Raw genomic sequence first — 72,089 nt, forward strand, 5'->3', positions numbered from 1 at the left:
GATTCAGTTGTTGATAGTTATAAGTTTGTGGTCATTTTAATGTTCATAGTTTTGATCTTTTTTTTCTTAAATAAGTCCCTTTAACGTTTCATGTAACAATGGCTTGGTGATGATGAATTCCTTCAGCTTTACCTTGCTTGGAAAGCACTTTATCTGCCCTTCCATTCCAAATGATAGCTTTGCTGGATAGAGTAATATTGATTGTAGGTCCTTCCTTTTCATCACTTTGAATACTTCTTGCCAGTTCCTTCTTGCCTGCAAAGTTTCTTATGAGAAATCAGCTGATAGTCTTGTAGGCACTCCTTTGTAGGAAAGTCTCTGCTTTTCTCTTGCTGCAGTTAAGATCCTCTTTTTATCTTTAACATTTGGCATTTTAATTATGATGTGTCTTGGTGTGATCCTCTTTGATTCCAACTTGTTTGGGACTCTCTGTGCTTCCTGGACTTGTACACCTATTTCCTTCGCCAAATTGGGGAAGTTTTCTTTCATTAGTTTTTCAAAGAAGTTTTCAATTTCTTGCTCTTCCTCTTCTCCTTTTGGCGTATCTATGATTTGGATGTTGGCACTTTTGAAGCTGTCCCAGAGACTTCTTATTCTCACCTTGTTTTTATTAAATTCTTGTTTCTTCATTCTATTCTTGTTGTATCTTTATTTCTTCCTTATGTTCCAAATCATTGATCTGAACCCTGGCTTCCTTCCCTTCACTGTTGGTTCCCTTTGGATTTTTCTTTATTTCACTTAGCATAGTCTTCACCTCTTCCCTTATATCTTTGCCATGATTAATAGGTCCTCTGAGCATCCTTATCACCAATGTTTTAAACTCTGCATCTGATAGGTTGGCTATCTCCATTTCATTTATTTATTTATTTATTTATTTATTTTTACTGGAGTTTTGTTCTGTTCTTTCATTTGAACTATGTTTCTTTGTCTCTTCAATTTGGCAGCCTCCCTGCGTTGTTTTCTGTGTATTAGGTAGAGATGCTTTGACTCCCTGTCTTAAAGCACCTGTAAGTTGTATGGGGCAGAGCCTTAGGTATTTGCCAGAGCAGTGCTTTGTGGCTTTGTACATGGGGGAGGGTTCAAAGAGGAGACAATGTCACTGCCTGGTTGCTGGAGGACTGTTAGGCACTTGCCCTGTTTCTAGTCACTTCACCACTTTCCTGTATGCAACTGCCATCCCTCTAGCTGCTGCCCTGGTGGTGGTTTCCAGAATGGATGGCTTTGTGTACATTCTAGGACTGTGAGGACCCTTTAAACAGACTCTCATAAGAGATGGGCAGTTTCTTCCACCACCCCAGCCCCAACTGATTTTTACAAGCAGAAGTTGTGAGGTTTTATTTTCCTGATGCTGGAACCCTGGGCTGTGCAGTCTGGCCTGAGGCTCATATCACTTGTTCCCCAGGTGTCCCTCCTTATTTTTATCCACCAACCATTCCACTGGCCACCGCCACCGCCACTGCCACCTCGCTGCAGCCACCTCGCCTCCATCTCACCTCATCCTCTCCACTTCAGCTCCATGGTTCTGCTCCTTCTACCATAGGATGAATATGTCTTCTTTAAATCCTTGGTTGTTAGACTTCCATAGTTTGATTCTCTGGCAGTTCTGGGTGTTTTTTGTTTTGAGGGTAGTTGCGATTTTTTTTATGGTCGTACAAGGAGGTTGTGCAAACATGTCTACCTATACCTCCATCTAGACCAGAAGTCCGGATTTAATTTTTTATAATGAGATATTTCACTTCTCAGCCCAGCAGGAAATGACAGGCCCTAAGCAAACCCCAGAGGCCTGGCAGAGCCATGGGTGGGCCCATACCTGGAAGGGCGGGGAACCACTGCTGTGCCGGGCACCTCCCACCTTCCCCTGCCTTCGGTGCCCCTGTCCTTTCAAGAAATGGAGGAGGCAGAGAAGCCTGCCAAGGAGGCTGAGCAAACCCCCACCCCAGCCCGGTGACTGGGGTACCTGGCACATGAGATGGATGACCTCCAAGAGCATTTGGGTGCTGAGCCAAGTGCGAAAGTTTTGAGTCAGAGCACTAGTCTTGGGGACCACTATCATGGAGACTGAAAGTGAGCAGAACTCCAGCTCCACCAAGAGGAATTCCAACTCTGGGGGCAGCTGTAAGCCCCAGATAGCTCAAATGTCACTGTACAAAAGGCAAGCTGTCGCAGGCTCTGCAGGCGCTGCAGTGTCAGCCCAATGCAGCTCAATATTTCCACTAGTTCATGCTCCAGCAGTAAGCAGCTCAGCAATGCCCAGAAGCATAGCCTGGCTGCTGTCCAGCAGGCCACCATTGCTGCTAGTTGGCAGGCCAGCTCCCCAAACACCAGCACTGCACAGCAGCAGACTGCCACCACCCAGGCCTCAATCATTCTGGCCACCATGTCAGCCACCCAGCTCATCAGCCGATCCCAGAGTATGAGCTTTCCCAGTGCTACCACTTTGACCCAATCTGCACTACTGGGGAACACCACCTCCCCACCCCTCAACCAGTCCCAAGCTCAGATGTATCTACAGCCACAGCTGGGAAACTTATTGAAAGAAACCAGATCTTGGGCCAGAATGTGCCTCTAGCCTCCCAACTCATCCTGATGCCTAATGGGGCAATGGCTACAGTCCAGCAGAAGGTGCCATCTGGCCAATCTCTGGGAGTTCATACAGATGCAGACCAGGTGCAAAACTTGGCAGTGAAGAACCAATAAGCCTCAGCCAAAGGACTTCAAATACAACGCTCTATTCAGAAGGCCATTCCTCCTGGAGCATCCCTTGTCTTTAGCTTCTCCCAAGCCACTAGCCAGGCCCTAGCTCAGGCTTACTCTGGAGCCTCAGGCCAGTCCCTCAATGTTAGTCATGCCAGTGGAGGCAGTAAGAATAGCATCCCAGGGGCCATGGGTTCAGATGGAAGTGGCCAGATACCTGGGGGCTTGGGTCCATTGCCCTCCTCATGAATAGGTGGTGTTGAGAGCTGTCTCAGGAAGGTTACATGAGTAATACAGTCCCTCCCTGCAGCCTGAACAGTGACTGGGAGTCAGGGCAGCCAGATCAAGGCAGAAAGTACTGCAGCCAAGAAGGCAGAAGTAGAGAGCACTGGTCAGCAGAGCATAGATGTGAACCTGACCCGGACAGCCACACCGCTCTCAGCCAGACACTTATTAGCTCAGTCACCTACACACAGGTCCAGCCCCAATCCCTGACTCAGCAACAGCAACAGACCCACCTCCAGCAGAAACACGTGGTAATCTGGCAGCATATTGCCATCTGCCACCAGCAGCAGTTCAAGCACCGTCAGTCTCAGCTGCTCCATATAGCCACACACCTCCAGCTGGCCAAGCAGTAGCAGTAGCAGCAGCAGCTCTCTTTGCCCCTCAGCCACCACGAGTCCCACCAACTCAGCAGGTCCCACCTCCCCAGTTCCAGCAGCAAGCCCAAACCCAGATTGTTCAACCCATGTTTCAGTCTTCACCTTTGTCCCTCCCACCCAACCCAACTCCCAAGCCACCCATCTCTCTCCTATCCAAACCACCAGTAGCACCAATCAAGCCTCCTCAGTTAGGGACTGCTTAGAGGTCAGCTACTCAGCAATCACCGCCCCACATCCCTGTGCAAGTTGTGTGCACCTGACAGACAGGTTCAGCCCAGGCACAGACTTTGGGGTTGGCACAGCTGGCAGCTTCTGTGCCTACTACCCGGGGGATACCAGGTACAAAGCAGCCTGGTCAGTCCCAATTGACCTCTTCGCTATCTTCATCCCAAGCTCCTGGTGCACTGCAGGAGCGCCTTCCCACTTTTGCCTCTGGGATGACCCTTGCTCCTTTTCAGTGGACAGCACATATGGTAAAGGGTGGGGCTACCACCTCCTCCTTTGTTGTAGCCTGGCTCCCTTCTGCCTTCTACATGCAGTCTGTGCCCCTGCCGGCAAACCCCAGACATTGGGTGTCAAACTCAAGGCTGACTCTGAGGAGGAAAAAGATGGTGTCTCCACATTGGGTTCAATGTTTTCTGCAAAGGCATCTCCAGTAGCAGAGAGCCCAAAGGCCATGGAGAAGAAGAGCAATCTTGGAGACAAAGTTGAATCAGTTACCAATGTGAATAATAACACCCTAAGCAGTGAACTAGTATCCTTGGCTCATGCCCCATCAGTACCACCTCCTAAACTAGTCATGCTGTCCAGACAGATGGGTGACTCAAAACTCCCACGAGCCATTGTGAAGCCCCAGATCCTCACTTACATCACTGAAGGCTTTGTTATCGAGGAAGGAGCAGAACCTTTTCCCATGGGTTGTTCTCTGTTACTGAAAGAGTCCGAGAAGTCACTACAGACTGGCCTCCTGACAGGACTGAATAAGAATCAATCAGGTGGTCCCTTGGGAAAGGACAGCCCATCTGCTGAGCTAGATGAGGTGAATATCCTGAAGTGTGAGCACTGTGGAAAGGATGACCCTGCAGAGCAGTTTTGTGGCTCCAAGAGATTCTTCTCCATGACTTGTGCTAAGAGGCATAACGTGAGCTGTAGCCACCAGTTCCAGTTGAAGAGGGAAAAAAATGAAAATAATTTCAAGAAGCCCCCTGTGCTCATGTTCAATGGCATGGACCTCACTACAACTCCTCTGATATCCCTGGGCCAAGATCCAGGGCAAGCACAACTGGGGTCAAAAGGACTCTATCCGGGGTTCAGATAATTCCAGTTATGATGAAGCACTCTCTCCAACATCTCCTGGACTTTATCAGTGAGAGCTGGGCATTGGGAGCAAGATCTGGGGAACCCCAGTACAGTTCCTCCTGTACCACAATTACATGGCATTAATCTTGTGTTCCTATCCAGTAATCCTAGCCATTGGAGTGTAGAGGAACTTTATGAGATTATCAAGCTCCTCTGCAAAGCTATCAAGACACTGTAGAGTCATTTTGTTCCTAGGAGATTGATGGACAAGCCCTTTTATTACTTAAAAAGGAACATCTTATGAGTGCCATGAACATCAAGCTGGGCTTAGCCCTCAAGATCTGAGGCAAGATTAATGTCCTCAAGGAGACCTAAAGTGGCCCTTTTGCATAAAGCAGCCTAAAGCAGACACTCCCCACTGTCTAGGTTATAACCTGGTACCAGCAGAGACTTCAAAGGGAATAAAGAACTGTTTCAAGTATGCAAATCTGTGGAGAGGATTACTAAAACAGGGAAGGAAAGCGTGAGAATTGGTTGCTGGTGCTACACTGTGGAGCTTTGATATTTTCTCTGAGTTCTACTTAATTTAAAAAAAAAACCTTTACAATTTTCACCTACCCTAATCCAATCTTTATAAAAGAGGAAGTCTAAAGGACTAATACTGCTCAGCCTTACTTATCCAGGAGTGGAGTGCCTGTTACAGTAGAATGAGTAGCAGAGGGGAAATAAAGGCAGGATCCGCACCACTGCAATCTAACAAAGAACTTAACAGAGGAGACTAGAAGCACAGGGAGACGTGTCTCACCCACTAACCCAGCAGTTCTGGGCCTGGTCTGATAATATTTTCAGGTGTTCCAACATCACAAGAAAACACCATGCTAACATGGGAGGAGGGCAGTCCTTTAAATTCTATGTATCGTTTCCAGTATTGGTAAGGGAAAGCCTTTGAAACTGTGCTTTCATTCCAAGGCCAGAAAAGCATGAGAGGGTCCATAATGCGCAAAGAAAAAAGCCCATAAAACAACTTTGGTTAATTGCCTACCTGTGGTCACTATCTGTTTTACAGATAGTCCCTAATGTTTATAGAAAGAGCCCATAAGTAACTTTGGGTAACTGCCCCAACTTTAATTAACTGCCTTCCTTCACCTATGTGTTTTACAATAAGAACAAATAGAGTCTGGAGCAAGATAAGGATTCGGGCTAACAGACCTTCACACATAAAGTTTGGGTAGTCACTCCACCTCCCAAAAAGCTGGTTCCACCTTTATCCGTCAATCAGTATATAACGTCTTCGTCCCCATCCTGCCAACTATATATGTCCTCAGAACAAAGGACTCACTCTCTTAGCACTTTTGGCCCTCTTGGCCTTCTGGCCACCCTAGGGCGAGCTTGGCACCCTGGCTTTTTGCCAGTCTTGGTTTTGCTCCCCCATTCACTAATAAGCTTTGCGTGCATGCTAATAGGTTCATTGACCTATAATTCTTTATAGTGTTGACAGGAAGGTCCAGGGTTTTTCTGATAACATACCCAGGGTCTCGGTTCTCCAAGAAGAGGGATATACAGTATGGTAAAGCATGCAATGGGTGGATTGTAAATGTACCTCCACAATGGGAAAGGTAGGTTTCTTCTAGGTTGTGTAACAAGAGGAGCAAAATCTAGTGCACCCTCTGGACTGCCTGACTGTAGCTGTGGCCCAGGTTTCGTTGTTGTCACTCACTCCCTTCCTACTGAACATTTTCTCCTGCATCCATGGCAGGCTCACTAGCTGGTGTAGAGACATGGTTGGCATCATTCTGTTGGCTACAGGGACTAAAAGTGTTTGGCACATAAAAAGAAAGAAATATTTCCACTCTAGAATTGAATAAGATTAAACAGAGGTAGTGATAGAGACAGATAGATAGATGCATGAAAGAAAGAAAGAAAGAAAGAAAGAAAGAAAGAAAGAAAGAAAAGGAGAAAGGAAGGAAGGAAGGAAGGAAGGAAGGAAGGAAGGAAGGAAGGAAGGAAGGAAGGAAAGAAGGAAGAAAGAAAGAACAAAAGAAAGAACGAAAGAAAGAAAGAAAGGAAATTATATTGATTATCTATCCATCTTTTGCTAGAGGTATTACTATCTATTTATAATTGAGAGATAGCATGTCTAGAGACTAAGAGGGCAAGGCATCAGTGACCTTGAAGAAGTTACTTATTTTTGCTGTACCCTGGGTTCTCTAGTAATAAAGTGAAATAAATAGATCTCTGCCTTACGAGGATTAAGTAAGAGCAGCTATGGAGTATTTTGAATGGTGTCCTCCACACAGCAAACACTGGCAATTGTTAAGAGTTGATTAATGAATGAATCTTCATACTGTGTGTCTGCAGTATACTGGGCTCTTCTAGATCCTGAAAATATAGCAGTGAACATAACAAACATTCTTGCCCTCATTTTAGAATAATATATTATTGTTAATGTTGTGAGTGATTCTTGTTTTGAGAGTGTGCTTGACTATTTTAAGATGAAAAAAGCTTGAGTACATTTAATTGAAGAGGGAAAAGAAAGTATTCCTAAACAGAATTTAAAGAATGAAGTCACAGAAAGAATAATTTAGGCCATAAGAGGTTTCAGGAAGCCAGAAAGAGCATGATATGCAGAGTACAGGTTAAGAGGTGATTCTTGAACAAGAGAAGGCTCCCTCCCTTTTCTTTTTAATTTTATTTTTTTAATTAAAATTTTTTCAATTATAGTTTATATTCAATATTGCTTTGTATTAGTTTCAGGTGTGTAGCATAGTGGTTAGACAGTCATATACTTTACAAAGTCTTCCCTCCAATATTTCCAGTGCGCACCTGACACCTTACATAGTTATTTACTCCTTTTATGGGATGAAAGGGGGACAGGGAGAACTCGCTGAACATGTTGATAAATTGTTTGAAAATGAAAGGTGAGCCTTGAATTAGTGTCTATTTTCTTGGTGAAGTGTTAGGTGAGATCTTTTGTTGAAATATAATTGGAGAGGAATCAAAGAGTTCAGGATAAAATGTCTGTAGTTAGACTATCAAATGTAGATAAGAGGGAGATTGGACCGTGAACTTGTAGTGGGGCCAAAACACAAACCTGCTGACAGGTCATGACATCTCAATAAAGATGCATTTAGTGAAATGTTTTCTTACAAATGTTATCCATGTTTCTGTGTCCTGTAGAAAGAATGTGTCCATTCATCAAATATTCACTGGATGCCTATCATCTTCTAGGTGATGAAATACAGGAGAGAGTGAGGCTGACTGGGGCCTATCTTGCCTTTGGTGGGATAGAGGAGTAAAGCTCGAGTAGAATAAGACAAGAAGAGAGGTTAACAGGATGCTAAAGTGCCTGGACTTTTACAGAGAAAAGTGTGAAAACACTGGGTGCTGCAGGTAAGAATCTGGGTGCAAAGAAAGGAAGGGGATTGCTAAAACAATAAATTCACTTTTGAATTATTTCCTGGAGAAAATTCTGATCATAAATTTCACCTACTGTTTTACAATAAATGCTCAGAAACCCTGGTTAATAGAAATCCTGGGTGATGAAAGTTCAAATAAGCTGGCTTTACAACATCAGACATGAAAAGAGGACTACAGAATGTGTCTTTTTAACACTACTTCACGCATTTTTAAGCACTTAGGTGATGATGAAAACTGAAAGTGACTATGAATAGTCATTCTCAACCAGGGATGATTTTGGCCCCCAGGGGGAACATGGGCACTGTCTAAAGACATTTTTGGTTGCTAAATGGGGGGATAGGGTGCTGATGGCCTCTAGTGGGTAGACAATAACTACCGTACTCTATCTAATCTATGAGCTCATCAAACAATAAAATTCCCATTACAGGGTCACATTTTATGGGAAATACAACACCGAAGAGCCATCTGAGACATAGAGAAACAATATAGTCATTGTATTTAAGAAGTTATGAAATACACAGATTACCAAGCCCCTTTTATCTTTGTTTTACATGATATTGTAAATATACGTGACCTATATATCTGATAAGTAAAATTTTCTAATTTTAGAGGTTTTAAAAATATATTCTTTTAAGTAACTGTAAACAAAAACATGATATTTTTCTGAATGTCCAACACTATGCCAGCTCTCCTGACTAAGTAAGTGAGAGCAGATCACCTAGCAGTAACAAAACATAAAAGGTTATTTTTCAGGAGAAATGAACCAGACCTTCACACCTCAAGTAGTAACAGATCCAAAACCAATAATAGCCAAGGTGCCTGATTTTCCCTTTACTTATCATGAAAACACGTTTTTTCTGTTTCTGACTTAATCCAATTATCTCAACGAAAATCAAACATATTCACAGTACTCCTTTAAATGTTAACGAAATTAAGGCAAAAATGTTAAGATGAAATCAATTGCTGCCTAAAAAATGAAAACTTAGATTTTATGATCTAAACATATCTAGTGCTATACTGAAGAAACAAAGATGATTACCACCTCTAAGTAAAAACTGAGGGTTTTTTAATTCCAAATTATGCTCATTGTTAATTGTTTATATGACGTCATTGTAGGGTAATCAGTAAGTAGTCAGCTAATGTTATTCCTGGAGATTTAGGTAGAAACAGGAAATAATATAGTCTGTCAAGATAGAGAAGGAGATCTATGAATTCAAGAATTGAAAACAAAACTACAAGAGTCTAGAAGCAGCTATTTGAACAGAAGAAAAAGAAGAGAGCATGGCACTGAAAGTCTAAAATTAACATGAGGTCAAGAGAGCATTTACCCCTTTTTATTTCTTCCTTTAAATCCATGCAGTGTAAGCAAAAGATTTTGGAGCTTCCAAAGGAGCCAAGCACTCAATGGAGAATGTGCTAATGCTAACCGAAACTGCTTATGGGTGCAAGAAAATAGATAAAGTGATTCTTATCTCTGAATACTGGGAAGATAACAGCCAGCACTGATGCAATGCACACAGAACAGGATGGGGTTTTCAAATGATGATAAGAACAGGTTTTAAATATCCACACATTTTAACATTCTATGTATAGGGTGACCATATAAATGTCCCTCTTTGCCTATTGAAGCTCTGAGTTATACCCGTTTTATCCAAGCTTGTGGAATATTGCCTTAATATCCCCAATTCTTCATCTTTCTTTCTACCCACGCTTTACTATGTAATGTTTTATGAACCCCCCCACTCTAAGTGGGACATACTTTCCCATCCCTTGACTGTAGGTTTGGTCATGAATTTGCTTTGGACAAGACATGACACAAACAGAAGCTTGAAATGGACTGGATATTTTAATATTGGCCATGGCTTCTATCTGAGATTTAACCCAGAGCTGCAGAAGGGATGTTTGACAGAACATGGAGAAAAACATCCAGCTTATTCAATAATCTAGTTTTTCATGCAATTAAAAGACTAAAGCAGTCCTGGCTGGTGTGGCTCAGTGAATTGTGTGCCAGCCTGTGAACTGAAAGGTCACCGGTTCAATTCCCAGTCAGGGCACATGCCTGGATTGCAGGCCAGGTCCCCAGTTGGGGACGTGCGAGAGGCAACGATTGATGTATCTCTCCCACATTGATGTTTCTCTTGCTCTCTTTATCCCTCCTTTCCCCTCTCTCTAAAAAATAAATAAATAAAATTTAAAAATAAATAAATAAAAAAAGACTAAAATAGGAGAATATTGCTTCATTGGTCACCATGAATAAGAAGAAACTAGCCAAAAGAGTGGGTTTGGGGAGGCAGAGGAAATGTCAGATGTACATTGTAAATTAGAAATATCCCCTGTTAAAGCTATCTATCTCTTCCAGAAGAGGACTGGGAATAAATTTAAAATTGAATAGTTTATCCTCAGTGCTTAGTATAGGGCCTGTTCATAGGGGTTACTCAATAACTATGAGAGGAATAAATAGATTATTGGAAGTTATTCTACAAAGTATATTCATTTATATACTTATTCCAAAAACAATGGTTGTTGAAAAATTACTAAGTTTCATGTCTTATGACAACTTCTAGGCATAGCTCAGTGAGAAAAATGAACAGGCAAATCACAGCCCTCATACAGCTTATAGTCTCGTTGCAGAAAACTGAATAAATGAAATACAAAATAGTCAAATGATGCGAAGTGTTATGGAGAAAAGATACATCAAAGAAAACAGATTGGAATAGAGGGTCTCTGCAATTTCAAAGAGGTGGTTAAGAGAGGTCTCACTTGAACAAAAGGGGGCATTTGGATTACTTTGAATGAGGTGAGGGTGTGAGCCATGTAAACACTGAGAAGTAGTATTCCAGGTAGAAGAAAGAGAAGATGCAAAGGCCCTGAGGCAGAGAGTGGCTGATGAGTTTCAGACAAAGGAAGGTGGACAGTGTGGCTGGAGCAAAATAAGGGAGAGAGAGAGAGACTTTTAAGTGAAGTGCTCAGATAGGTCAGGGGCGGTCAGGTTTTGTTGGGCCTTCTGAACCATAGTTAAACTTTGGCTTTTATGACATGTTTTAAATGAATCCTCTCTGCCTATTATGTTGCGAATACACTAATGGGTGCAAAAGGAAGAAGCCAGGAGAGAAGACTATTACAGATTTCCAAATCAGAGATGATGATGGCCAAAGAAGGCAACATTCCACAAAATAAGTTACATGGAGAACTTGGAGAGAACATGCATGTGTGTTTTTCACTAATGATTTTGAAGTTGAAAATTTTAGAGCAGATATATTTGAATAATTCTATTTTCTTACTATTTCATAAAATTAAAAGTCACCTTGCTCTTCCCACTATGTAACATTCTGTCTTCTTATAGACAGAATTAAATATTTAGATATCTAAAAGTGCTACACATATACATGTGGTTTGAGTTACCTATACCTAAAGTTAAAGAATGTATGAATCATTATTTTTTTCTTCTAAAATAACCTGAGAAATAAAATTTTTTAAATTTTTAAATTTTTAAGTATATTTTATTGATTATATTGTTACAAGAGTTTCAATTTTTCCCCTTTGCTCCCCTCTGCCCAGCATCATCCATCCCCCAGCAACCCCCCCCCCGCAGTCCATGCCCATGGGTCGTACATACAAGTTCTCTGGCTTCACCTTTTTTTGTATTATTCTATTTTTTAAATAAATAAATAATTAATTTTTTAACAATGAAAAAATAACAATCCCCCCTCAAGACTTAAAACCCTTTATAGTCTTATAAAGGACAATGAGCGAAGGTCTTGAGCTCCTCTAGCTGCTTGAGAAATATAAATTTTAAGCCCTTAGTAGTCATCAAGCATGGAAGAATTAAAATCTTATCTAAAATTATTTGCAAGGTCGAGTCATCAAGAATGACTTCTGACTACCTTCAGGTCATAAGAAGGAAGCATGAAAGAGACAGGCATCCAAAACAGAAGAGAGATCCAGAGTCTTAAGAGTAAATCCACCCATTTTGATTTTGAACTTGTCCCAATGAGTTTCCTTCAAATAGCAATGATAGTTGGGATGAAAAATCATATTGCTTTAAACATCTGCCATAACAACGTATGCATAGTCTAAGAGAAAGCATGGTACACTGGGAACAGCAAGTTGGACCTCTACAGGCCTACTTTGAAATCCTAGCATCATCACTTTCTGCAGAGGTTTGAAACAAATGCTCAACTCAGTTTTGAAGTTTCAAGTTTTCCCTCTCTGATATAGTAGTAATAATATCTTCCTCGGGGCATTATTATATGAGGATTGCATAAAAAATAAATAATGCTTACAGAAGGGATTACAAGTCCCCTGTAATACAGCATTTTAAAATGCCTATTACCTTGTTCTCTGTACAATAACAACAAAACCAACAAAAAGTAACAATCTTAGGTAGGTAGAACTACTGAAGCAAAAAAGGGTATTGTTCTACTTCCCAAACCAAACAAGACAGGAATTGAAAGACTCTACTGCAGAAACAACAATAAGAAATGCAGACTTAAGGCTCTTTTAGATTGTAAAGAGATCCTAGTTAACCTAGTTAAGATAATGGGACCTTAATGGGCCTAAGGGAAACTCCATGTGATAAAATTGTGAGAACACAGAGACTTGTGCTGATTGTCTCTCAGAGGATGAAACCTGACAGCAGATTCAGACAATTGACAAGTATTACAATTGCTTCTGATAGAAACGTTAATATAACCACAGCAGAGGAAAAATATTGGGCCTTAGCATGCGTGCCATTATTGTTATTACATATTTACGTATTCCCTTTTGTTGAGACAGTAGTTTTAAACTAGTATGTATATCAATTTTTGTATTAGTCATTTGTTAATACTTATGCCTAAGTATTACTTATAATTTGCAAATGTTTCTAAACCAGAAGATCTTGGTATTGATTTGGATTTTCTCATGAAATGACTGTCATTTGCATTCAATTCCCAAGTGCCCCACCTATCCTGTCCCGGGAAATATTCCTGCGCTATAATCTCCTGGAGGCGACACTGCAAGACAGGTGTGTGAAAGAGTTTTTCTGTGTCTACCAAAGAATTGTCACACACCTCCAATGCTATGTAAAATGAAGTGACTGTTACAAATAGGACTCTCTTCAAGTCCAAATGTGCTTGATGTGACCCAATTCTCAATTTTTCCCTTGCAATAGCAGGGTTAATGTTTTGGGGAAAAATTTTTTAAAGAAAACTGCAGAACTTGCTGCTACATCAAAAATCAACTTAGTTACTATTAAAATTATATTTAATAGAGTTGCCATATACAAGCTTCTATTTTTCAGTTGGCTACACACAGATGTGGATCTAAAGGAGGAAGTGTGTGACTTTCATCTTCTTTTGATAATTTTATGTTGATTACAAATTATATAGATGGAAGGAATGTGAAATAAAGTGTAATGAAGGCCAAGAAAAGAAGGGGATAGCATAGTTCAGGGGCTGAGAAAACCAATTCTGGACTCAGAAAGATGTGTTCAAATCAGAGTTTTTCAACTTATTAGCAGTGTGACCTTTGGTGATTTATTTTAACTTCTCTAAATGTGTTTCCTGATATTAAGAGAATGATTAATACCCTTATATCACTAAATTATTATGAAAATTAAGGATATAAAACTTCTTGTCACAGTGTCTTGAACATATAAGCACTCAAGTATATTTGATCATTTATAATATTACTTTTATTTATAATAATAATGAGCACTCAAGTATTACTGACTAGTTATTGTGGTTGTTATTATTACCATATTTATTAAGAAATAAAACAACTGACCTGTGATATTCAGCAGTCATTCTTAGCTAATTTCAACTGTTTCCTTCTGGTCCACTCCTTTCTTAAGAATGAGGAATGTGGAAATAGACTACAAGAGTTGAGAAAAAAATGTCCCCGCTTTCTCTAAAAGAGAGCGCTTCAGAGTGAGCTGAACAGAGTGAAGGGGTTTCCAAGTCCCTCCCTCCCCAGAGGACAGATAAGTGAGTGATACAGGTTTAGGTCAGCCTTATGAACAAGACGCAAGTACGGATCTCTGACTATTGCTAATGGTTCACAGCTCACTAGTTACTGCTTCTTTTGGGGTGGGAGAAGGGAGTATTTTAAACCTAGGATGTCAGGTGTGGACTCGATAAGGACAGACATAAGTGATTACGCTTTCCTTTGTCTAAGGTCCTAAGTGTCCACCCCCAGACACCTGATGAATGAAAATGTTTCTCGGGGGTAAAACATATCACAGGAAGAAGTTTACTTTGCTCTAACTCCTAAACTTCCATTTGTAAGCTGGGTGGCAACTCGCATTATTACGTATACATCATTCGTTTTGAGTCGAACCCTGGGAGAATCATCAGGATCTTGCCATCACCGAAGCTTTGTTAGACAGAGGTGAGCAGGCTGAGAGTATCTCTGTATCGAAGCACATATTAAGAAAGAGTATGGGAGAGCAAAATGGAAGGAGGGGAGCTAGAGAAAGAAGTTAGATGTAGTGGGGCTTTGGGGAACCCTACTGACCTCAGGAGCCGCCAGCAATCCCTGTGATCCTGCCCACGAGCCACCATCTTCTGAGATTCCTCCAAAGAGCCCTGAGCCGCCATTTTCTGTGACACCCCACCCACCCATCAGCCACCTCGGCCACCGTAGCAAGTATAAAGGCGGAAGTTACCATAGATACTGCGGATTCCTCCGTTGAGACCCGGTGTCAATAGCCGTACTGAAGTGAACTGTCCTAGATGGCCATGGCAGACACAGAGAGTCACCTAGTAAAACTTTATGCACTTAATGAGTATGATCAATGGGATAAAGTAGGCCAAGGGTTTCTCATTTTGGTTGACTCAGAATCGCAGGGCGTGTCTCTATTAGTTACCTCAGAGTCTAGCGGCTCGCTGCTCCTTAAGTCTAACATACAACCAGACAAGCTCTACCAGAGACCAAAGGACACTATAATTGCTTGGTTTGAAACAGAGAACCGTGGAATGGCGTTGAGTTTCCAAAACGCAGCAAGTTGCAGTACGATCTGGGAAGACATTTGCCGCATTCAAGGTAAAGACCCTTCGGTTATTGTTACACAAGACCTCTTAGATGATACAACAGTAGAAACTTATAATATGTATGAATTACCTGACTGTGAACTCAGTCAACTTGAACAAATTGCTAGTACAGTTTCCATGGCTTACACTTCACTTGCCCTTAAGGAAAAGCTGGCCTTGCTCTTGCAAAATGAAAACTATATTAAAAAACTACTGGGGCTGTTACCCACTTGTGAGAACCTGGGGTACACAGAAGGCTTATACTACTTGCATAAGATTATTAAAGAAATCTTATTCCTCGACAAAATACCTCTGTTTGAGATCATGTTTTCGGATGAATGTATCATGAATGTGGTGGGATGTCTTGAATATAACCCTGCTTTGCCTCAGCCAACAAGGCATCGGGAATTCTTGACCCAAAATGCAAAGTTCAAGGAAGTTGTACCAATGGCAGCCTGTACACTTACACAACAAATACACCAAACCTACAGGGTACAGTATATTCAAGACATTCTTTTGCCTATACCATTTGTGTTTGGACAGAATTGCCTTTCTGCTCTTAAACAGTTTATTTACCTCAAGAAGATGGAGATAGTCTACATGCTGCAGACAGATAATACCTTTTTGCCTCAAGTTTTCTCACAGTTAACGGCACATTCTACTAATACTGATAAACGACGTGAACTGATATTGTTTCTCAAAGAGTTCTGTACGTTCACTCAGACTTCAAAGCATGGAAACCACTATGCACTATTCAATTCATTAACACACATGGGAATTCTTCCTGCTCTTAAAGCTGTAATGATCCTGAATGATTTGCAAATAAGGTCAGCTTTTATGGACATATTTGCTCTCTTAGCGAAGCATAGTCCATCCATGATCTGCAAATTCATAGTAGAAGAAGCCCAGCAGAATGAAGATGACAACTTTCTCAATTTAGTAATTGAACAAATAATCTCTGATCCTGATCCTGAGCTAGCAGATGCTTCTCGTTTAATGGAAATTCTTTGTAGTCTACTTGATCCAGACATGTTAATAACATCTAACTATGAGAGAATTAAATTTCTAAAGTTCTTCTATAAACAATGTATGCATAACTTCATAGCACCACTTGTGGCTGCTACCTCAGAAGGTACATTTGAAGAAGATAATACATTCAGACCTGACGAAAATTTCTTCAATAATTACCAAACAGCACAACTGCTTAGCTTAATTTTGGAGATGCTCACATTTTGTGTGCAACATCACACACATTACATAAAAAGCTATATTGTGAGGAAAGACTTACTAAGAAATATCTTGATCCTGATGAGATCGAAGCATACGTTCCTGGTCTTATGTGCCCTTCGTTTTATGAGAAAGATGATTAGCCTTAAAAGTCATGCTTATAATGATTACATCATCAAGGGAAATCTTTTTGAGCCAGTTGTAAATGTTCTTCTGGATAATGGAACTCGGTACAACATGTTGAATTCAGCTATTCTTGCACTGTTTGAATACATAAGAGCAGAAAATATATATTCTCTCACTGCATATATAGTTAAAAATTTTTATCAAAAACTTGCATGGATTGAGTATGTTCAGACATTCAAAGGTTTGAAGTTTAAATATAAACAAGAGAAAAGGCGAAGAAGACAAGAACGGAAGGAATTATATCTGAACCTAAAGAGTGAAATATTTTTCAGAAGTGCCAATGTCTTGGAGGAGAAAGATGTCTGTTTTACAGAAAATATAGAGGAAGGAGAAGCAGGAATGCCAGCACTGGAAGGTGATTTTCAAGATGATGATAAATTTATGGACACTGAAAAAACAAAAGAAAATGAAGACAAGACAAATGTGCCTGAAAGAACATCATCTGGTGAGTACAAGTATACCTTTTCCTATTATTCTGATTCTGCTCCTGAAATAGATACCACAACTAGTAGTACCATAATGAGATTAGTGAATTTTCCAGGTGATGATGAAGAAGAGGAGGACGAGGAGGACAATAAGGACGAGAAGGAGGACGAGGAGGACGAGGAGGATGAGGAGGACGAGGAGGACGAGGAGGAGGGGGAGGACAAGGACAAAGAGGAGGACGAGGATGAGGACAAGGAGGAAGAGGAGGAGAACAAGGAGGAAGATGAGGAGGAGGAAAAGGAGGAGGAGGAAGAGGAGGAAGAAGGAGAAGAGGAAGAAAGAGTTGGAGGAGAAGGGGAAAAAGAAGAAAGAGAAGAAGAGCATACAGTGCTGAGGAAAAGACCACGTCTTAACCTGTAAAATCTGTATGAGAGACCCTTAACATCATTAAAGTCTATTAAAATAAGATGCTAAATGTTATTATTTAGAAGGGTTTAATTCTGTAACCAAGCTTATGAGAATATTTTTAAGAAGAAAGACTAACCAGAACCTGAATGATAACTTCTAGACAAGAAAAGTTTGTTTAGAAGGGATGGGGGAACAGGTTGATAATATAGTATCAATGTAGTTTTGTTCCAGCAGTGTAATTATAAACAACTGTTAGCAGTATAATTCCATAACCTGTAACATTACTTGCCCCAAACCACTGGTTATGTTTTTTTTTCCTTCAGTTGTTTTCTTTGAAACAAAAATTTATGTTTATGCTTATATGGAAACAAAGTCAATGGGAACAAAGAATAAGTTTTTGTGTGAAAATTTAACAAAAAATTCAGCTTTAAGAGTACTTGTGTGGAAGTAATTTTCAGTATGCATTTCCATGAATAAAAAAAGGAAGCTGGATTCAAAATGTGCAGTTGTGAATGTATCTTTTTCCAGAGATAAGAGATGCCAAAAACCAGTTCAATACTATTCTAAAAGGGTGTTCTCTAGGACCTTGGGAGTAGGTAGAACAGAATGCTTTCAACTTGGAAGTCATTTCCTGATTCATTAATAAAGCCCTGTGTCTGACTTCAGAGAGGCAGGTAAACTTTACAGTGCAGATTACCAAAAAATAGTGCTAAATGAAGTAGCACTGAATATCTAGATACCATTTTGGATAAGTAAAAGGTTATTTAGGTGTCAAATTCCACATACAGTACATGAAATTTTTTTTCTTTTCTATAAACAAACACCTTGTAATATGAAAGGTTCCTTGTTAAAGAGTGAAAGCAAAAGAATGTCTAAAAATAAATTCTAACGAAGACTTAAAAGGTTTTATTTTTATAGGAGCAAGTTAACTGGGTCCATTTATCCTGGATTAGTTTAAATTGAAGCAGTCTCTCATGTTTTGAAGACTTTAGGATTAATTTCAATTTTATCCATTATTTTATCAAGATGAGCTGTCTGTGTATATATAGTTTTCCACAAGACAGATATTTAAGTTTGTATTCAAAATACCACCGTAATTCCTTTGTACCGTTTGGTGATGCTATTCACACTGAACTATAAAATTCAGGAATTAAAAGTGACCCTCTAATTCTCAAAATAAGATCAGTTAAAATGTACTATTGTGCCAATAGGAGACACATCTTGTGCAAAATTAAGAGACTGTTGTGTAAGAGCTATAAAAAGAGTGTATTCCTAAAACAAATAATTATTTCATCAGTGTAGACATGACTTCAAGAGATGCCATCAGGCATTACTGAGGACATGATGCAGCAAGGCAACTGCACTGTAATGGAATCGTTCAAAGTCAAGTATGTAAGTCTGTAAAAAAAAGGCAGTTTGAAAACTATGCTGTTTTCCTTCTGACTAGACTTTCATAGAGGATGTTATCCATACCTAGTACACACATTTGCATGCATACACAGAGTTTTGCTTCGAGGAAAATATACTTCACTATTCGTTTTGGTGGGCATAGCCCTACTTCTTAACAGAGCAGTTATTTACATCTAGACGGAAGAGAACAATTTTTTGACACTCTTTCTGCTCATTTTCTTTCCTTCAGCTAGTTTTAATTGGCTATAAAAATGAACATTATAGGATTAAAAATGAATATTTGCATTATTGTTGTATTGTCCCCAGTGAGATTGTAAGGCAAGATGAGGGAGGGCATAAGTGCAATGGAAAGTGAAAAAAATTAAAAGGACAGGCATTCTATTGAGCTGCGCAACCTCTATGAGCCCTTTTCTAGTCTCAGCTACTTAATGTTAGGGAAACAACGTGACAAGCAGAACGGTGCAAAGCCAAATTGCCCATCAGATGGCACGACCTACTATTAAGGGAACGTTTAAGAGGGCAACAAAACACAGAAGAGCCATCCTTCTTGCCTGCACACTGAGTGCAAAATTGACCAAAATGTTCAGTCTCTCTAGATGTTGTATGGGAGAAAATACCATGTTAAAAATGTTCATTTTCCCCTAAGTTTTTTAGAAGTAATTTTAAAAAGACAAACCTTAAATGATTTATTTATGAAAAGAAGAAACAGTTTGGAATGGCCCTGTATTTACAGTAACATTCAGATAAGCATTTTTTTAGAGGTGCCTTGAATTCGACAAGTTTTTGTTTTATTACATGACTTTCAGTAATTTTTATGACTTAGTGACTTTCTAAACACATCAACAAGGGAGGGTGATGTAATAGATAAAGCAAAAGGTTCATATTCAGATATCCGTTGATAACAATGCAGACTCTGGCACCAGTTTCATGACCTTAGACAATTTATTGATTTTCTCCTCTAGCCACAATTTTGCCATCTTGCCTTAAAAATTAGAAACTATATGTAAATTACCAAGAACACAGTACTTAATAAATTGCTTTTAAAACTTACTATCATCAGCCATAACAGCATAATCATTTCCAAGAAATGGGGGAAACAACAAGGTATATGCATTTATATTATACCATGCTCATAAAACCATAGTTTTATATTCTGGATTAAATTGATAGCAACATGATAAATAAAAATTTAATGAGTTCAGGTCTGGTTGGCGGACAAGTTTACATGTATGCCCTAAGTTTTCAAAAGAAGTCTATACAATTTTCTATTCCTTTAGTCCTTGTTTAATGACCAAAATGTAGGGCTTCTTAATCTCATCACTATTTACATTTGGGGCCAGACAATTCATTGTTGCAGAAGGCTTTCCTGTGCATTTTAGGATATTTAGCAGCATTCCTGACATATACCTACTAGAAGCCAGCAGCACACCTGCAACTGTGACAACTAAAATGTATCCAGAAGAAGTTAAATATCCCTCAAGAGGACAAAGTGACCCTTATTGTGAATCCAGTTTAAAGATGTGTGGAGCTTGATTCGAGGGCTTCTCTTACATCCACTTAGCCAAGTCACTTTCTCTTTTCATTCCTACCTAAAAGACAAAGTATATATAAGGGTCGGGTGTATAACGCACTTTCATAAAAACAGAATAGACTTTGCTTGGAATTACAGAGATCCTGGTTCTGCATTTCATTTTAAGTACTACTGTTACCAAGCTAAAAGGCACTCATTCATGTGGCACCTTAGGTGCATTATCCAAAAATTAGTGTTGAGAGAAACAGGTCTTTATTTTACAATATTCCAACCTTGAGGGTCCTGGGAGTGCCTCAGCTTGGAGCCCTGTTCTGCAACATGGCACATGTTTTCATGGACTGTTTTATGGAGGCTGATGACATTGTACCCCAGATCCTGAGGGAGACAGCTGAAATATAAGGGATGGGGAACTTCTGGGCATATTTTTGGCTTCTAATCTTTTGGGGAGCAAGGGAAGTGCTGGGTCCCTTGAGAGAATAGAGCTCTGAGCTGAAGTGCTCACAGCCCTCCCCAGGTTGGAGTATTGTAAATAAAGACCTGTTTTCCTCAACACTAGTTGTTGGATTTTACACCAAGGTGCCACATGAAAGAACCCCCTTACTGTTTCGCTCAGTAACACCACGACACACTTAACATCATGATCCTTTTCCCAAGACTGCCCACCCTTCTTTTAAATCCTGACCCAGAACTTCCTATGTGACCTCATCTCTGATTCCTCCCACTATGAGCTACATTTGCCAGTTTTCCATATTGTTTACATTCTTTCGGCTGCCATTTTTAGTTAGGGAAAGAGTTTCCATCACAAGGGGCTTCCAGGGAAGGCCTTCACCTCCTCTGGCTACATGCTGAGTCAGGCTATATCCTGAAAGTAATGTATACCATTTTCCCCAGGGCAGTAGCACAAGCCATTATCTAACTAGCCATATCTAGTTTGCCATAGATATACAAAGTACCTTAAGTGCTGTATTATCTCCTTCCTCCATCCCCCAACCATGGGTTGTGGTGACTTTAGGGATCCCTCCCTCTCTCTGTAACCCATTTCACTACCATGGAATCTTATTTGGCACCTTTAATTCTCAGTTTTCTTATCTGTAATGTATGGCTAACAATATTGTTACGCCTGAATTGTGTCTCCCAAAATTTACATGATGAAGTCTTAACTTCTAGTGCCTCAGATGAGACTGTATTTGAAGACAAGGTCTTAGAAAATTAAGTTAAAATGAGGTCATTAGAGTAAATCCAACTCCAAGATGGTTGGTATGTTTAGAAGAAGAAGAAATTTGAACACAGACATACACACAGGGAAGACAATGTGAAGACAGAGACAATATGACCTTCTATATGCCAAGGAGAAAGGCCTCAAAAGAAGCGAACTCTGCCAACCCCTTGATTTGTTAAAAAAAAAAAAAAAAAAATTTCTGTTGTTTAAGTAACCAAACTTGTGGCACTTTGTAATGGATGCCTTAGCAAACTAATATAAACACTTTACAGGAAGTTTTGTGAGGATTAGATAATATATATCTTATGAATATCACAGAATTATGATAAAAAGCTCACAATTGAGATATGGCCATGGTTATTCTTAATTGAGGGTGTATTATGTGTCAAGCACACTTTCCTAGGCAATTCAGCTATATTGTTTCTAATTTCACAATAAATCTACAATGTAGATATGGTGGTCATGAGAATACACTTTATTAAAAGCGAGTATATTGAAATCAAGCCACTGTGCTCTTCAATCATTGTCTCACTTTCTCCCAGGTCATGCTTCCTAAGGGGCTGCTTCCAACCAGTGGTTTGCATGGCAGGGGTACAAACATAGGCTCATTCCTGTAGCAGAGAATGATTTGAGGATTTTCTGAAGGTCTTCCTGAACATTCTTTATGCTGCATGGTGATCTGGGACACTTTTAGCATTTATTTTATTCTTCACTGGAGGTCAAAGTGTGTCATGATCTGATAACTTTTCCGACATCCTCCAGCTTGCTCACCATTGCTTCTCACTGGCACTTTCTCTAATAAAATTATTGCATGCTAAATCCTCTGAGGATAATTGCTTCTTGGAGAACCTGAACTAACAAAGTATTACTTTGACTGTATTTTACAGAAGAAACACACTTGTGTGTGCCCAGAATTACTAATACTAGTGAGACTCTATTTAGATATGTTTGTCTGACTCCATAGACTGAGTTCTTTCTCTTAAATGTAGTGTGTCTTGAAATGTATAAAGTACTTCAAATATTAAAATTGATATATACATCCATCATACATATTTATTAATAATAAAGTAAAAATCTGAAATCAATATATCAGGCCTATGAATAATCAATGCACATAAATAGTAACAAGGTCCCTCATTCTGCTTTACCCACACTTCCAAAGGATATGCCAAGATAACACCACTTGAATTCTTCACAAAAACACAGGACAGCATTCTGCAAACCACTGTCATCGCCCTCAACACAGGAGTTACTGATATTTTAACTCTTGCCTCAGAAGTCAAGAGAGAGAGAATAGTTAACTTTTACTTGGTGCCAGGCATCATGCTAAGTACTTTATATGTGTGGTGAGATACTTTGACGTTGACAATGGAGGTATATCTCCACTTCTCCTCATGCATTCCCCCATGCTAGAATTTAGCTGTTAACCTGATAAAAATATTGGGAGCAGAGGCCTATTTAATTTACAGAGATTAAGTTTCAGCCCCATTGAAGAATGGGGGCTTGAAGTAGAAATTAAGCCCAATTATATACAACTTGAAATTAAATATATTGCATATCTTGAATGTGTGGGTCATTTCTGAGACACTAGACTTGTGTCAACTTGTGTTCCTTTCTACCTTTCTCTTGGATTGTTTGGGTGTATGTTTCAATTTGCCTTTTATTGCTTTAGAAGGTCTTATTTTGGCTCTAATCTGATAGTTAGTTACCTTTAAATTATAACATGCACACTTTATTTTATAAAGACTAAATTTAATAAGTGTATCCTTCCCTGGAATAATAAAATAAGTCAATTTATACCCATCACCCCTCTACAGTATTGCGTGTGATGGCTGCTTTAATATATCTGACGATTTTGGCTGTTTTCACTAGAAGGCCTTTGGTATCCAAATTGTTGGAACCAGAAGCAAACAAAGTTGGAGTTAGATTATTTCCTGCCCCCACTGTGATAACTAAATTGAGCAATTATGTAGGTAGTATTTGGAGAAAACTACAGAAAATTACTTTTGTTGGAGAGTTACTACGACAACCCTATAGAAAAGAAGGACATGTGAAAATGTGCTGAGGAGCTGGATAAACCACTCAATAATATTGGCATGTTTCTGCTGCACACATTTTCAAAGATACCCTACAAAATCGGAAGAGTGCTTTAGTCTATCACATTTGTCAGTGGAGAACATACAGTATTTTTAGTGTCTTTCCAAAGATTGTAAAATATCAGAGAACTGTAGATTTATTTCATGCCAAAAATAAAATATTCTGTAAGAATTATTCATAACTTTATCAGATTTCAGTATTATTCTTTAAACATAATTAAATGTTGTATGATTTCTCCCGATCCTAAATATGAGGATCCTTTTCAATGTTTAATAGCTTATATATTATGGGAGAGAAAATCTCATAAGCAGACAAAAGAACCTTCCAAACACTTCAAATATTGTACTGGAATTTTACTAGGAAAAAATAACAGACAAGGAGAGAGAGCTCCCAAAGAAAAATTTAATTCCTAGTGAAGCAAATCATTAATAGAATATCACCAATTATAGTCTATCAGTGAATCATGAACATTTTCCCACAAAGACAGGTTTTAATATTTATATAATGAATAAGGAAAATTATTCATCACTCAGGAAGTTAAAAATAATACAATTTAACACCTATGTCTGGTATAAAGTTAATACTTTCTTAACTGTAAGCAGTATGTATCCATAGAACTGATGTGTAGCCAGTACATACCAGGACTGCATAGACGGTGGAGTGCAATTTGACTGGTTGCTCATTGATAGTGGTCAGAGTCTATTGGGTAGTATGTTTTGAATATCATTTCATTTTATGTACTGGTGGGAATATGTGTGTGTGTTTAATGTAAAACATGTTCTATATGTATATATGAAAATCAAGCATGGTGAATCTCTAAAAGAATATCTATTATAGTCAAGAACAAATTAAAGATGTCAATTAGCAATTATTATTTTCCATTAAACTGTTGCTCTTAGCCTAGGGAGTTAGATCAGAAAGAATAAGAAATGAAAGCTATATTTTCATTGTATATTGTGAAGATCCAAATAATCTGAAAAACCAAAATAGAATTCAGTAAGGGTGTTGGCTACACAGTTAGGAAATGACAACACGTAACTTTCCTTTATCTAATATAGGCACAGTAGCTACTTAAAATTAAGTGCTTAGTAGTAAATATGATAAGACATGTATAAAACCTATATGAAGAAGACATTAAAGTTTCTTAAGACACACACAATCCATTGAATAAGAATTTTAATAAGAATTATTTAATACTCACATGCCCTGGGACAGGAAATCAGCATTGTGAGGAATACCATTTTCTAAACATAAACTCATTAATATAATGCAATCTGAGGAAAACTACTATAAGGATTTTGTTTTCCGAAAATAACAAAATGATTCTTAAATCCATCTAGGAATATTAGTAATCAAGAGTAACATGGATTTTTATGAAAAAGATAGCTTTAGAAGATGAGTTCTAGCAGATTACCAAACTATGTAAGTTGTAAGTCCTGTTTAATAGAAACATTACTGTATTTGTGCAGAAAAAAAATAAACAATATGGGGTTTCTCCTATGGTAATGATATAGGAAGCTATGTTATGCAAAAGTGGTGTTCGTTCAGCAGTCTGAAAACTAGGAGAAAAAAAATGCTACTTTACCTCACGTTAGTTCTCTTATTCAAATAAATTTTACCGAAATCAAAAATTTCAAGAAAGTAAATCAGAAACCTACAAGGAATTTATTTTGTGAAGGTTGTACTAATTATAGGTGGTCAAGGCATATGTATGAAATCCAAGTGGTGACAGAGGGAAAGACTGATATATCTGATGACATAACACAAAAAGTGTTCTGTATTAGTGGGAAAAAGTTGAATATATTTTTCTTTTTCTCTTTGCTATACTTACTTTTTACAATGAAACTAGATAAACACTAACAACTAAATTTAATGGTAGGTAAAAACATAAAGTAACAGTTCACAGAAAATGACATAACAAAAATCAGTAAACATAATCATGTACTCTGAGGCAAACTGAAAGAGATATCCCGTTCCTCCCAAAAAATTCAACCGTAACCCCTGGGAACTGTGCATGTTACTTTATATAGCAAAGTTTTTGCAGATAAAATTAATTAAGGATGTTGGGATGGGACAGTGATCCAGTATTATCCAGGTTGACCCTAAATGCAATAACATGTATCCTTATAAGAGGAAGGCAGAAGGATATTTGACCCACACATACAGAGGAAAAAACAATGTGAAGGCTGAGCAGAGAGAAATTTGAAATCTTAGCCTCAAAATTTGGAATGTTGTGGCAGTAAGCCAAGGAATGCTAAGCAGTCACCCAAAACAGAGTCTTCTCTTGAGCTTCTGGAGGGAATGTGGCCCTGCTGAAACATTGATTTCCACCCGATGATATTAATTTTTGAATTTCTGGCCTCTAGGACTATGAGAGAATTTTTGTTATGGCTTTTCATTAAATTTATTTTTTACTGTTGTTCTATTACAGTTGTCCAAATGTTTTCTCTGTTTCTCTCCATGGTCCTGCTTACACCCCATCCCCTGCTCCCACAGTCAGTCCCCGCCCTGCTGTCCATGTCCATGGATCTTTTATGCTGTTATGGTTTTAAACTACCTACTTTGTGGTAATTTGTTACAGCAGCCTTAGTAAACTAATCAATGCTCCATAATTTAAAAAATAAATTACAATAACAATTAAATGATGTTTGGGGGTATTTTAAAGGGAGTGTTACTTAATGTCAAACTCATAGTTTGGCTCATACCTGAGAATTGTAAAGAGCGTGTGGAATTATCCAGAGAGAAAAGGGGTCCTATTTAGAACAAACTGCACTTCCATCTACAGAATGAAGAAGTCTGTGAGTGTGTTTTCCACACACTGGTATACTGATATACAATTAGAGAGATAGCAAATAGCTTGAAGCCATCTAAGCTGGGACTTGTTCCAAAAAAGCTACCTGAAAGAGAGCTGGAGCTCCAGTCTGAAGAGTCTATGCCTATGAAATGCCAAGGAACTTAAAAGCCATCACACACCATGCAGATAGATTATCCTCAGTGGTTCTTTGCTCAGCATTGGGTAGTGTCTTCTCACATGAATCTGATCGGTAATTGGCTGAATACCTGAAGGGGACCTTTTGAAGCTCCTTGGAGTTCTCTCTGCATACAGTTCTCTCCAGTACTCATTCCTGAGAATGATGGCTACCATGGTCTCCTTGGGAGTGTCAACTCCATCCCAGGGATCCTCCAGGGAAGTGTCTGGACACTCTAAGGCCAGAAACTCTCCCTAGGGAGTAAGCTTGGGCAATTTAGGGTCTCACCTTGTTTGTGTCCTATCTCTCAAGAATCTCTGTACTTTGTTGACTGATGTTCAGTGTATTGCAACTGTTATCTGTTTTGGGTGTTCCAGTTGAAAGGATGAATCCAAGCCTTGTTATATCACCTTAGTCGGAAGTATGACTTTGAAGTTTTTAAAGTAGAAATGTCAGGGGAAAATATACAATACAATTCTAAACAAGTGGCATCTTCTCCGTTTTACACACCTATCTATCTTCCCTCTCATCCAAGAGGCTTTTGAAATGGCAGAAAAAAATAAACCTCTGAAAGACTGAATCCCTTGTCTTCACCTAGTTAACTCCCTTCAGATCTCAGCTCACTCTGACAAGATTTCTTTCCATCATTCCTCACACCAAGGCTCTGTTTACCCACAATCCATAGCATATGTTTCAATTATATTTTAATTTTTATGTAAATAGTCATTTGGTTCATCTTAATTTCCCTTCCTAGAATATAAGTACTACAAGGATGGGTTTCTAGGCTTTTATGCTCAGTACTCTTTCCCCAGTGGCTATTTGTTATAATGCTAAAGAACAATGAATGGTGTCTCTTAGACAATATGAGATAGTGCAGGAAGGTTGAATGTAGGCAGAGTCACACTGATAGAGGAATTTGAACAGAGAAAAATATTTCCTAGGAATAGGCCATCAGATATATTTGTTAACATCTTCCCTATAAGAATTTTTTTGAAACTCCATACCCCCTCTCACATTTTTTAAGGGGCACATAATATTTTATTGCAATTGAAAATCATTGTGAAGGATGTAATTTCAGATATACAGTAAAAATTGCAGTTTAAAATAAAATGGTTGCCGTTGTTAGTGGGGTTCTAGTGGTGTCCCAAGGAAAGCATTCTAGGAGACCCACAGGGGAGAATGAGTATGGCAAGATTTATTTGGGTGGAAATAGAAGGCTTCCCCTGAGTCTTATCTGTTCATTTACCATGTCTCCAGCAAAGCTAAAACAAAAGCCAGTGTCCAGAGTTTCTGTTTAATTATTCTGGCATGAGCAGTCTCAGTTCCTATGCAAGTAGCTTAGCACTGTTCCCTGCTGCGCTGCTGTACCCGGGCTTCCATCTGGAGCCTGTGTTTGGAGTCCATAGTACATGCTTATAATGAAGAGAAAGCGCAAAGGAAAGGGGTGAGTGTGTATTCCTGGCCGGGGGGTGGGAGGTGGGGTGGGTAGCGTGGGAACACAGAGAGAAAGCTTCTTTGTTAAGCTGGGATATATTATCTTAGGCTTGGGAGAAACCAACTGTGTTTTTCAAAATAGCTGATGAAATTCCCAAGCATTTGCAAGCTTACACTGGGTCCACCCCCCAGTCAGTTGATCCCTTTCCCAGGTTACACTGACAGGCTTCTATGGTCAAACATTTGATCCTACACCGTTTTGACTTCAATTGCACATGTGTTTAACTCTCCCTGCACCTCCCCAAAAACCTGGTACTGGAGCAGGGAAAGGAGGGGCATTAATCCTTGGCAGGGCAATGATGTGATTCCTTGGAGTGTGTGAAGCTGTAGCAATCAGGCTTGTGCTCCCTAGTCGAATATGCTCAACTACGTCCGATTCCCTTTGCTTTCTGCCTTTATTAGTTACTAGCTAACTACCTATGGTAACTAAATCATGACATCATTCTTTGAATTGTAACTAGTGGAATGTAAATACCACTATGAGTTTTTATTCATCATCCACTGAAAAATAATGCATGAACAAGATCTTTACATTTAGGGATTCTATATATTCTTTTTACCACCTGGAAATGGTTTTAATCCATTTTCAGTTTAAACATGTTTTGTTGATCACTGTTAATGGAAAATTAACAAAAACTTAGAAATAAGACACTTTGAAACATGGTTCATATAACCCCACAGCCCATGGTTGGGAGATAGGAAAAGGAGAGAAATGGATGAAGCAGCTTGAGATACTTTTCACAACGGCAAGGTGATAGCTGTGCCTTTCCTGAAGGGAAGCTGTGCTGCCATCCAGTAAAAGGTCTATGTGACTTTCAGTACGGATGGTGCAGAGTAGGAGGTCACATAGGAAGCTCGGGGTCAGCATTTAAAAATTAGGACAGCCAGGCCTGGCTGGTGTGGTTCAGTGGATAGAGCACTGGCCTGTGAACCAAACAGTGCCTGGTTCAATTCCCAGTCAGGGCACATGCCTGGTTTGTGGGCCAGGTCCCCAGTTAGGGGTGCTCAGGAGACAGCTACACATTGTTGTTTCTCTCCCTCTCTTTTTCCCTCCCTTCCCTTCTCTCTAAAATTAAACAAATAAAATCTTAAAGATAAAAATTAGGGCAGCCAGCCATGATAGGGGAGAGCTATGGGGGAGGGGGCCACATGGTTTGAAAGGATATAGAAGTTCCCCACGCCCCCCCTCTGCCATGAGGTGAAAGAGGAGACCCACTGGGAAACCTGCTTGGAGAACATGCAGCACAGCTGATGAGGCTGGAATTGCGGGGACCTGCCTAACCATGCACGGATTAGTGGGAGATGCCTGGAATGCTGAACTGTGACTGGGAATGCTGAGCTGCGGGTTTCTGCTTTTTTGGAAATGGTACCTCTGACTGGTGACGAGAGTATTATGAAACTGGCCTGGTTTGGCAGGTGGCGGCAGGACTATATGTTTTGGGGTATTTTAAAGGGACTGGTACTTAATGTCAGAAATCCACCATTATTCTGAATCTGTATAACCTTTAAATAAGCCTCCATTCCTTTTTCACCAAACTTTTGTATTGGGAGTCATGCTTCTTGGCAGCGAAATATTATACCCCACAGCTGTTCCAGAACAGCATAGGCTGGGGTTCTGTAACAACTTGAGACTGTGTTACAGTAGAATGAGAACCAGAGGGAGACATGTCTCACCCGCTAACTCAGCAGCCCTGAGCCTAGTCCGATAATATTGCCAGGCGTTCCGCATATCACAAGAAATTCTATGTTTGTACAGGAGGAGGGAAGTCCTTGAAATTCTATGTATCAGTCTCCACTACCTGGGAAAGAAAGCCTTTTGAAACTGTGCCTTCATCCCAAGGCCATAAAAGCGGGAGAAGGTCCACAGTGCCCAAAGTAGAAGCCCATAAAACAGTGTTGATTAACTGCCTGCCTTCCATCACCCATGCAAGATGAACAATACAGTCTAGAGCAACGGTTCTCAACCTGTGACAACCCCTTTGGGGGTCGAACGACCCTTTCACAGGGGTTGCCTGAGACCAATGGAAAACACATATATAATTACATATTGTTTTTGTGATTAATCACTATGCTTTAGTTATGGTTGGGGTCATCACAAAATGAGGACCTGTATTAAAGGGTCGCGGCATTAGAAAGGTTGAGAACCACTGGTTTAGAGCAAGATAAGGATTTAGGCTCACAGACCTCCACACGTACCTAAGTCTGGGTAGTCACGTTCCCCTTGAGAAGAGCTGGCACCACATTTATCTGTCAATCAATATGTAACTTCTTCACCCACATCCTGCCAATTATATAAGTCCTCAGAACAAAAGACTCTCTCTCTTGGCACTCTTGGCCCTCTTGGCTCTCTGGCCACCCGGCCTTTGGCCACCCTTGCTTTTGCTCTACCACTTACTAACAAACTTTGTGTGCATGCTAATAGGCTTGCTGATCTGTCATTCTTTAATGCATCGGCCGGAAGAACCAGGGTTTCTCCAACAATATAAGGGACAACAAATTGAAGTTAGGAAAAGAGAACATGTTTTTCTTTTTTAACTCTGCAGCATTGTCTAAAAGGTCCTCTTTAAATTATTTGATTCTTTAAGAAATTTTACCTTTGTTTGGGTTACGTTTATTAGGATCTACATTTTGTGTAGCTAGCTACATGTTAACTTGTATAGGTGGTATTCAGTAGAGATATAGTATTTCTTTCAGATAGAGAACATAATGTTAATAATTTATTTTTCCAATAAGATATTAAAAAGCTTTGTCTTAAACTGACAACATAACCACTGTTTGAATTCTCCTTTGAACCAGCCTTCTTACATGCTGTTTCCCTCATTACTGAGTTAAATAAATATTTGATATATGTTCACTTTATAACTTTAACTTTTTAAAAGATATTCTTTATAACATCCTACCCTAAGTAAGATAACAAAAATACTGTATATATACAAAATGAAATTTTAACATGTATTTTATGCCTATGGATATAGGATTTAAGGATTATTAAAATAAAAACAAAACTCCATTTGAAGTTCTAATTGTCTTGATTGAGAGATTCATGAATCAAGCAGCATCCTATTGAGTAACTAAAAGGGTACTCTGGTGAGCTGTGCAAAATGCAAGATTTTTATAGGCAGAAAGAGAGTCAGACTAAGAATTTAAAAGAGTGGATTATTTCCTGCAAGGACACCTTCCCTTAAGGAAAAGCAGGGATCTTACCAGGCAGATTATCTCACCAGTGTTGATCAGGAAATTCCAGATTGACTGGTTAGTTATTAAGTTTTGGTTTGGTGACTTGGCTTAGCAAAAGTGACACCATTTTGGACTATTGTTTCTTTTATTAATAGGGTTATAATATATCTTGTGAATTTACTTTGGTTACTGAAGGGAAGCAGAGTTTTACACCTCAAATTATACCTCTTAGGGAATATTGATTATTTTAGCCTGGTTATTTTCAAGAAACAACAGGCTTGAAGGAATCTCTGAAACCCAAGTAGAAGTTACCCTTTGTAAAGATGTTTACATTGTAAGGAAATCTCCATCTGTAAGGGTGTCTTCCTTACTCTACAAGGCCTGCCTTCACTACCAGTAGAGAAGGCATGGACTTAAAACTTCATAATAACCATGCCATTTTAAAACTTCATAACAACCATACCCTTTTTACTGTGCTTTTCTTAGTAACCTCTATAAGTGACTCTCCACCCCCAACATTTTCTTTTTGTCTTTAGCTGAATGTGGTATTTAAGGTGAGGCATCTACCATTTTGGCTAATTACTCAGTTTTCTTGGGTCTCTCCCATATGTACAGGATGTATACATGTCATTAAACTTTAATTTGTTTTTCTCCTGCTAACCTGTCTCATTGAAACCGAGTGTCCTTACAGTTTTGATTTAATCTGTGACTATAGCTTTAAAAATTATCCCCGTTGCCGATCTACACCCCTCATATACCTAAGCTTTCCCTTGGATAATCAGTAACCCCTGAGGCAGCAGAAGACAGTAGTCCAGACCAGACTGATGGTCACAAGGTCGGGACCTCCAGCAGGCTGAAGATAACATCTTAACCTAAGATATATTTCAGTTCCTCAGCACTAAGGTAGAATGAGTCTCTTGCTACTTGTCCATGAGGCCAGGCAGAAGGATGCCAGAGATTACCTCTGAGCTGTCCTCAAGACCTAAAGAAATGATTTATTATCCTTCTCTCACACCTCTGACCAATCAGCTCCTTACAGGACTTCCCTAACCCCTGGTGTCTTGCAATTTTACCCTACATAATCTATAACTTACATGCCATCTGGGAGTCAAGTCTATCAGAACACTAGCTTAGTGTTCTTATTGGCACCGATCCCATAGTAAATTACTTCTTTACTCCACTGCAAACGCCTGTTCATGCATGTATTTGGGACAGTGCATGCAGGTGGAGTGGACTTAAATATTGGCGTTTGATAACATCATGTCAATTTGATTAATAGACCAGCCAGAAAAACTTTGAAGCGTAGAGGAAATTTTTCCTCCCTGACATTACAATGATTTTTAGTATTCAGTTGGTCAAAACAATCTAAGTACATTTTATATATTTAAAATTATTATTAAGTAAAGTTTTATGGAAATTCTACTTTCTCTTAAAGTGAAATATGATAGAAGTTAGTCTCATTATTTAATATCTGACAGATAACATTTTATATTGTGTTAATGGGTTGGGAAAATATTAAACATTTTACAAAACAAAACAAGAATTGAATTTATAAAGGGAATAAATATTTACAATGTGATTTGATAAAATAGGTTTTAGCTTCATTATCAAAAGCCTATACTAAATTTGAATAAAATTAGATAAAACATTTATCCTTGATTTTTCTCCACCATGTCTTGAAAATGTTCCATATGAACCTTCCAGTTCCATATGACAGCATTAAAATCTTTAACCAGTACTTCTTTGGCTATTGGAAGGTAATTTTACTTCAGGCTAATGACTTACTCTTAGGGATGAGCACTGAGAAAAGTCAGAGTTGCTTCTGTTGGATATTCATATACATGAAAAACACCATTTTGAGCTTCCGTATGTCATACTAAAACTTTCTTTAGTTTTCTCTCCTGAGATTCTCCTTCAAAGGAGGTATATTTCTTAACGATCATCTGATGGAGGAGAGAGAAGCATTAAATAAATATCCTGATCACTTCTATCATCACACTGAATTCTGAACATCTCATCATGGGGCAAAACAGGAAATTTCTAACAGATGGCTCATAATTGAAATATGTATAAAACAGGAAAATTCAGGGAACATTACATGTTTATGCTTCCTTGATTCAGGTTTAAAGCAGGCTTTCCCTTTGTGGGTGCCCTGGAGATTTTTCACCTCCTGAGGCAATACTCCATTGTAGGACTCAGGATGAGTGAGAATTGCAAGGAAGACTCACTATGTAATTCTTTTTTTTTTTTCTTTTTTCTTTTGGTTTTTCAATTACAGTTGTCCCATTTTTCCCCCACCCAGCCCACTCCTTCTCCCACAATCATATCCCCCCCGGTTGTCCATGTCCATGAGTCATTTATACACATTCCTTAACTAGACCCTTTCCTTACTTATCCCCCTTCTCTCCCTCCCCCTCCCCCTATTGACTGCTATTCTGCTCTTTGTTCTATTTAGTTCCTTTGTTTGTGTTGCTCTTTAGTTTCCTGTATTGGGTGATATCATATGGTATTTTGCTTTCTTTGCCTGGCTTATTTCACTAAGCATAATTCTCTCTAGTTCCATCCATGTTGTCGCAAATGGCAGGAGTTCCTTCTTTCTTTCTGCTGCATAGTATTCCATTGTGTAAATGTACCACAGTTTTTTAATTCACTCCTCTATGTAATTCTTATGGAAAGAGAGGGGAATTCTGTTGTGAAATCATAGCTTTCGCAGTCAAATCAAATTCAGGGAAGTGTAAAAATGGAAGGTGGCTGGTTGGGAATTTGTGCCTTTAAAATGATCTATTCACAATTCCCTACCTCCAGAAAAGGTTTGGCTGACTTCTAAGGAGGGATGATCTCCAGATAAAAGGCTACTTGTCCAAGCATTCAGTGTAAATTTTGGAGCAGAAATATGCTGCTGGGCAGTGTTTTCTATATATTTTTTCTTATAATAGGAGTCACATGGGGTTCTTGCTACACTTTGAAAACCTGAAGTTCTTTCCTAGAGATTCTGAATCAGTAGATCTGGAGTGGAACCCTAGAACCTCTAGTTTTAACAAGTGCTCAGGTGATATTTGCAACATCTAAAGCTAGATATACTTTGAGAAAATGTCTCAGGGATGTGATTTTCAAATCTGATTTCTCAATTATTGATTTAAGGGAGATTAAAAAACTTAGATGCCAGACTTACTTCAATTAAATCAGACTTCATAGGAAGTAAAGCATAGACATAACATCTCATTAACTAAGACTTCATTTTTCAAGCAGTCTACATTCACAGCAAAATTGAGGGGAACATACAGAAATTTACCATATAACCCTCTGCCCTCACACATGCATAGCATCTTCCATTATCAACATCCCTCACCAGAGTAGCACAATTGATGAACTTACATTGGTACATCATAATCAACCCAAATCCATAGTTTACCTTCTATAAACTTGGACAATTGTATAATGACATATATCAATAATTATGGTATTGCTAACCTAAAAACAAAAGGTCAAAGTCAGAGGCAACAAGGGTTAATTTGAGATCTGAAACAATAGCTATCCTGGAAACACTGATTCAGGCAGAAAACAAAATAGTGTTCTGATTGGGCGAAAGCAAGGGGTATGTATGAAAAAGGGAAAGCAAATTATTACAGGAATAGAAGAATGCAATTTCTAAAGGTGTAGGTAAGATAAGGAATGAATTTCTATAGGTGCAGAGAAGCTAACATAGTGATGCTAATTCTAAAGAATGTCTTTAATTTTCAGTTCTGGTAGTCCGAATGTCTGCTTCCCTGTTAGCTTTGCAAACAGTCACTTGGAATACAATGCTGCTTTAGAATTATGCTTAGTGAAATAAGCCAGGCAAAGAAAGAAAAATACCATATGATATCACCTAATACAGGAAACTAAAGAACAACACAAACAAAGGAACTAAATAGAACAAAGAGCAGAATAGCAGTCAATAGGGGGGAGGGGAGAGGGAGAGAAGGGGGATTAATAAGGGAAGGGATTAATTAAAGAGCCTGTATAAAAGACTCATGGACATGGACAACGGGGAGGGATATGATTGCGGGAGAGGGGGTGGGTTGGGTGGGGGAGAGAAATTGGGGGAAAAGGGGACAACTGTAATTGAAAAACCAAAATAAAAAAATTAAAAAAAAAATAAAAAAAAATGGTTATTTTGCCCCATTTTTAACATTCCAAAACAAAGGTTTGAGGAGTAAAACGTGCAAAACAATTCCTCTGGGATGGACCCTCAGATTCCATTTTGAAGTGGTTCTGTTTATATTCTTTTTCACAATATCCTACAGAGGATTTTCACTGCCTTAAATGTCCTCTGTGCTCTGCCTATTCAGCCCTCCCCCTTCTCTAGTTGCTGGTAACCACAGATCTTTTTACTGTCACCAGTTTTGCTGTTTACACAGTATCATATAATTTGAATCATATATTATGTAGCCTTTTCAAATAGGCTTCTTTCACTTAATAGGTATTTAAGTTTCACCCATGTCTTTTCATAGCTTGATAGCTCATATTTTAGAGCTAAATAATATTCCATTGTCTAGATGTATCACAGCTTATTATCCATTTATCTACTTTTAAGGGCATCTTGGTTGATCCCAAATTTTGGAAATTATAAATAAAGTTGCTATAAACCTCAGTGTGTGTGTGTGTGTGTGTGTGTGTGTTAACATCAGCTTTCAGATCCTTTTAGTAAACACAAAGGAACATAATTGCTGGGTTATATGGTAAGAATATGTTTAGTTCTGAAAGAAACTGCCAAAGGTCTTCCAAAGTGGCAGAACCATTCTACATTCCTGTTACAGAACGAAAGTAGAGGTTCAGCTGCCTGTCGCCACCAATGGGCAAATTCTAGAGGCAGAAGCTGTTGAGAAAGGATAGCGTTTTTTGTTAAAATGCTGCATAATGTGGGAGAATGGCAGACCCTTGTATCGAAGCCCATCCCCTCCAGAAAATCCTGAGGAAGTCCCAGATGTCTTCAGCCAGACCTAAACCAAAGGCAGTGTTTAGAATTCCTTATCCCACTTAAAATACCATCCTTTGGGAACTGCAGGTGGCTACTGAACAGGCATCCAGGCAGCTCTGCTTGCTCCGGGGTACTGCCTAGCTTCAGGTTCCCTCCTGGGAAACACGGGTGTGGCCAGCGCTGCCATTGGCCATGCAGTTTCCAGGGCCAGAAGGTCCCACCAACATACTGGCCAGTACATTTGCCAGGTGGGTAAAAGAGTGTCTGTTTCTTCCCTTGAGTTTATATTAGTTTTGGGTGTGGGACAGACCAGGTGCTTTCTCATAATAATTAATTTCCCAAACTTCCTTTTGCTCCAGGAGGGTCCACCCCCTGACCAATCCCTTCTTTTCCTCAGGCTAGACTGCCAGGCTTGTTTGGTCCAGCACCTCCTCCTGCCACCATTCTGATCTCCGTGGCCCTTGTGCCTGCCTTCCCCAGGTCCCACACCCAATCGGGTACTGGAACCGGGTAGGAGGGCTTTTCGCCTGTCCTATTATCTTGCTAGACTTGCGCATGCTCAGTGCAATATTTCCTTCTGCCATCATCTTGCCTGGGGACAGGGGTTCTGATGCCAGGAGCAGGAAGCTCTGGGCGGAGCATCGCATTCCAAGGGGAGGAGCTTGGTTATCCGGGCAATGCAGCCCCTTCCGCCCCGCTCTCAGTGGTCCAGCCAAGCTATTGGTATCACTCTCAGCAGCAACGAATGAGAGTTCCTGTTGCCCCACATTTGGTGGTGTCAGTGTTCTGGATTTTGGCCATTCTATAGGTGCATAGCGGTATCTCACTGTTGTTTTAACTTGCGTTTTCCTGATGACATATAATGTGGTGCATCTTTTCCTATGCTTATTTGCCATCTGTATAGATATCACTTTTTAAAGTTCCTCAGATGTTTTAGTGCACTAATTTGGAAGGGAAGAGGGTAGCAAACTGCTTCACGTGGGCCAAATCTACCCTATGGCTTGGTTTTATAAATGTAGTTTCATTGAAACATAGCCACACCAATTTGTTTAGGTATTGTCTATGGCTGTTTCCAAGCTACAGTGGCATGGTTGAGAAATTGTGACAGAGACCATATGACATGTGAAGAATATTCATTATTTTAAGCTGGTTATTTTTAAGAATCAAAAGACTCAGAAAGAACCATTGATCTTCTCCCTACTGCCTACAGACTTAAATATGGCATTGCCTGTATTCAAGTCCAGTGGAACTTCTAGATATCAGCTAAGCCAAGCCTAGATCAGCCAAATCCTATGCCACTGAGAAATTGAAATGTTTTATTATGCAACATTATTGTGGCACTTGCTAACTAGTACAGTTAGCCTTTCAGCAGCTGAGGAAAAAGTGTGAAATAATAATTTGTGGACAGCCTGAGACTCCAGAATATTTGATAAGTTAATTGTACTTCATCTTTACTGAAATGTAATGTATGCAGGACTTAATATATGTTTTAATACAAAATTTCAGTTTATTTTAATTTCTTTGCAATTGTTTCCTAAAGGTAAGGATCATGTTTCAGTTTTTATTGAATATCAACACTTCATACAGGGTCTGTTATAGATTAACTACTCAAACTTCATTGAAATAAACTAATGTAGACATTCTAAAGCAATAACCTGTAATTGTTATAAACATAAAGAAGGATAATACAGTGTAAAATTTATGGACTGAAGAATTTCACATTTTGTAATCTATATTATAGTCAGGAGGTTTTTATTTCATTTTATTTTAATATCAGGACCAAACCTAAAGATAAGAGTTTGACAAACTGTAGTGTTTGAAGACTGATGTATTACTTTTCTTCCTTGAATTTAGAACACAGTGTGATATTTAATCTACCTACCTATAATTTAACAGAACTACATATACCAGTTTCTGGAGGAAATTTTTTTCAATCGCTTTCCCTCCTTTGTAACCTGAATCCACAGTGGCACCTTTTCCAGCTAACATATCATCAGTGACAGAACTCTGACAAATGGTAAGGTGCCTTTCATTTTGAAGGCAAATAAGCAATGTGAAGCAGTAATAATATCCAACTGATTCTGGTGGTGGTAAAGTATAGACATATAAATAAATGTTATTTTTGTTATTTGAGTTGACACAAGAATGCAAATTGACACCAATAAAGTAAAAAACTGGTTCAAAATGTGGATCATAAGAGTTTATTGTATATAAATTCTTGCCATGATAGACCTAGGTGTCTTACTGAAAAAATTCCATAATATATATATATATATATATATATATATATATATATATATAGACAACACAAACTATGAATAATTAATTTAAAATTTATGCATAGAATTTCATATTTAATTCTGCTTTAAATGTCTGTATACTGTAATTGTTCATTTAATAAACTTTAAGATTTATTTAACTCAATTCTTTTTTTTCTTAAATATTTTGTGCTCCGTTGGCACTAAAATTGTTTGGTCTTTCTCTGGTATCCTAAACTCATATTTCCTTTTGAATATAAAATACCAAAGTTTCCAGAATTAAATGTCAACCTGTATTACTTATTCTATTCTTCCAAATATTTCATTGCATAGGTAATATTTCTTTCTGAACTATAAAAAAACAATAAAACTGTGCATACACATAGACAAAATCATTGACACATCTCTTTGTGAAGGAAAATACATATCTAAGCACCTATATATATTTTTTTCAGTATTTGTGTTTGTGCATATTTGTGAGTTTGAGTTTAAGCTTTTATTATGTAAGAAGCTGAAAACAGTGCTGGCTGGGTGACTCAGTTGGAATATTGTTCCACACACTAAAAATGTTGTGAGTTCTATCTCTGATGAGGGTACATAGGTTGTGGGTTTGATCTCTGGTCCGGGAGTGTATGGGAGACAACCCATCGTTCTCTCTCCCTCTCTCTCTCTCTCTCTCTCTCTCTCTCTCTCTCTCTCTTTCACATACACACATACACACATACACACATACTACTCACTCTCTCAAAATAATTTTTGCCATGTGCCAAGTTATAACATCATGGTGGTCTATATTTTGTCTGATAGTTTTATCCCGGTGCTCATTTGTATATAATGTGGTGTATCACAAAGACAAGTTCAGTGCTCTGTTTTGCTTTGGAACTACACAAGGATTACCTGTTTATAATACATGAGCTGTAGAGCTTGAAACGACTCACAGAAAGCATCACCTCAAGAAACAAGCTTTTCTACTCCTTTTTGGCAAATTCAAATGTTGTGATCAAAGCCAGATGGCAATTGCATTTTTTATTAACAGTTATGAAGGATCTATTTGTTTCTATGTTGATGCCTACCCAACTGATTGATTTTATTGAATGCCAAAATAGAAATATGTAAGTGCTTTTCCATATTGGTATATTATACAATTGCAGGACTAGATATAGTTCTTCCTGAGGAAAATTCAAATGAAACCTTTGTAGTGCGATCAATTTATAGAAATTAAATCATATGTAAAATTAAAAAGTTTATTTGTATTTTTATAGTCTGTTTTATTGAAAACACGGTCACAATGATTAAAAGAGCAAAGGTGATGGTTGTACTGTACAATATCGATTGCTTATTATTTCAACTACTAAATACTTAAACAGAAGAACATGTAATGTAAGCACCATTCTTGTGAAACTATTTAATGCTTTATGGTCTGAGTTTTGCATAAATTGGGTTAGACCTGTCCATAAAGGACAAGTCAGTCTCCCTCTATTTCTATAGTGAATTTTTCACTTACTAATCAATGTGTGAATTAACATAAATCTCTGAGAAGTCATATCAAATTTAAATTAATGAAACTGATGTATATCCTCCTTTTGGGCTCTCCGTTTTTTTAAGAATTATTTTTAATAGCTTTATTCACACAGTAAACAACTCACTCATTTAATATGTACAATTCAAAGGTTTTTAGTATAGTCACAGAACTGTGCAATCTTCACTACAATAAATTTTAGGACATTTTCATTATCTCAAAAGAAAACCTCTACTCCTTACTCTTTATTTATATCACCCATTATTTATATCTCCCAGGCCTCGGCAACCACCATTCTGCTTCTATCTTTATATATTTGCTTATTTTAAATCTTTCACATAAATGTGATTGTATAATATATGATCTTTTATGACTGGCTTTTTTCACTAAGCCTAATATTGGCAAGGTTTATCCATGTTGTAGCATGTATCAGAACTTCATTCTCTTTTTATAGCCAGATACTATTCCATTGTATGAACATACCACATTTTGTCTGCCTAATCATCAGTTGACAAATAGCTAATCTAAAAGGGCCTGTTTTTAATTCCATTTTTCTTGAAATATTGCTTCAATATCAACCTACCCATAGCATAACTTTGAAAATATTCTCTGTTACCTTATTGGAGCCTATGGAAAGAGAAATTCAAGGCACTTTAAAGAAATAAGAAAATGTAAAACTCTTTTCTATGCTCTTTCTTATCCCTTACGCATTCCAGCTTAGTTTTTGTACTTGGATTTAATATTGAAGATTTTGTGCTGTAGCCCTCTATTGTATATCCATTCTGGAATGCAAGATCAATACAAATACATTAATTCATTAACTTTGATTATTTTTCCATCCCCTAGTCAAACTCAGGCAACAAAGTATTAAGCTCATTAATAATTGAAACAGTTCCTTAAATCATGTTTGCTTTGGGTATTCTTCTTATATAAAAGCTAAGAAAAATAAAATTACTTCATAATGAAGAAATGTATCACCAGGATTCCTACTGTAAGGTCTGGTGGAATTAATTGCCTTGTCCTGTTTTTTAAGCCATTACAGTTGAAGTAATAAAATTTAATAATCAACATGACTTTCAGCCAAGATGGAGGCATAGAAAGACATGCTGCGTCCCCCTCCACAATAAGAAGGAACACAACTACCTCAAAACCAGAAACAACCAGAAGTTCCAGAACATCAAACTACATAGAAGTCCAGCAAACAAAGATATAAAGAATAAATACTCATCCAGACAGGTAGGAGGGGTGGAGGTGGGGTGGAGAAGATGCGGTGTGGTGGCGGCAGCAGTGGTAGCAGCGGCAGGCTGGCGGAAAGAGCAGCCACACATTTTAAAAAGTCAGGAGGGACACCTGGGAAGCATTCCCAGCTCCTCATTGCTTCTGACTGTGCAGACCAGTGCACGGTTGGGGTGGAAGAAGAAACTGCCGGTCTCAGCAGAGTCCACTTGTTTAAAGGGCCCCCACGGTCCTAGAATGTCCGCAGACCCACCCACTCTGGGAACGACGGCCAGGGCAGCAGCTAGTGGGGCGCCAGTCCAGTGCGGAAGTGGGAGAGCTGCCTGGAAAAGGGGCGAGTGCTGGGCAGGTGGCATTGCTCCCTCCAGACCCCTCCCCCACATACAGCGCCACAACATGGTGAAACAGGTCCCCTGTACTGACGAATCCCTAAGGATCCGCCCCTTACAACGTAACAGGAATGTCAGCTCTCCCTGGGACGCAGAGGCAAACAAACACAGGAGCCTGTCAGAATGAGGAGACAGAGAAGTATGGCCCAAAAGGGGAAACAGATCAAGGTTCCAGTGGGAGAACTAAGTGACGAGGAGATAGCCAACCTAACAGATGAGGAGATAGACAACGTAACAGACACAGAATTCAAAACACTGGTGATAAAGATGCTGACAGGCTTGACAAATATGCTTGAGTATGGCAAACGCATAAGAGAAGAAGTGAAGGCTATGCTAAATGAAATGAAGGAAAATCCACACAAAACCAATGGTGAAGGAAAGGAAACTGGGGTTCAAATCAATGATTTGGAACATACGGAAGAAAAAAACAGTCAACCAGTGCAGAATGAGGAAGCAAGAATTTTAAAGAATGAGGAAAACTTCCCAAATTTTGTGAAAAAGATGTATATACAGGTCCAGGAAGCACAGAGAGTCCCGGGTGAGCTGGACCCAGAGGGGACCACACCAGGACACATCATGGCTGAGATGCCAAAGATGAAAGATAAAGACAGAGTCCTGGGGGCAGCAAGAAGAGACAGAAAGTTGCCTACAGGGGTGTGCGTATAGGACTATCAGCTGACTTCTCAGAGGACACTGTGCAGGCAGGAAGGAACTGGCAAGCAGTATTCAAGGTGATGAAAGGCAACCTGCAACCAGGATTACTCTATCCAGTAAAGCTATCATTTGGAATGGAAGGGCAGATGAAGTGCTTCCCAGACAAGGTAAAGCTACAGGAGTTCATCATCACCAAGCCATTATTATATGAAATGTCAAAGGGACTTACTTAAGAAAAAGAAGATCAAAACTATGAACACTAAAATGACAACAAACTCATAACTATCAACAACTGAATATAAAAAATAAAAACAAAATCCAACTAAGCAAACCAGAATAGGAACAGAATCATAGGTATGGGGATCATTTGGAGGGTTATCAGCTGGGAGGGGGGAGGGGGAGAAATGGGGAAATGGTGCAGGGACTAAGAAGCATAATCGGTTGGTACAAAATAGACAGGGGAATGTTAAGAATGATACAGGAAAGGGTGAAGCCAAAGAACTTATATGCACGACCCATGGACATGAACTAAGGGGGGTGGGATTGCTGGAGGGAAAGGGGATACTGGGCAGAGGGGAGCAAAGGGGAAAAAATTGGGACTACTGTAGCAACATAATCAATAAATATATACTTAAAAAAATAATCAACATAACAATGATTTTCACAGTTACCTGAGGAAAAACAAGTAGTTATATCTAATAAGGTACTAACATGAAAAAAAATGGTTGCTATTTGCTGGAACTGTACAACCACTGATAAAAATAGTGAACTCCTCAAGTACCTGCTATTATTAATCCCAAGGGTCTGACAATGAAATCTTTATAATTATGAACAGTCATTGGTAATGAAAATGAAGATTATACTCGACCTTCAACAAGGGAACTATTTATATAATAGACAGATTGACTATAATCCTATCAATGAACACCAGGGGTTGGGGTTGGATGAAGGGATAGAGGCTGGTTTATAACAGTAAGTTATTTGTTGTCTCAGGTCTTAGTGTTCTGGAGTTTTGGGTTGTATAGTGATCAATGGATGAAAACAAAAAAAAAATTAATAAAGAATAGAAAACTAATTATATCATTATTAAAATAAGACCATGAAAATAATATACAAACATATACTTTTAAAATTATACACGATGAATTAGTTTGGGTAAATGGTTTGATTTTGGAATCATGTCACAATAAAAATAATTGAATCCTTTCAGACACCTCTGTACAGAATTATTCTAGTATAAAACTTTTATATGAAATATAAAATTAGGAAAACATGATATTTTAGAGGATGTCCACAACTGACATGTAAAGCAATTCCCTCTAAGGACTTGGATAAATGATTTTAAATCTGTCAGAAATTTAGTCATTTGTGATTTAATTAAGCAGCCTTATTTTTGTAAGTGTATTAATATGCACACCTGTTCTTCAGGATTAAGATTCTACTGTAATTTATTTTGAAATAATAGTTTTTGACATCTTGTGTGTCATAAAGGCACAGAGTTTTGCTTTATTCTTGGTTTTATATTATGGTATAGAGCAATATAAGCAAATTTTACAAAGAGAAAATTAGATGTAGAATCAAACTGTGCAATACATCTATTATTGTGTTTTTAAACACTCTATATGTTACTTGTCTTTACTTATCTGTATCATTATGTAGCTGATTAATTTACAAGTTTTTGGATTTTATTTTGAACTGCATTAAATATGCTCAGAATGACAAAGACTCAAATTAAAAATCATAATATGCTTAATTTATAATTAAAAATTTATTTTACTGATGAACTCTTTATTCAGATAGAATTAGTTGAAATTGCAGAGTGAGAAGGTGAATTTAAGATTGAAATCCATAAATGCTGCTATTGAGAAGTTACTGTAACAAAGGGAACCTAATAAATATCCATTTTGTGAACCAATTGCACAAAGTAAAACATTAGTTATGTCATTGATTATGCCAGTGACAATCAATAAAAATTATTTTTCACATGGTAGAATAATTAAAATAATTCATAGTTGTCAACTATATATCAATAAATATGTGTAACATAATATTTCAAATTAAAATTTTATAAAAAGTTAGAATTAGTATCCTGTTTACATTAATACATATATCCTTTAAAAATTACTAATCCTTTTATACTTTGTCTAAGTAGTTAGCTATAAAAGGAATTTAAAATGCAAATCTCAACAACCAGACATTCAAGACTATGTAGGAATATACACAATAACCTCAGACTGAAGTTCATAAGGATTTTAAAGAATGAATGTATATCACCTAAGTATCATTTGCAGAAAATACAATGTGTTAAAGCTAGAACGTTGCTTCACTAAGCATTCATTCCAGGCTGAATAGTGGATTGGCAATGGGTCAGCTTCTGGCAATTCAAGTGAGACTTCGATTCTTTTACAAGTTCACTTATGGATCTTAGCTCTGACCAGTATCCAAAAGTGCAATCCATAAAATAAAATAGGTAAAAATAACCTATTGTGTCACTGAACCTGATTCTGCAATCTGCTTAGGAAAATAATCTCTGAAAGCTTTGTATGAACTCAAGGAAAGGTATCTTATACCATCTTGCTGTGTGAGAATATCACTGCTATTTTTTCAGGATTCTTCTATACATTTGCTGTTACAAAAAATGGGCCTTTGTTAGTATCATGCTTAGATCTATAATGATTCTTTCATTATACAATCCAATTCCATTTTGCTTCATCCATTGTTGATCCATATTAATGACTTACAAATGAAAATTTATGGGAATTGAAATAAAGCATTTGATTTGGCACTTCATAAGTGAAATTATGGCTATAGCAGGAGGTGGGAGTTCTTCTAAAGATCAGAATGCATATTTAAACAAATATTAATCAAATAAGCAATATTTTCTAGACATTCTCCTAGATGTTGATTTTAGTACTCTTTTAGTCAAAAACATTTTATTTGAAATATATTATGTGCCAGGCATTCTTGTAGGGTCAGAGATCACAATGGTGAGTAAGATAAACTCATCTACTTCCTTAACATAGAAAAGGTTTAGTGGCAGAAGAGAAATAATTACATTATTAACATTTAAATATGCTATGATAGAAAAATATGAATGTTCCAGGAGGACCTAACAGGACACTTAATTTGATCTGGAGGGACAGGGGCGTTTTGAGAGGCAAGTGACCCAGAGGCTGAACCTGAAATATGAGCAAGTAAGATAGCATTCAAGGTAGAGAAAAATCACATATTTGAAGAATAAGAAGGAGAGTGCATGGTGCATTCAAATGTTTATACAATTTTAAATGCATATGAAGATTAAATATTGAAGTTATGAAAAGTATATGAAAATTATATCTCTTTAATTTTCATTCAGATATGGTATGTATGATGAAATGCTCTATGTCTCCTAGTGGAGATTGCTGTAGCTTACTGTATGCTATTTTCTAATACAATAGAAGATATGCTCTCAGATTTGGGTTAATAGATTAAATTATGGTCAATTAAATAATACAAAAGATATACACATACATATGTGTATATCGTTATATTAATCATGTCAAAATCTCAAGATAAAACAACCAGAATTTTTTGTCTCTTTGGTCATATTCTTCTTTGGTAATGCATGATTTTTCTTTTATGATCAGAATAAATGGCTAGTCTTTCAATTAAAATTATAAACAATATTTGCAGATATTTTTGGCATGTTTTTACTCCCCAGAGATTTTTAAGAAGCTTTAGGAAACCTCCTCAAAGAAATCTTGGAGTACAGATGTTCCATAGGTTTATAAAATATGTTTGCAACATTTGTTACTTGTAATAGATATCTTAGCCAAATCTGAAGCAATGTGAAAGCAAACGGATTTAACTCTCCTCTCTCCCTCCCTTTTGTCCTTTTCAATGGTGTGCTCATCCTTTCATTATATATGGAAACATTAAATTAAAAATATTAAAATGTGACCAAGTATTTTTCAGATAGTAAAAATTAGGTAGATGCATCAAGGCGGTAGAGTGTAAAATAGTATAGCTGAACAATATGATAGATAACATAGTACCTTGTATTATTCTGTGTATAAACAAGGCTTGCTGATTCTTCTTTCAGGCTGAAAGCTAAAACCTTTCCCAAATAGAATAGCTCTCCACTGCAATAGTGATTTGTATGTTGGTAATTTATGTAAGACCCAAATTACATAATGCCTTTATCTATCAATAATATATGTAGTGTTTCTATAGAAACTATATCATGTGGTTTTAGCACTTTACATGATTTAAATATTATTATAAAGCAAAAAATATATATATATATAGTGTGTGTGCATGTGTGTGTGTATATATATATATATATATATATATATATATATATATATATATATATATATATACATCAAAACCTTTTCAGTCCACAATGACTTTTAATGAAAGAATGGTTTTCCAGGCCTTTGCTTACTTGCTTGTTTGTTGTAGCAAGAGATGGTTTTACCAGCTGTCAGAGTTCTCACACCATCTTCTCTCAGCAGGAGGCAATGACAATTTTTTTCTTTCAAGATAGAACCAAGTATGATCCCATTGTCTCAGCATGTGAAAATTGATGTGACATGATTTTTTCTTTGGTTGTGGTGGTATGTTTGCATGGAATATCTTTTCATTGTGTTCTATAACTTCAGGTTGTCATTCTTGTGACCAGCAGGGTTAAATAAAAATTAAATTACTGTCTTAATTTTTTTATCTGAGTATAATACATCATAATTGTTGTGGAAGTGACTTTAAAAAGCTATTTTAATTCCAAATATTTGGGGGGCATTTTTGACCAATAATCAAGGAGTGTCTTGTTTTCCATTAAAATCTCTCAGTGAATGAAAAGTTCATGTTTCTAAGAGATAGGATCTCAGACAAAAGCAGCATTTTATTTCCTTACTAAGTTAATTTTACATGACAATCAGCTATGACCAGCTTTGGTTTCCAGCTCTGCTTATCTATTGTATTATTTCAATGATCCAGACTCCCCTTTCCTACCTCTTGGCTCGGTTCTTAGCAAGAGGTTTGCCCCTGGTCAAGCAAGATAAAAATGAACTTGTGGCCTTTTTTCTCCCTTGAGGTGGCCTACCTCTTTAAACCCTGAAATGCTCAACAAAGATGATATTTACTTTTATCTTTTTTTCTTTCTCATTTAAAGTACTGATCAGAAATTTCTACCATTTACCAAAAAGATATTTCAAAGTAGCAAGCTAGACGAGTTTCTGATGATACACCATTGAACACGAAGAAACATCCCACGGTGTATTTCACTTTCTTGTTACAACTTCCAAATTATCCTGTATATTGGTATGGCTTAAGCCTGCTCTCTAAGTAATAGGCTGGCAACTCTTCACATTCAAAGAAAATTCATATTCACTGAGCCATTGAAATAGAAAAGCTCTACTCCATTTCCAAAACCTCAGGTTCATGTCAAAGAATATATTTTTAAAGATTTTCTTTAATATCTTGGTCAATAACATTAGTCTACATGATAACAGACAATGAGAGCTCATTCATTCATTGATTTGTTTATTCGAAGATACTTATTATTTGCATAAAATACAAAAACTCCAGTTTCTAAAGACCAAGGTTAAAGGCTCTGCCTTCTATGAGCTCTGGATATAGTATCATTGTAGCCTAATTCTTTAAATTGCAACTCTATCCATAAGGAAGCTTGTGTTTACATAAAGATTTACAAACTTTAGTCTTGGTTATTTTCTGTGATCAATATTCGGATCACAATTTGGACTTTATTATTTATTCATTAAATAGTTAAAATTATCAAGGTCTTGCTATAAGCTCTTTATTTATGGGGATACAGGCAGGAAAAACTTGTCACTGGATTTCATAAGTTTCTGAAATTCAGCCCTGGCTGGTGTGGCTCAGTGGATTGAGCGCTGTCCTGTGAACCAAAGGGTCGCTGGTTTGATTCCCAGTCAGGGCATATGCCTGGGTTGCCGGCCAGGTCCCCAGTTGGAGCATCATGAGAGGCAAACACACATTGATGTTTCTCTCCCTCTCTCCCTCCCTTTCCCTTTCTCTAAAAATAAATAAATTCTTTTCTTAAAGTTTATAAAACTCAGATCACAAATTATATATATATGTATACACACACACATATATATACACATGCATATATGCATAGTAAATTTTCCTGATAAAACTGTGTGACAGTGAGTTAGAAACCCAGTGATTTAGCCATTAAATAACCAGGAGTTTAAGGAAAGATGTGAGGAACAGATAAAATTTCAGTTAGAATGTGCAGCAACTATTTAGCTGGGAAATATGGTTGAGAGAATTATGATTAAGGGTCATTTTTGACAGAGGTGTTAAAACTCCAGAGAACTTTAACATACATTCATGCATTGCTTAAAACAGGAATAGTTCCGAGAAATGTGTTGTTAGGTGATTTCTTTGTTGTGCAGACATCATACAGTGCACTTAGTATAACCTCCTACTGTAATTTCATGGGCTATACTTTTATACATCTGGCATGCATAGGTTTGTTCACACCAGCATCACCACAACTGTGAGTAATTGTAGTATAAGCCCTGACTGTTGTTTTTTCTTTCTGTGATGCAAGTGCCTGACTTAAACTTTGATTGCTGAGGTAGTCCTTTCAAAGAGGCACCCATATCAGTGAAGGCTATCTCAAGTGACCACTTTGCCAGTCACCAGACCATATAAATAGCAGCCAGTTCACCTCCCCCTACTGAGGCTCCTTCGTTTTAGAGATCTTAGTTGATTTTAATAGCTGACCATTTGGGCCACTTGTTTCTCTCTTCCTGGTCTTTGAATTCCTGCTCTTACATTTTAAATTCGTCAGTAAAGAGTGAGCCTTTGAAACCTAGGGTCCCCGCCCACCACCCCAATAAAAGCAGGACCCAGGACCCTTGCTAGTTCTTTTAAGTAATAAACTTTGTACCTTCAAAGTTTCCTGATTGTAATTGCTGGAGAGTGTCTTATAATTGTGATAAAATCCCCAAGAATCAGTGCAAATTTAACATTGGTTAGAAAGGGGAGCTGTGTGTGGTAAGCTCACATGGCCCAGGTGAGTGTGCCCAAGAGTCTCTAATAAGAGCATGTGCATTGACAGGCTGAGATGCCACAGCATGGTAATGCATTGCCTTGCTTTATGACATTACTGTGACAGCTACTGTATCAGTAGGTGATAGGAATTTTTCAGCTCTGTTATACTCCTGTGGTACCACTGTCATATATAGTCTGTCCTTGACTGAAATGTTCTTATGCAGCATGTGACTATTATAATACAACTAGATAGAAAAGTGTTTTGGTCACAAGGTGGAAGATAAGGATGCAGCTATAAAAGGCAGATAGAGACTTGTGTGAGAAACCAAACAATTTCTTTGGAAAGATTTTAAGAAATAAGGACAAATGCCTTTATTTATGATGTGGATGGTTAGTAAGTGGCAAAACTGGTGACATGGGACCGATAGGTAAAGCATTACTAAAACTCAGGGAAGATATGAGAACTTAAGTCAATGACAAAAGAGGTATTTTGTCTTCATAACACTTACTAATATTTGCCATTTTATAGGTAAGTATTAGATTTATGTTCTCCCACTAGAAGGTAAGTTCCATGAGGGCGAGACCTGTGTATTTTTTAGTTGGCTATTTAATCCCTAGTGCTTAGAATAGAGGCTGGTACTCTTAACATAGTAGTTAGCTAATTATTAATAAGAAAGAAAACAAAGGGACTTAGACATTGAGCTTAATAAACTAGGGAGCATAAACCCGTTTGCTTCACTAGGAAGCTACACAGATTGACACCCCAGGAGATTATAGTATTTCTAAACCAAGGTGATTAACACTCCTCCCTTCCCCACCTCCTGAACTGGATTGTTGAGGGAGCAGATGTAGGTAAGCATATGTGCAATAGAAGTCAAAATGGCACAGTAGGAGGAGGTGTTTAACCTTAGAGGCCTGTCAGTCTAACTAGGAGGTGGACCTATCAAAAGACCAAAAAAGCTTGGGAAATTGATTGCTTCTTTTGAAAAAGCACCTGATTCATCCGAAACCTGAGCTAATATAACAGCAGGGGGAAAAAGAATCTCTTTTGCTCGCTTAGTGAGCAACACTTGTCCCGTTCATTCATGCGTTTTCTCACCCGGGAGTACATGATCACGTGGGTCTAACAGCTCCCTGGGCCTACGGCACATGGTGTGAACTCCAAGAACTAAACATTCATATGAAGCAGAAACTCTGGACACTGGCTTTTGTTTTGGCCTTGCTGAAGTCATGGTTGGACTTTTTGCATGGCAGGATAGAAGAGGGGAAATTGGAAACCAGGAAACCAGGGCAAGATTTCCACCCAAATAAACCTTGCCACATCACAATCCTTCCTGTGTGGACCTTTGGAATGCTTTCCTCGTGACCCCGTGGAAAAGTTTGATTTCCACTGACAACATTACCTTTACTAAACAAATAAGTGAATTTATACAACGTGATGCTAACTTTGGTTACTTCATGGTGTTGAAGAAAGCGCTACCTTGTAATGTTAGGTATCATTAAACTCAGATGGAGGAAAATGATGCTTCCCTCATCTTTAACCACTGAATTTCTTGAAATATTTAACAGAACATTACAAACTTTTCAGAATTAGAAATCTAAAAAGGAAAATTTTAAAAGACTTAAATAAAACTTTGGTGGTTCTGTGTATCTTAATAGGAAATTTTAACATCATAAAGGGGAACATATTTATAAAGTCACTTTATCATCATCATCATCATCATCACCATTACCATCATCATCATAATTTTAAGTTGATGAGACTGGAAAGAATAACCTGTATCACAGGCCGACATAAGTCAAAGCCCAATCACAATAGGCCAATTAACAACATTTCTATAAGACAAATGAAGCAAATCATGTTTATTTTAAAAATGTATTTAAATTTACTGTCTGAATTGCTTTAGTGGCTGACTAATTTCTATAAGATTCCAGGAATAGTGACATAGATTCATTTGATTGTGTTCCAAAATGTCTATTCAACAAGTATTCGTTTTTAAAAAGCGAGCAAAAGTATAAACTATTAGCTTATATAGCATGTTCGTAATTTGAAGTCAATAGGCATTTGGAAGTCTGCCAAAGTTCCTAGCTATGATTTTAAGAAAACCAAGAAGTAAGAGAGCAAATGCATTTCTTATCAAGTCTTGAGAAAATTTGTCTAATTTTCATTTTTCTCAATCAGCTGCTAAAGGTACTCATTTTCATCTCCTTGATTAGATGCTGTAGTGACTGATTACTGGATTTCATAGTTCTTTTCAATGGAACATTGTCATTTGCTTTTCTATGATTACCATCAAGTACCACATATCATCCAATCGTTGTTGTTGTTAGTTTTTTTGTTTGTTTGTTTATTTCCCCAAATTGTTAGTGCATTTTTTATTTCCAGTTTCTCCTCTATATTTTCCAGCTCCAACCTCCAAGCCCCCGATATCTGCCAAACTAGTCAGGCTGTTGAAAGCAATCTCATATTCAGTACACCCTGGCCGTTTACTTAACTTATGTTAAATCCAGCTTGGGCCATAAAAGCTTTCACTAAGTTACAGGAAGGATGATAAAATTTCTAAAAGCACCTCATACACTTCACTACTATTTAATGTCTTTTTAATTTAAAAACGGTGAAAAGAAAGAAATTATGCTATTTCTCCCTGATACTCATATTTTTTCTATTCACAGTAATAATAATAGCTCTCGTTTTTATGCTTTTCCTGGATTCTATAACATTCTATAAAGTAGATAGTATTGATATTTCATTATTCAGAAGAAGAAAATGTGGGTCTAAAGGAGTATAAAATGAAATCCCTTTACTGGTTAATAATACAGTATTTCCATCAAACCATATTAATAATTGAAGTAACTATTTGGAAATGATAATTTTCTTTGCATCATTGAAACCTTTATTTCATATTTCCTGAGAATATGCAGTATATGTGATAATAGAGAATATTTTTATGTTATACTGTTATAGATTTTAATTGTGAAACAGCTTTTAAAAAAATATTTTTACCTAAATAATATTAAACCTTCACATGTTGACAAAATTTTCTTCCTAATTATAAAATTATATTCTGTATAAATTTGAATCTTATTAATACTCTAATATTCCATGACCATGTAGTCTGCAGTTGAAATTGAAATATCTAATAATTGTGCCTCATTTCTGAATTTGTCTTTCACCAACATTTGTGTAGTAAATACCATTTTACAGAAAATGCAAACTTAAAGCACATTTAGCAGCTATGATAAAAATCTCTATGTGCCCTGTAATGTAATATAAAAACATATTTATGACTTAGAGGATTTAAAACTCATTTATAGATTTTTCTGCTTTCAGTTGTCAAATTTGATTCTCATACCAATGCTGACTGACGAACAAGCAAATATTATCAAAATTTTACACATGAAGGGACTGTGGTTCTGGAAGGTTAGCTAACTTGTCTAAGGTTACAGAGGAGTCATGACAACACAAAAAATGAAAACCAAATTTTTGACCCTTAGGCTCAATGATTTTTTGTTTTTTGTTTGTTTATTATGGTCACATATCTAACTTTGAAGTGCTGGGAGGAATTTCTTGTTAATTAATTCCTTATCTCTAGCTTTATTGATGTGTAGTTTAGTTCCATATGAAATAGATGTCTTGCCTTTTTCTTCTCTCAGTCTCTCCATATATTCAAATCAGTCATTTGGAAGCTTGTTTTTCTCCTCTGCCCTATATATTATTTTTTAATGTTCATCAGTTTTTCTTAAAATGTTTTTCATATTTTTGACTCAGTTGTGTTAAATCTTGTTTTCTATATACTCCCCCTGCCAGTTTCCCTTCTTTGTAGGCATCATTATCTTCCTCTTCTTCTCCTTCTTCTTCTTGTACTTTATATCATAATATTCTTTTTATTGGGATCTAGTTGTTCTTTGGTTACTGTGTGAAACATAAACTATATATCCCTTTCTCTTATGAAATCTGCCAAGCCAGACTTCTTTTCTGAACTACTTAAACTAGTTTTAATTTGGTTAAGATGGAAAAATGAGTGTTTTCTGAAAAAGAAAGATGACAGCTGCAACATTTTGTTTTTATAAACACAAGTTTTCATCAAAGTATAGCAAGCATACAAGCAAGTACACCAGTCATAAGTTAGAGGTTGATTCATTTTCACATAATAAAAAACACCCATGTGACTTACATGCAGGGGAAGAAATTTAATATCTTTAGAAATGATGGGACGTTAATTGGAATTATATTGAATCTGTGACTCAGTGTGCATAAAAACATTATACTGTTCCAATTGTTCCTGTCTCCATTAACATTTCTGAACAATTTTCCAGTTTGCTGTGTACAGATCTTGTACATCTTTCATTAAACTTATACTTCGGAGTGTGATTTTTCTGATGCTGTTGTAAATGGCATTTTCATAGTAATGTAATTTTTTAAATTACTTGTTTGTGGTATCTTGCATTATGCCTGATTTTTTTTTCTTGAGCTTGCACCCAGTAATCTTTGTATCAATATGATAAAATACATTTTGGCAACAATCTACCCAAACAGCAAAACTTTTCTGTCCTTATTTGTTTAATGCACTCCAATTAATTTTTTTTATTGATTGTCTAAATGTTTTTCCAGTTTCCAACAAGAGTCAGATATGGATTATGTGGTAGAGGTACATTATTGAGGTATAACCTAGTGAAAAACAAACAAGTAAATATGAAGTATATTGTAGGTGATATGTTCTGCAGCAATAGTAATCAGTGTTAATTATGCCGCTTTACGTTATGCTCGCTTGTTGCTCTAGGGACTAGCATGTGAAGCCTTTACTTATGTTGGTCTACTTAAGATTGTGCCACCTACTGTAAATGTAACTTCATAGCAGTATAATCCACTTCTTCCCCCTTTTCTTTGTCCTCTTTTGTCATATATTTTACTTGTTTTATTGAAACTTCATTTGTTAATTATAATTTATACTTACCTTATAATTTTGGTTAAGGGTTGAAAACACCTTAAATTAAGTGAACAGTTTTTTTTTCTTTTCTTTTTAATTGTATTTTTTCCATTATCATTTATCCCCCTTATACTCTCTCGCACCCTCGCCAATCACCACACTGTGGCCCATGTCCGTGAGTCCCTTACCCTTTCTACTCAATCCCTCCTCCGCCCCCTAACCCTCAACCATTCACCCATAGCTGTCAGCCTACTCTCTACCTGAGTCTGTTTCTATTTTGCTTGATAGTTCAGTTTGTTCATTAGATTCCACATATGAATGGAATCATATGGTACTTGTCTACTCAGCCATAAAAAAAGAAGAAAATTGTACCCTTTGCGACACAATGGATGGACCGGGAAAACATTACGTATGCTAAGTGAAATAAGCCAGTCAGAGAGAGACAAATGAGCAAATTTTAAACCTACAGTTCATGCATTTTGCACGTGATGTTTTTCGTCTACAGTTCTACTTGCCATTTTTGTTTTAAAAGTCATTTGTCTTGTAATGAAATACAAAAAAATAACCTTTAATATTTTTCTAAATATTTTTCCTCTCAAGACTGTTTCATTCCTTCTTGGGGTTCTCAATTTCTCTCAGGTGTCATTTGCAGTCAGCCTGAAGAACTTCCTGTGCCATTGTAGGTTGGCCAGCGACAAATCGTCTTAGGTTTTTTTATGTGGCTTGCATTATTTCACTCTCAGTTTGAAAGGGTGATTTTGTTGGATGTAGTGTTCTGGCTTGAGTGTTTCTTCTTTCAGTATTGGAAAGATGCTGATGCATTCTCTCTGGTTCTCAATGGGTTCTGTTGAGAAAACAGCCATAATTTAAACCATCATACGTGGATGTGTATGTAATATATATTTATTTCTTGGAAGTTTTTTATTGGTATACCTTTGTTCACTTCACTGATATTCTTTGTACATCATATAAACATCAAATATTAAAGCTTACCAATATCACTTAAAACTTCAATAGCTATTTTGTCGATCAAAAATTATCCATTTAAGTAAATAAAGAGATATTTCATTAGATTGATAGGAGCAACAAAACCAAATAAAAAGAAAAATGGCTAACATTAAAAATAAAAAGCCAACCCTGGCTGCTGTGGCTCAGTGGACTGAGTGTCGGCCTGTGAGCCAAGTGTCGCTGGTTCGATTCCCAGTCAGGGCACATGACGAGGTTGCACGTCAGGTCCCCAGTTGGGGGTGCGAGTGAGAGGCAACCACACAGTGATGTTTCTCTCCCTCTCTTTCTCCTTTCCCCTCTCTCTAAAAATAAATAAGTAAATAAAAATTTAAAAAGCTAACAATTAAGAAAAAAGCCAAAAAGATCATTTTTTCCAATTAAAATACATAAACAAACTGTTACAGATTATATACCAATTAAGATAATTAAAACATCCTCACAAGCAAAGTATCAAAATGGGTGTTACAACTGCTGTTGTGTTGCTAATGTTGACATACATAAGATAGTGTATAAGAACAAATTAAACTCGATATAGAATAAAGAAGTGAAGGTTGTATTTATCTATAGCAAAATGTTCTTTTAAATATTTTACTTTTATATTCTTAGAGAGAGGGAAAGGGAGGGAGAAAGAAAGGAAGAGAAACATCAGTGTGTGGTTGCCTCTTGAACACCCCCAACTGGGAAACTGGCACTCAACCCAGGCATGTGCCCTGACTGGGAATCAAACCAGCGACCCTTTGGGTCACAGATCAGCGCTCAATCTGCTGAGCCTCACCAGCCAGGATGCAAAATGTTTTTTATATACTGTAATTATGGAATACAAAATATAATTCTCTTTTGGAAGAACATATTTTACAGGTGAAGTGATTTATATATAGTACTTATAAAAATCAATTCACTAATAGGAAATGTATAGAACATAAATGAAAGTAACAAGAGTTTATGGATATGGATATGCCTAATATATGATTTTGGTATTCGAGTAATTATGCAATAATAGTCACTTTATGGTTGTGAATGGAATTAGTGAAATGCATACAAGAAGTTAATATGAATTGTCAATTAATATATTAAATATGCTTAATACTTAGTGGAAATTAAATAAATAAAAAGATATCCTTTTTTATATTGATAAAGGATAAAACTGTCCTCAGTTTTAAAATTAATTTGGTGTTTTTAAGAGAATACTTTTTTTTATCTTTTTATATAGTAATTATCTTTTTATGATTGTATCTGACAGAACTTGTTAAATATGTACATAAAAGTATGGATACAAAAATGGTCAAACAACTATTTTGTAAAATAACTTATGCTGTGTTAATACAGTGAATACTATGTAAATTTACACCCAATTATGTAGACCGTATATAATTGCAGAAATATATCAAAAATATAATGCTAATAAAAAAAGTAAGTTGTACTTTGTGTGCACAAGTATACATTAACGCATTACTTATACAAATATTTTTGTGTATACCTGCTCATATATGAGTATATACTTCTTTGGTAATCATGGTTACTTCTGTGAAGAGATATGTTTTTCTTTTATTGGAAATACATGGAACATATGCCAACTTGACATTTAGTAAGAGAAAACCAAAGAAATTGTCATAAGAATTCATATCACTAATGACTTTCTGAAAGTCACTCTTTTTTTCTGTCTTTCTTTTTTCCTTTGTAAGGTAATACAGAAAAGGTAAAAAATTATGTTTAAGGCCCAGAATAGAACAGAATTCGAAAAGATATAAGAAAATATATAGAAAATTTATATAAAGAAACTAGTATAGGCCACAATGGCCAGAATAAACAACTGATGAACTACTAAAAAAAAGAAAAAAGAAAGAAAGAAACTAGTATAATTTAGTAGTGAAACATTTAAAAGCCCCTCACTTCTAATGAATTGATGAGATCCTTAACCTAGGGACCATAAGGAAAACTGACACAATGAATGCTCTTTAAATGGCTCTACACGGGTTAAGTATCAAGTATATTGTGAGGTTTGTCATATATTTGGGGGCCTCCATTACCACAATATCCGAAAAAAAGACAAAAATAATCAGAATATAATGATTCCTGAATTTTATCTGATATGTATATAGGACAAAACCTTTAAAATATGACTGTGTCTTGTAAGATTTTGTGCCATTTCTCATGAAGTATATGCTGGTTAGTAAGAATCTTTATTGTACAAAAAATGTGTTTAGGTTTAACCCTATGGAATTCTACAATCTTGCTTAATTCACCTGCCAATTCTAATATATTACCTATAGATTGCTTTTCGATAGCCCGGAAACATGATCATCTGATTTGTGAATAAAGGTGATTTCTTTTTATTCTTTCCAGTCTTTATGCATTTTCTCATTTTCTTGCATTTGTCCTGGCTGTGCCCTCCCTGAAATGTTTAACAGAACTAGTGCTCATAGACATTGTTATGCCTTTTAAGATCTCAGGGCAGAGGTTTTCAGTATTACACCACTAATTACAATATTTGCTGCAATTCTCAGAGCTTTATAAAACATGACTGGATGGTAAATTTTGTCATATGGTTTCTCTCTATCTATGGTAATAGTGGCATGATTCTGTGCTTTCATTTGTTAGTTTTCTCCCAAAGTGGTAACTCAACAATAATTCATGCTTGGATTCTACCCAATTTGTTCGTGGGCTTATATGGCTGAAGTATTTGGAGGTTGTGTGTATGAAACATAAATTTATTTCTTTTTTCTTTTTTCCTGAGGGTGGTTACTTAGGTAATATAAATCTTTCTTTTTACTTTCTTATAATGTTCTTATCATCATGGTGTAAAGTTCATGAAGCTCCCATGAAACATTTTGGAAAGTGTTTGTACTGTTTCTATTATGTGAAAGGGTTTGTGCAAGGTCAGTTTGGTTTCTTTATTATATGCAAAGTGTATGACTTCAGGCACCGGGGTTTGGAAGTCATTTGGAAGAATGTTTTTTAATACAGGCATAGCTTACTTGTGAGATACAGGACAATTGAGACTTAAATTTTTTTGATTTGTTAAGATGTGTGTTCTTGGAACATTCTCCTATGTTTATATTTTTCTGAGGTTTTTTTAAAAAACATGAATGAGAGTTGAATTTTGTTAAGACTTTCTTTTCATGGATTGATATAATCATGTGATTTGTTTTCTTTAACTTGTTAATATGGTAGATTGCATTGATTGATTTTTCAGATATTGAACCAGCTTGATAAGCATGAAGGTAAAACTACTTGGTCATGGTGTATAACCATTATATACATATATATATAATGTTATATAATTATAATTATATTTGATAATATTTTATTAAGGATTTTGTGTCTGTATTAGAAGGATATTAATCTGTAGTTTTCTTTTCTTTCTTTTTTTTTTTTTTTTTTGTACTTTCTGTCTGATTTTGTTTTCTAGGGCTATGGGGTGGGGTGAATGGTGGAAGTCAAGCCTCCCCGCATGCTATCAATTAACCTACTATTGGGGGCAGTGCTCTTTATCATTCATCAAAGATGAAAGTCCCAACTGTGTATTTTTACCATTTCTACAACTTTGGTGGGAATTTGGGGTGACAGTCTGGTGAGGGTGGAAGTCTAGGCTCCCCATGAAGCCTTCGGTGGCATGGGTGAAAATGGTGTTTGCCAGTAGTTATGTGGATATTGTCTAAAAGTTTTGTGTGTTGTTAGGTTGTTCCTTTTCCCATCTCTTGTTTACAGATGGCAGGCTTTTGTTGCAGCTTTTTTTTTTTTTTTTTTGGTTATTCAATTACAGTTCTCCCATTTTTCCCCCATTGCCCCCCACTCCCAGCCCATCACTTCTCCCACAATTATATCCCTCCCCGTTGTACATGTCCATGAGTCATTCTTATACGTTCCCTTACTTATCCCCCTTCTCTCCCTCCTCCCTCCCCCCTACTGACTACTATTCTAGTCTTTGCCTATTTAGTTCGCTAGTTTTGTGTTGCTCTTTAGTTTCCTGTATTGGGTGATATCATATGGTATTTTGCTTTCTTTGCCTGGCTTCTTTCACTAAGCATAATTCTCTCTAGTTCCATCCATGTTGTCGCAAATGGCAGGAGTTCCTTCTTTCTTTCTGCTACATAGTATTCCATTGTGTAGATGTACCACAGTTTTTGGATCCACTCATCTACAGATGGGCACTTAGGTTATTTCCAGCACTTAGCTATTGTAAACACGGCTGCTATGAACATAGGAGTGCATAAGTTTTTTTGAATTAGGGTTTTAGGATTTTTCGGGTATAATCCTAGCAGTGGAATCACTGGTTCAAATGGCAGTTCCATTTTTAGTTTTTTGAGGTAATTCCATACTGTTTTCCATAGTGGCTGCACCAGTCTGCATTCCCACCAACAGTGCAGTAGGGTTCCCGTTTCTCCACATCCTCGCCAGCACTTGTTGTTTGTTGACTTGTTGATGATGCCATTCTGACAGGTGTAAGGTGGTATCTCATTGTGGTTTTTACTTGCATCTCTCTGATGGCTAATGATGTTGAGAATATTTTCATGTGTCTATGGACCTTCTGTATGTCCTCTTCGGAGAAGTGTTTGTTCAGGTCCTTTGCCCATTTTCTAATTGGGTTGTTTGTTTTCTTGATGTTGAGTCATATAAGTTCTTTATATATTTTGGAGATCAGTCCCCTGTCTGAGATATCATTGGCAAATATGTTTTCCCATATGGTTGGCTTCCTTTTCATCTTGCTGATGTTTTCTTTTGCTGAGCAGAAACTTTTTAGTTTGATGTAGTTTCATTTATTTTTTCTTTTATATCTTTTGCCTTAGGAGATGTATCTGTGAAGATATTGTTACGTGTGATATCTGAAATTTTCCTGCCTATGTTTTCCTCTAGAACTTTTATGGTATCACGGCTTACATTTAAGTCTTTAATCCATCTTGAGTTTATTCTCGTGTGTGGTGTAAGTTGGTGGTCTAGTTTCATTTTTTTTGCACGTCCCTGTCCAGTTCTCCCAGCACCATTTGTTAAAGAGGCTCTTCTCACTCCATTTTATGTTCCTTCCTCCTTTATCAAAGATTAGTTGACCATAGAGGCCTGGGTTTATTTCTCGGCTTTCAATTCTGTTCCACTGATCTATATGTCTGTTCTTATGCCAGTACCAGACTGTTCTGATCACAGTGGCTTTGTAGTATTGTTTGATGTCTGGTATCGTGATTCCTCCTGCTGTGTTCTTCTGTTTCAAGATTGCTTTTGCTATTCGGGGTCCTTTTTGGTTCCATATGAATTTTTGGAGGATTTGTTCTAGGTCAGTGAAATATGTCATTGGTATTTTAATAGGGATTGCATTGAATCTGTAAATTGCTTTGGGTAGTATGGCCATTTTGATGATGTTAATTCTTCCCATCCAAGAACATGGTATTTGCTTCAATTTATTTGTATCTTCCTTAATTTCTTTCTTCAATGTTGCATAATTTTCAGTGTACAGGTCTTTTATCTCTTTGGTTAAGTTTATTCCTAGGTACTTTATTTTTTTTGTTGCTATAGTAAATGGTATGTTTTTTTTTTGCTTCTGTCTCTGAGATTTTACTGTTGGTGTACAGAAATGCCTTATATTTCTTTATATTTATTTTGTACCCTGCTATTTTACCAAATTCACTTATTATATCTAGTAGTCTTTTAGTGGAGTTTATAGGGTTTTCTAGGTATACTATCATGTCATCTGCAAATAGTGATAGTTTTACTTCTTCTTTCCCAATTTGGATGCCTTTTATTTCTTTGTCTTGTCTGATTGTTGTGGCTAGGACTTCCAACACTATGTTGAATAGAAGTGGGGAGAGTGGACAGCCTTGTCTAGTTCCTGATTTCAGGGGGAATGCTTTCAGTTTTTGTCCATTGAGTATGATGTTGGCTTCAGGCTTCTCATATATAGCCTTAATGATGTTAAGGTATGCTCCCTCTATTCCCATTTTGCTGAGTGTTTTCAACATAAATGGGTGTTGTACTTTATCAAATGCTTTTTCTGCATCTATTGATATGATCATGTGATTTTTGTCTTTCATTTTGTTTAGGTGGTGCATCATATTTATTGATTTGCGAATGTTAAACCATCCTTGCATCCCTGGGATGAATCCCACTTGATCATGGTGTATGATTTTTTTGATGTATTGTTGGATCCTGTTTGCCAAAATTTTATTGAGGATTTTAGCATCTGTGTTCATCAGTGATATTGGCCTGTAGTTTTCTTTCTTTGCTGTGTCTTGACCTGGTTTTGGGATTAGGGTAATAGTGGCTTCATAGAAAGAGTTTGGGATTTTTCCCTCTTTTTGGATTTTTTGGAATAGTTTGAGGAGGGTAGCAGTTAGTTCTTCCCTAAATGTTTTGTAAAATTCGCCTGTGAAGCCATCCAGTCCAGGGCTTTTGTGTGCAGGGAGATTTTTGATTACTGTTTCAATTTCCTTCTTTGTTATTGGTCTGTTGAGACTTTCTACTTCTTCCTGATTCAGTTTTGGAAGGTTATATGTTTCTAGAAATTTGTCCATTTCTTCTAGGTTGTCAAATTTCTTGCCATATAGTTGTTTGTAGTAATTTCTTATAATTGTTTGTATTTCTGAGTTATCAGTCGTGATTTCTCCTCTTTCATTTCTTATTTTGTTTATTTCAGTCTTCTCTCTTTTTTTCTTAATGAGCCTGGCTAGAGGCTTGTCAATTTTGTTTATTTTTTCAAAGAACCAGCTCCTAGTTTTGTTCATTTTTTGGATTGTTCGTTTAGTTTCTATGTCGTTTAATTGTTCTTTGATTTTGATGATTTCCTTTCTTGTTTTTGCCCTAGGCTTTGCTTGTTGTTGCTGTTCTAGTTCTTGTAGCTTTATGGTTAGGTTTTTTATTTGAGATTCTTCTAGTCTTTTCAGATATGCCTGTATTGCTATGAACTTCCCTTTTAGGACTGCTTTTGCTGTGTCCCATAGGTTTTGGGCTGTTGTGTGTTCATTGTCATTAGTTTCTAGAAATTTCTTGATTTCCTCTTTGATGTCATTGTTAACCCATTCGTTATTTAAGAGCGTGTTGTTCATTCTCCATGAGTTTGGGTGTGTTTGATTTTTTTTCCTGAGGTTGATTTTTAGTTTCAAGGCATTGTTGTCTAAAAAGATGCTTGATATGATTTCAATTTTCTTGAATTTGTTGAGGCTTGTTTTGTGTACTATTATGTGGTCTGTCTTTGAAAATGTCCCATGTGCCTTTGAAAAGAATGTATATTTTGCTTCTTTGGGGTGAAAAGTTCTATATATATATCAGTTAAGTCCATGTGGTTTAGTGTGTTGTTCAATGCCTGTATATCCTTGGTGTTTCTTTGCTTGGATGATCTGTCTGTTGTTGATAATGGAGTGTTGTAGTCCCCTACTATGAGAGTGTGTTGCTGTTAATATCTTTCTTGTGGTCTTCTAGTATTTGCTTTATGTATTTGGGTGCTCCTATGTTGGGTGCATATATGTTTATCAGTGTTATATCTTCTTGATGAATCATTCCTTTAAGTATTATGAAATGTCCTCCTTTGTCTCTTTTTATTGCCCTTGCTTTGAAATCCGTTTTGTCTGATATGAGGACTGCTACCCCCGCTTTTTTTTTCAGGTCCATTTGCTTGAAATATTTTTTTATATCCCTTTACTTTCAGTCTATGTAAATCTTTTGTTTTGAGGTGTGTTTCTTGTAGACAGCAAATATGTGGGTCCTGTTTTCTTATCCATTCCGTTACCCTATGTCTTTTAATGGGAGCATTTAATCCATTTACATTTAACGTTATTATTGACATGTATTTATTCATTTCCCTTTTGTACCTCTGTTCCTCTACTCTTTTTTTGTTTTTTCTCTTCCTTTTTCTTAGAATATTCCCTTCAGCATCTTTTGCAATGCTGGTTTTGTGGAGATGTATTCTTTTAGTCTTCCTTTGTCTGAGAAACTCCTTATTTCACCTTCTATTTTGAATGAGAGCCTTGCTGGGTAGAGTATTCTTGGTTGTAGGCCTTTGTTTTTCATTGCTTGAAATATTTTTGACCATTCCCTTCTGACTTGTAATGTTTCTATTGAGAAATCGGTCGATAGCCTTATTGGAGCTCCCTTGTAAGTTAGTTGCTGTTTTTCTCTTGCTGCTTTGAGGATTCTCTCTTTGTCTTAGAATGTTGCCATTTTAACTATGATGTGCCTTGGAGTGGGTTTTTTAGGGTTCCTCTTTATTAGAACTCTCAGTGCTTCTTGGACTTGCATAACTTTTTCTCTCATCAGGTTCGGAAAATTTTCTGTCACTAATTCTCCTATCAGTTTTTCAATTCCATGGTCCTTTTCTTCTCCCTCTCTTATTCTTATGATCCTGATATTATTTTTTTAATGCTATCCTGTAATTCTCTTACATCTTGTTCATATTTTTTCAATCTTTTTTCATTTTGCTGTATCATTTGAGAATTATGACCTATATTATCCTCTAACTCACTAATCCGATCCTCTGCTTCGTTTAGTCTGCTTTTGACTGATTCTACTGTGTTTTTCAGTTCAGAGATTGCATTCTTCATTTCTTCCTGGTTCTTGTTGATAGTTTCAATGTCTTTTTTTATGCTGGTGTAGTTCTCTGCAAGTTCTCTGTAATTTTCTTGGAGCTGTTGGTAACTTCCTTAGAGGTTGTCATAGTTGTTTTTGAGGTTTTCGAGCATATTGAGCTTCTTTACCACCATAGTTTTGAATTCCATGTCTGACATTTGGGCTATGTCTATTCCATCTATCTCTCTTTCTGGGGATTCCTCTTTTCTTTTCATTGAGAGGTTGTTTCTGTGTCTTACCATGTTGGATTCTTCTTGTTTGTTTTTGTTATTTGGATTTGTCTGCTTTGCCTTCCCACCTTTGTGGTATGAGATTCTTTATGCGAGATCTGGGGGTTTCAGTGGTGCAGTCTCTTTGATCTCCTGAGTCTGATGTTCTTGGGGTACCTTTTATATTGTTTGTTTATGCTGTCTGGTTATATTTCAGGTTTTTTTGTTAGGATATTCCTTCTGGCTTGTTGATTGAGAGTCACTCTATCCACTTTATCTCGAATTCTTATGTGGAGATGTCCGTTTTAGCCTTGGTGTGTCACCTTTTTCTGCGTCCACAGCTGGTCTAGTGTGGTGGTTCAGAGGTTCTTGTTTCTTGCAGTACTGGTGTGCGCCCGCGGTTGCCGGCACGGCGTGCTCCCTTGCTGCCTGCCGCAGCCAGTTCAGGTGTCCTCGCGCCGAGCCCCTGCACGGGCGGGGTGGCTGAGAGCTTGCCCCGCGATTGGAGCCTATTGTTGCCGGGCCGAGGTGTTTTCGTGCTCGCGTGCCCGTGCCCTTAGTCCCGCTGAGCCGAGCTCCAGGAGTTGGTCTCTCGCCTCTTAGGGCAGGGCCGGGGACACTTGTGCTCAGTGGAAGCGAGCATCCATGGGTCGCCTCCTCCCGCTGTTCCCGTGCTGCAGCCGCCCGCCTTCCCTCACCCGTCTGGGCGGGCACGAACAGAGCCTGCGCTAGTGGTCTGCTTTCCGGCCTGGGGCCCGGCGCCCACGGGAGCTGTCTAGGGGTATCTGCGCACGGTCCTCTGCGTGTTCAGTGGGCCCTCCCTGTGCCCGTTGGGGCACTGATCTTATGTCCATTGGGGAGTGTCCGAGGGACGTCTGGACTCACTGCCCCACACACCTGGGCCAGTGAGTGAGAGCACTTCCCTATGCGTGCCCCCGCAACCCAAGGGTAGGGTTGGGGAGTGGATGAGTGCACCACTGTGCCTGCGCTCCTCAAGAATGTCCTATCACCCCCAAACTTTCCTCCACTCTCCACCGTCCACTAGAGAAAAATATAAAGGAGAATTATGTTCTCACTTGCCCGGCAGCACGCTGTCTCCTGTCCTTCAGCGCCAATGCCACCTGGTCGAGTCCCGTCTTTGCCAGCGGGCAGAGATCCGCTCTCCTCCCAACTCCTCTCCCGGGTAGCCTGTGGTTGCCAAAAAGCCTTTGTGTCCTTCCAGCCACAGCTTGGGCAGCCGCCCCCATCAGGAATCCCGTTTCGTCCCCTTTTTCTCCGCTATCCTCACTAAACAGGTTGTTCCCAGATGAATTTTCTCTAATCCAGCAGTGCCTTGGCTCGACTCCTGCCAGTGTCCAGCTGCTCACTGAGATGTTCTGTCTGCAATTAGTCCAAACTACAGACGGGTCTCGGGAGCCTGAGAGTGCAGCCTCTCCTCACTCCTCCGCCATCTTCCCCTCTCTGTTGCAGCTTTTTGCCTCTGAATCTTTTGGCGTTTTTAGAGTGCCAGATTTTTCAGCTCCAGATCTGGAAGGTATAAGGCAAAACAAAAACAGAAGGGGCAGGGGAAGGAAAATGTCATTGTGTTGATCATTGGATGCTGAGGTCCCTAACCAGGCTGCCATCTCTCCACCTTTCAGAGCCGTGTATCTATTTTATGCATAACATCCAGATTTGTAGTTGTACTTAAGAGAAATAGGGAAAGGATGTCTATTCCATCTTCGTAGAAGAAGATGCCCAACATTTTTTTAGCGAATGATCTTCATAACAATGGATTTCTTTTGGCTTAATCATTTGCTTAATGTCTTTCAATCTATTTTTTTCATTCATCTTATAAATATTTCTTCACTTTCCAACATGTGCCAGGTGTGGACCATGAGTTGCAGTTACATTATTAAGAAACAGCTTGGGAAAATAGACAAGTAAATATGGGGTATATTATTGAAGATAACTTTGTGGTAATTTGTAATACATTAATAAGAAATAATGTATTACCCATATATTTTTCTGTTATTTTTAGTGGCTACTCAAGGCATTGATACTTGAATTCCTTTCTGGATGTTATACTTAGAGTTATATAGTGTCATTTCCTATAATATACAATGCTGTTCTGCTTTGGCAAGATATATTTTACATGCAAAATGATTATATAAACATAATACATAATCAGTTAGGTACCATTCAATACGTAGGACATAAGTGAAAGCAGTAAATGTTTGTGCATCTATATCTGTTTGTATGTAGAATTAATATACAATAATAATTTTGATAATCAAGTAATTAGAAAATGATAGAGTTCTTTAAAATGGAATTAATAACATCTGTCAAAGGATATACAAAAATAAATGTAAATGGGCAATTACTTATTAAGCATGTTTTATACTTGACATAAATTATTTAAGTAACAGAATATCATTTTATCTTGATACCAGGTTTTTCTAAAACTTTTTGGTATTTTTTAACCACTTTACATATTAATCTTCAGTTAGTCACCATCTACAACTATATTGGACACAGCTACTCACACATGTGTATTAAAATGTGAATATATAAAATTCACAATGATTTTTAAAATAAATTATACTCTGTGTATACTTTGAATACAATGCAGTTTTTGCAACTAATTAGGTAGATGTTCAAGGTACATTACAATGTACATACACATATGTGTACAGTAATGTAAATGTATAATTCATGTTAATATTTGTATATGTTTACATTTGTTATATACATAGTTCTCAGCTAATCACAATTAATCCTGTAAAGGGTATATCATTTTTGGAAACTTTATACTGTACAAAGGCTGTGTATGTATGCTACGGATTGAATGTTTGTGTCCCAATTTTCATATGTTGAAATCTAACCCTCAATGCGATGGTATTAGGAGGTGAGGCCTTTGGACCCCAGAGTGCTCCCTCATCCCTTCCAACATATGACGCTACAGGGGAAAAATGAACCTCTATGAACCAGGAAGTGGGCTGTCACCAGACACTGAATTTGATGGCACAGTGATATTGGCCTTACCAGCCTCCAGTGTTGTCAGAAATAAATTTCTGTTGTTTATAAGGCACCCAGTCTATGCTATTTTGTTATAGCAGCTTGAAGGGTCCAAGATGATGTACATAATTAAAGATACAAGTAAAATAACATGTTTTGATGACAGATCATCAATACATTTTAAAAGTTCTTTATTTTGCTTTCTTATGTTAAAGTAGTACGGAATAAGATAAGACATTAGGAAGAAGCTAAGGGATTTAAAAAAGAGAAAGAAAAATAATAAGCAAAACTAAACAAGGTATGAGGAAAAATAATTTAATTTGTAAAGTTGAACGCTTCCTAACATCGTTAAACAAGGATCATTAGGAAAGTGGTCACAGAGAATACTCTTTTTTATTGTTCTACTAGAATTAATGTCAAGTGTATAGTAAATATCTGAAGGTACCTATTACCATAATAGGAGAAAAATGACACAATTAGGGTTAAAATCCTCTCAAGTTTTGTCTGATCAGTATATGGAAAACAGGCTTAAAAATATAACCTTATAGTATAGGGTTTTTGTGCCAGTTTTTCCTTTTATTTATTTTTTATTTAAATATAGTTGGCATACAATCTTATGACTGCTATATTAGTTTCAGGTGTATAATGTAGTGATTTAATGCTTTTATGTGCCATTTCTTATGATGTGTATAAAAAGGTCAGTAGCAGTTGCTGTTCTCTAAAAAAAAAAATCTGTGTTAATACTTACCTTCAATGATCTAAGGGAGGTTTTCAGTATTTCACAATTAGGTATATTTGCTGCACTTTTAAAGTTTTTTTGATCATTAATGGATGGTAAACTTGGTCATATTGTTTGTCTAATGTGATGGTGATATGACTTTGCTCTTTGTTTTATGATAGTTTTTTTAAATTTTTTTATTTATTGATTTGAAAGAGAGAGAAACATCAATTTGTTGTTCTGCTTATTCGTGCATCCATTCTTATGATAGTTGTTTGATGCTGAAATTTTTATCACTAGAATTCATTCTTGGTTTATACCCAGGATGTTCCTGGGGTTATTAAAGCTTAAGCACTTTTAGTTTTTGTTTGCCAAATACAAGTTATGATTTGTGGGGAAAGAAGGATATCATAAAGTATATATGCCACTGATTTATCTAACTTTTATTTTCTTTATAATTTTGGGTAAAGTTTATAGGGGTCACACAAAGCATTTTGGGAAACACTTTTACTATTTATATTATTTGAAAAGGCTTGTGTGAGATTGGTGTTAATTTTCCCCCCATTATACAGGTGTGGGCAAAGTAGGTTTACAGTTGTGAGTATGTGAAACAGTTTATTCTTGTATTATTATTTATTAATTATTGTACTATTTGTCTTACAACCGTAAAGCTACTTTTGCCCCACCTTTGTATGGAAAAGTTCATGACTCTAGTTAAGATACTTTGCCTATCTATGGCAAGCTGATAGCTACATAATAGCTGTGCTACTGCCACAGGGCAAAAGATGTGTATGTGGCTTCCAGGATTTAAAAGGACAGACAGGCAGCCTTGAGAGGAAGGAGGAGTGTGAGGAGGGTGCCATGATTTAGAGGTATTGTTGGAAGAAGCATGTAAGGAGCATGATGTAGGAGCAGGTTGTGGCAGCCCTGTGGGAAACGGCAAGCAGCTGTGCAGTTTGTAGCCAGGATCTGGCCATGCGGCCTGGGCTAGTAGGAAAGCAGACCCACTGCTGCTTTGATCGTGCCCGCTCCAGCTGACTCTGAAGCCACCAGGGCTCTGCTTTGCAGACCCAGACTCTCTGTGGACACTTGGAACTCAGGACATATGGAGAGGACACTCTCCTACGACTTGTGTCTTTCCTGGACATCACCATGACCCAGTGTAAAACGGCACATGCTTCCCTGGATTATTATACGGAGGCTGAAGACAACGTACCCCAGATCCTGAAGGAGAGACCTGACAGATAAGGAATGGGGGACTGCTGGCCTTGGTTTTGGTTTACAGCCTTTTGGGGAGCAAGGGAAGTGCTGGGTGTTGTGGGAGGACAGGGCTCCAAGCAGAAGTGCTCCCAGCACCTCCAGGTTGGAATATTGTAAATAAAGACCTGTTTTTCTCAACACTATTTCTTGGATCATACACCAATGTGCCACGTGAGTGAGCCCTGGTTTGCTCAGTAACATAACCAACTGAGTTACCTGGCCAGGAATTGAGTGAGTCTTTATAGCCTTGTAATGCTGAACCTCTAGGCTCTCCACTGGGCTTCTGCTTATGTGGATGAAGATGATAAATAGCATAAAACTGTTATTATTTTTAAATGTCCTGTCTTATTTGTCTGTGTCTTTCCTGATCCTTTGCCTAGAAAGAGAAGGCTTTTTTCTAACTTTTTCTTGTCTACACCTTTTGGCATTTTCAGGTTGCCTGATTTTTCTGATCCAGCTCTGGGATGTATGAAGCAAAAAAGAAATAAAACATACAAAACAAACTTTGGAAACCACTAACTTGTTCTTTGGCTTCTGATGTTCCTAGTCAGTCTTTCTTAGTCTCTCTACTTTTCAGAATATTTTTATGTTTTTGGATATTTTTATATTTTGTTCAGGAATTTTAGTTGTCCTTATGGAGAGAACTAGGAAAAGTATGTTTTTTCCATCTTTAGGAAAAGAAGCACCTTTTTTTATTTTTTAGCCAAATGATCTTTACAAACAGTAGATTGTTTGCCATCATTTTTAAAATTTCTTTTAATGTATTTCATTTATATTATTAATATTTCTTCAATTTCTAGCATGTGCCAAGTACAGATGATGCACTGGAGTTAAATTATTGAAGTAAAGCCTAGTGGGAAAATGTTATAGAACCCCTGGGCTGCTCCAATTGAAAACAAACCCACGGGCTCTTTAGTTAGGGGTCCGATTGCCCGCTGCCAGAATTCGTCGTCGTCGGCAGCCGTCCGTCTCGAGAGACGATGGTGTAGCTTCTTAAGAGTCTATCTGCACCGCCGAGAATGGCTGTGCAGTCCGACTCGGGAGTGACACGATATCTGTCTCCTCCCGTGTTGAATCGACATCTTGCGATGATGCTGGAGTGTCCTCTCCAGTGAAGCTGAAGCTACAGAGCCTGGGCAGGGTGATATGGAGGGTCTGCTGTTGCCCATGCAGCAGACCCCCCCTCTCTTCGCAGCTGAAGGGTCCAAGGGAAAGACGGAGTCAATACAGCTTGGCTTCAGGTGCGCCGCAGGAGTTGCCGGTGTTGACTACAACGTCAAACCGCCTTAGGGACTCCGGCTCCGGATTTTCTGTCGGGGTTTACTCCCTTAGCCTTTCCCCTGAAGAGGTATGCCGCAAGGCAGCGGAGGTTTTTTGGAATCAGAGTTTTCCTTCTCTGATGTGCCCTGACTGGAAATCGAACCAGCGACACTTAGCTCGCAGGCCGACGCTCAATTCACTGAGCCAAACCAGCCAGGGACAGCTGCCAAATACTAAATTTAAATATAGTCCTTTACTGTGTAAAAAAGAACAAGGATTGGAAGCATGTTATAGTTTATATATTTAAATATATAGAAAGTTTGTGAATGTTGCAGAAGGTCTGTAAAAAGTTGTAATAATAAAAAAAAATTGTGAAAGTTTTTAAACCTAGGAAAAGGAAACCTCAATTACTTATGGTCTAATTGTATGGTTACTGTACTTTGTATTTGCATTGGCCATATGCTCTAAAAGGAAAACTTAGGTTTCCCAAGGAAATTTAAAACTTCACATTAAAAAAAAAAAAGGAAACCAGGAAAAGTGTAAGGCATGTAAATGCAAAGGTTTGCTAAATTTATAAAGGTTAAAAAAAAATTGTATGGTTTTAATAATGAAAAGTATAAGACATGGAAATCAATTTTACTAAATATTAAAAGAACAAAAATTTTCCTTCAGACTGTATATTTTTCTCCCTACCTAATCCTTCCAAAATTCGGCAATTTGAAAAAGTAAGTAATAACATTAGGTTTCTTTGCTTAAAATTAAGAAGACCAGTTGTAAATAAAGGTATTGTTAACCAAGACTTTGACTGGAATGACATGCCTAAAGGAGGCATGCTTAGGCTCTGGTTGCTAACAGAAATCCCTAAGGAACTGGATTTAACTTTTGAAGCTAAGAAAAGACCATGAAAAAAAGGCCTGACACCTTAATTGGTTGTGCAGTTTATGGCAGTCTTTCCAGGTGTGAGAAACGCTCACAATAAAAACTGGGACACAGGACTTAAGCCGTAAAACGAGGCCTTTAAGTATTCACGAGTCTGCAGAGCCGGGCACACCCTCACAGCCAGGAGAATGTGCGCGCCAAGTAGACAAAGGAAACTGGTTTTATAGTCTTAGCTTCCCCACCCTGAAATTGCCACCCTAAAGTGATTATCTTCCTTGCCCTAAAGTGAGAGCGATTAGCTTCCCCGCCCTAACGCAATTAGCTCCCCCTCCCCTCTCCTTCTTCCCCGTTTCTCCATTACTGGTTACTCTGGAGTTACAATCTAACACGGTTATCTAAATGCCCCTTCTGTGGTTTGTAGATATGCCAGTGCTGTCAGCTCCCTTCTCAGAGATCCTCTAATTACATTTGCCCTTTGTTACTAATGACTTTTTAACTGGTTTGGGAGTCACTATGTCCTTATTCCTAACACAGGGAAGGAACGAAGGTTGCTTTCCTGAAAAATGGCTAGAAGAAACCTCAAGGCACAATGGAAAATCCAAAAAAACTTGGAAAAAACAGGTGTTTACAGGCAAGGCTGAATGGCAGGTGTGTGGCTCAGCTTCTGTGCCCTAATGGGCAGACTAACTGTCAGCATGAAGGTTCCTTGTATAAGTTCCAGCAAAGCAGACTTAAAGATCATGTGTGATCAATCACTGCTCTTGCTGTGTTTATGCAAATAAACAGGCTAAATTAAAATTGGACTTAATACAGTCCCTTTAATAACAAGGAGGGTAATCTTAAGGAGAAAAATCATGACTCAAGGAATATGACAATGCTCAGTAGCAGAGTAAACTAGTGCAGCTAACTATCTATAAAGTTTATTTTCATTTAAAGTTTGTTTTCACTTAAAAGTTAAACCAGGTCTATGACATTATCAAAGATGCTTAATTTACAGGCAAAAGGAATGTCAAGTGCC

At 37.6% G+C, this 72,089-nt stretch overlaps 2 pseudogenes; both read left to right on the forward strand.

The window, feature by feature from the left end:
* The first annotated feature begins 2,051 nt into the window (after window positions 1–2,051).
* Window positions 2,052–5,030, forward strand: LOC149991724 (polyhomeotic-like protein 1; annotated as a pseudogene).
* Window positions 5,031–14,791: 9,761 nt separating this feature from the next.
* On the forward strand, window positions 14,792–32,097 carry LOC149991725 (serine/threonine-protein phosphatase 4 regulatory subunit 3B pseudogene; annotated as a pseudogene).
* Window positions 32,098–72,089: the final 39,992 nt, after the last annotated feature.

This window comes from Furipterus horrens, unplaced genomic scaffold, assembly GCF_987537825.1.
Source record: "Furipterus horrens unplaced genomic scaffold, mFurHor1.1.pri manual_scaffold_17, whole genome shotgun sequence".
NCBI lineage: Eukaryota > Metazoa > Chordata > Mammalia > Chiroptera > Furipteridae > Furipterus > Furipterus horrens.